General features: G+C 36.2%; 3 protein-coding genes and 3 non-coding genes across 6 annotated transcripts; 2 read left to right on the top strand and 4 right to left on the bottom strand.

Moving 5' to 3' along the window:
* The first annotated feature begins 10,845 nt into the window (after positions 1-10,845).
* Positions 10,846-14,201, top strand: LOC124929346 (uncharacterized abhydrolase domain-containing protein DDB_G0269086-like). Its single transcript, XM_047469718.1, has 4 exons — positions 10,846-10,979; positions 11,807-12,159; positions 12,568-13,247; positions 13,665-14,201. Exons 1-4 carry the CDS (start codon positions 10,846-10,848, stop codon positions 14,199-14,201), a joined length of 1,704 nt encoding a protein of 567 aa, XP_047325674.1.
* A 3,868-nt stretch (positions 14,202-18,069) lies between these two features.
* On the bottom strand, positions 18,070-18,160 carry LOC124923198. The gene has a single exon (XR_007098204.1). It is a non-coding gene; the product is annotated as a small nucleolar RNA snoR116 (small nucleolar RNA).
* Positions 18,161-20,743: 2,583 nt separating this feature from the next.
* On the bottom strand, positions 20,744-20,830 carry LOC124923197. The gene has a single exon (XR_007098203.1). It is a non-coding gene; the product is annotated as a small nucleolar RNA snoR116 (small nucleolar RNA).
* A 23,123-nt stretch (positions 20,831-43,953) lies between these two features.
* Positions 43,954-44,040, bottom strand: LOC124923194. The gene has a single exon (XR_007098201.1). It is a non-coding gene; the product is annotated as a small nucleolar RNA snoR116 (small nucleolar RNA).
* A 15,821-nt stretch (positions 44,041-59,861) lies between these two features.
* On the top strand, positions 59,862-61,598 carry LOC124921883 (cytochrome b561 and DOMON domain-containing protein At2g04850). The gene has a single exon (XM_047462584.1). It carries the CDS (start codon positions 60,065-60,067, stop codon positions 61,343-61,345), a length of 1,281 nt encoding a protein of 426 aa, XP_047318540.1. The 5' UTR covers positions 59,862-60,064; the 3' UTR covers positions 61,346-61,598.
* A 49-nt stretch (positions 61,599-61,647) lies between these two features.
* On the bottom strand, positions 61,648-64,174 carry LOC124929430. Its single transcript, XM_047469828.1, has 2 exons — positions 63,636-64,174; positions 61,648-63,267 (listed from the first exon to the last, which is right to left on the bottom strand). Exons 1-2 carry the CDS (start codon positions 64,172-64,174, stop codon positions 61,803-61,805), a joined length of 2,004 nt encoding a protein of 667 aa, XP_047325784.1. The 3' UTR covers positions 61,648-61,802.
* Positions 64,175-72,089: the final 7,915 nt, after the last annotated feature.

Genomic DNA, 72,089 nt, shown 5'->3' on the forward strand with positions numbered 1-72,089 from the left:
TTTCAAATTAAAACCACAAAAAAAGTTCAAAAAGAATTGGGGCATTTTACTAATGTTTGTTGTGTAGTTATGAGATTTTCGTGGTTTCGATTTGTGACGTGAGAAATATAATCAAGTTTGCAATTAAAGAAACAGTATGTTTGATAATACTTTCTTTAATTTATGCATATTCTCAGACTAGTTAACCCTTATGGATAAATCACAAGGAAAAGTTCTAAAGGAATTGGGGCATTTTAGTAATGTTAGTTTTTATTTATGAGACTTTCGTGCTTTCGATTTGTGACTTGAGAAATATAATCAAGTTTGCAATTAAAGAAACACTATGTTTGAGAATACTTCATTTAATTTATGGGCAATTTACTAATGTTAGTTCTCTAGTTATGAGGTTTTCGTGGCTTTCGATTTGTGACTGGAGAAATATAATCAAGCTTGAAATTACAGAAACACTATGTTTGAGAATACTTCATTTCATTTATGCATATTCTCAGACTAGTTGACCCTTATGAATAATACCACAAAGAAAAGTTCAAAAGAAATTGGGGCAATTTACTAATATTAATGTTAGTTGTCTAGTTATGAGATTTTCGTGGCTTTCGATTTGTGACTTGAGATATATATAATCAAGTTTGCAATTAAAGAAACACTATGCTTGAGAATATTTTACATATTCTCAGATTAGTTGATCTACTGTTTTTCATAATTAATTTGTTAATCCTATTTTGTTGTCTGGTAAGGTTACAAACACAAAGAATATTTTAAAAATTTTGAGGCAATGTCACTTAATTAATATAATATTGAGATTTTATGATTTTGAATTTGTGAAATATATAAAATATCAAATGATTTACTCTTTGTTTATTATAAGGAAATATCACTTAAATTGTGATTGGACTTAAAAAATATTAAGTATTAAATGATTAAATTACTACGGTTGAAGATACTTTATTTCTGCATATTTTTTGTTTAGTTGTTTTAGTTGTTTTAGACTTAAAAGTAATATAATTAACATATTTTGTTGCTCCGCGTGAATAGAAACACAAAAGTAAAAAAGAATGAGAATAATATCACTTATTAATGTTGTTTTTATAGTGACTGGTATTTTCGTGACTTGTGTTTTGGTTAATAGAATTATTTTCGGTTGCTTGTGATTTTAAGAAATATAAATATAATTTTAGCTTGAAATTATAGAAATACTATTTTTGAAATATTTTATTTATGCATAATTTCTTAATAATTTTGTTTTTTTGTGATATGCATAAATATACTTTTATCAGGGGAAAAAGATTCAAGTTGTACAAGTGGAGCGAGGAACTTAATACTAATCATAGACCGCCTGAACTTGAACAAATCTGGGTAAATCTCAAGAATGTTCCACCACACATGTGCAACCCGATGGGCCTGGCCTATATTTCAAGCATTATAGGCAAACCACTTATGTTTGACCCAGCAATGGAAGGTTATGAGCGTGCATCTGTGGCCAGAGTTAGTGTCGAAATCCATCCAAGTAGCTCTCTTCCAATCAAGCTTGAACTTAAAGATAGACTGGGAAATTTATTTAACATTGGAGTACAATATGAATGGAAACCAAATCGATGTATATGGTGTAGCACTTTCACACACGCTACGAATAAATGTCCAGTCAATAATAATCTAAAATCGAAGGCCAATAACAACATTCAAGTAAGCGATATCAATGACTCTAACCAGGCTCAGGTTGAGAGAAATGTGAACAGGTCTGAACTTAACAGCAATGAACGCACTAAGGATGATAAGATGGGCAACCAAAAGCAAGAACAGATAAGGGTAAGGAAGAAGATAGGAAAAAGAATGAAGTGGGTAAGGGTACAAGCTGGCCCTACTAACGTTGATCATATTGGTCATGTTCAGGGCACCGGTCCTAGGGATTCTGTTTTCTCAAGAATAGGTCCTATTCAAAATGTCAGTCCTGGTCAGGGTATCGGTCCTGATAAAGCTGGACATAGACACACCGGTCCTAGAGTTTCTCATAAAGCTACTGTTCCTAGCCATATTGACCATATTAAGTCTGGTCTTGGACTTGTTGATCATGAAACTACTCAAGCTACCGGACTTGCTACTACAGGTCCTGATGAAAAATGTGCAACCATTGCTGATCCCGGCTATATTGGTCCTAATACTTGCACAAGTCCTATTATTGTGGATGATACTATTGTTGGTCCTAACTCCACCGATCCCAATACTGATCAAAGAACTGGTCTTGATGTAACTACATGTCCTAGTTCCAAAGTTTCTGAAATTCAAAGATCTATGGGACGGGGAATACTTGGCCCATATGAAACAAGCAAAATTGGATCTGAAGGCACTCCAATAGGTCGTGAGTCTACTCTTCACAGTTCTAGGAATACAAGTAGGAACCTAAAAAACAATGTCATCAAAGTTCGAAATGACCTGACCCTTGGGCTCAGAGCCACCTTTCGAGATGATGAACAGGAGAATCTTGGAATAAGTAATAAAGAAGCTCTTGAAAATGGACTGGGAAATCTTGGCTTTTGTGAAATCAAAAGATCAAGTGCAGAAGAAGAAAATTTGGTCTTGAATAAGGCAGTGAGCCTTAATTCTGAAGTAGGGCGAATAAAAACCGATAACAAACATGAATCTAGTAGTGAAGAGGTTCAAAGTCAGAAAAGATCTACTAAAGCAGAATAAGATGAAAATCGAAGACAAAGCAGAAAGATCCTGGATCTAGAAGCTACTAAATCTATCATGGGAGAAGATGAGATCTACATGAGGCAACCCTCACTCAATGGCAATAGTATTCCATGTAATCAAACTGTAGCCATTGAGGATAGTGAGGCAAGTGATGCTTATGATTTCTCTGATGAAGAGGTCCAGGACAGTCTGGAAAGTCAGGAACCCAACACTTATATTCATTCATGAATATAGTGACATGGAACATAAGGGGACTCAATGACCCTCTAAAATGTAAAGAAATCAGGAGGATCATTGAGAATCAGAAGATCACTATTATGGGTATTCTTGAGACAAAAGTCAAAAGTCGGAACGTTGAGAAGGTTAGCAAACTGTGTATTGATAGTAGCTGGGAAATCATTTATAACTCAAATGACAAAACGGGCAGAATCTGGGTTATTTGGGATAACAAAGTTGTTGAGGTGATGACTCTTTTTTCGAATGATCAAGCAATCCTGGTGGAAGTCAAAGACAGAATCACAAGAATCGTGTTTAATCTTGCTATTATCTATGGTAGCAACTCAAGCACGGAAAGATGACTCCTCTGGAATTGTCTTAGAAACTGGATCGGTATTGATAAATCTTGGGCTGTCCTCGGTGATTACAACGTAACTAGAAACGAATCTGATCGTAGTCCAGAATCTGAAATTACTCGGGATATGATTGAATTTAATGACTGCATCAGAGATATGGGTTGTATCGAGCCTACCAATTCTGGGAACTTCTTCACTTGGTCTTCTACGAGAGGGAATGAACAAATTAGAAAAAGTAGAATTGACAGATGTCTGGTAAATGAGAACTGGATTAACCAATTTCCGAGAAGTCAACTTCATGTTTTGAATCCGGGTATATCTGATCACTGCCCGATTAAATTGTTTTGGGAAAAGGAAGAAAGGTTCAAAAGGCCCTTTAAATTTTTCAATTTTTGGATGGATAACGATAAATTCAAGGGTATCCTCGAAAGTGTATGGTCAACAGATGTCAGAGGTTCCAACATGTACAGGGTTTCTGAGAAGCTTAAGCTCTTGAAGAATCATCTCCAAAGCTTTGACAAGAAGAAGTTTAGTAATATCTCCAATAGAGTTTTGGCTGCTAGAGAAGAACTGGAAGAGGTTCAGAAAAAGTTATTAAGGGATGATAGTGATGAACAACTCAATGAAACAGAAAGATATGCGCTTGAAAACTTCAGGAAGCTGAGTCTGCTTGAAGAGAATTTTGTTAGACAAAAATCAAGACAGAGCTGGCTTTCGTTGGGTGACAAAAACACAACTTTCTTCTACAGAAAATGCAAGGCTAGAAACATGAGAAACAATGTGTACAGGCTGAAGAATGATGATGGTGAATATGTTCAGGGTCAAAAGGGTGTCCAAGATCTGGCTATTGATTTCTATAAGCAGCTTATGGGTACAAGAAAGCAGCATCAAAGTCACCTGAATACCTTGTATCAAATTATTTATAGGAAAATCTCTGCAGAAGATAGTCGTGAGTTGATAAGGGTGGTCACGAAGGTTGAGGTTAAAGAAGCTCTGTTTAGTATTGATGGGAATAAAAGTCCGGGTCATGATGGGTTTAATGCACAGTTCTTCAAAGATAATTGGTCGGTTGTGGGTAAAGATGTTTCTGATGGGGTTCTGGAGTTTTTCAAAAACAGGAAGATGTTAAAGCAATGGAATACAGCGGTCCTAACCTTGATCCCCAAAACTGCGGTACCTGAGAAAGTACAAGATTTCAGACCAATTTCCTGCTGCAATGTGATTTATAAAATAATTTCCAAAATCATTTCTAAACGTTTTAAAAATGTTATAGGAAAAATAATAAATCTTAATCAATCTGCATTCATCCCCGGTAGGACAATCTCTCATAATATTCTTCTCATGCAGAGCCTATTAAAAGGCTACGGGAAAAAGAAAATATCTCCGAGAGTGGCTTTCAAAATAGATATCAAGAAAGCTTTTGACTCTGTTAGATGGGAAGCCATTCGAGACTTTCTGGTTGTTTCTGCTTTTCCTATGATTTTTATCGATTGGATTATGCAATGCGTTTCATCATCCTGCTTTGTTGTTAGCGTCAATGGAGTCCACAGAGGCTATTTCAAGGGTGAAAACGGGGTAAGGCAAGGGGACCCCCTCTCTTCTTACCTTTTCGTAGCTATCATGGCGATCTTTGAGAGCATCTTCGCGATGTTCCGAAAGAATCGTCCATACATCTTTCACCCATTCTGTGAGGTAGAGGAGGTAACACATTTATGCTTTGTTGACGACTTGTTCATTCTAGCGCACGCGGACGTTGATTCCATTAAAACTATTAGGGCTGCACTAATGTTCTTTTCTGAGGTAACATGTTTAACTATTAATGAAAGCAAAAGTGTGGCATTTTATGGAGGCGTGAAGGACGAAACAAAACAGGACATCTTCAACATCATGGGCATCAAGGAAGGCAGATTTCCCATAAGGTACTTAGGAATTCCGTTAACTGCAAAGCAGATCGAGATCTCACACTGCAAGCCGCTGATTGAAAAGGTAAAAAACACGATATTTGGCTGGGCAGCGAAAAAACTTTCTTATGCAGGGAGGATCGAACTTATCAAAACCGTGGTTATGGGCATAGTTGGCTATTGGGCGCAGCAAATGGTCATTCCAAAGAAGGTAATGAAGGAACTCGACACACTGATGAGAAACTTTATCTGGGGTAATAGTGGAAGAGGAGGAAAGAAAGTCAAATGGACCGCTCTATGCAAACCGAAGGACGAGGGAGGCATCGACTTGAAGAACTGTATCGAGTGGAACAAGGCTCTAACCTTCAAGCATCTGTGGGCTTTGGAGCGCAATCAGGAGTCACTATGGATCAAATGGGTGCATACGAGATTTATGAAACACGAAACCAGCATCTGGACCTGCAAAATTCACGAAGGTATGAGCTGGTCTCTAAAAAAGAGTCTTAAACTAAGAAGCGATATTGTAGATCTTTATGACATCCGACTAGGGGACGGGAAAAGAACTCTATTCTGGCACGACCCTTGGTTTGAAAACCAGCCCATCATCGACAAGGAGAAGTTTCAAAATACTCGTATCAGAAGGGACTGCACAAAAGCGAAAATCAGAGACATCAAATACGGGAATTGGAACTTGCTCTTGAAGGAAAGAGGATACTTGATCATATAAGTAACATACAACTACACGACAGACCGGATATTCATGAATGGAACGCTGAGGACAATGGGAAGCTGGTATTGAAGAAAATATGGGAGGTAATCCGGGAAAAAGCGTAGAAAGTAGAATGGGCTCCTCTTGTATGGTCAACGAAGATTATCCCTCGACACCAGTTCATCCTATGGCTCGCCTTTTGGGAAAGACTCAACACACGTGATCGTATCAGTAAGTATATGAGCATCCCGGACGCGAGCTGTCTTCTATGCATAGGAAATGAAGAAACCATAGATCACCTATTCGGGAGCTGTTGTATTGCTTCGGAGCTTTGGGACAGATTCTATAAAAGCCTGGAGCTGATCAGTTTCCCGAGCGAATGGAATGAAATCAAAGAAGCGGCACTACTCAAAGCCAAGGGAAATAGATTTGCAACAAGCGTGTTCAAGTGCGGCTTTGGAGCAGTGGTGTATAACATTTGGAAAGAACGGAATGCAAGGGTATATGACAGAACCCGCAGGAGCATTGACGAGTTATGGAAAGATATTGTATCGGATTGCAGCGCCCTCGCGGGAACGTGGAGAGGAATTCCAAGCACGGAGCAGAACTGGAATATCTGCAGTAACTGGAATTTACCGTTTTTTAAACTCACTAGAATTGAAAGCATTGTAAACAGATAATTCATTTACGTTTTTAGCTTTTATTCAGAATGTTACGACTTTAAAATCATTCTAGGCCTGTCTAGAATGATCTCTTAAACTCGTGTTTTTTTTCCCGTTTTTGGGAATTTTTAATGAAATGACGCTAAGTCGTTTTCCCAAAAAAAATACTGCATCATGCCTTGATCTACACAACAGATTGGAAAACAACAATATCCATTCTGACAGTGAAGATGAAGTTCCGGTTTTCAGGCGGTTTGTCCATGACCAGATGGGTAATCTTGAAAATCAGCCGGATCAAGCTGTTCCACGACAGGAAGCTGACACTTCCGTCCAAACCGAGGAAATCAGTCGGTCTGACAACCCTGTTCAGCCTACCGATATGTCTAGCCTTGATCAAACAAACGGTAATCTGGTAGACATCCCTGAACCGAATGTCAAAAGGAACATTAAACATCCTTCTGAGCAAATTATAGGTGACCCTTCAGAACCTGTTCGAACTAGGCGTCAAATTCTGGAGGAATATTTTAATTTCGCATTTATATCCCAGATTGAGCCGAAAAGAATAGATGAAGCATTGTTAGATCCGGATTGGATCTTGGGAATGCAAGAAGAATTAAACCAGTTCGAGAGTAATAAAGTCTGGTACCTAGTCCCTAGACCGAAAGATCAACCGGTCATAGGAACAAGATGGGTATTTAGAAATAAACTCAATGAAGACGGTTTGGTCACGAGGAACAAAGCCAGATTAGTGGCACAAGGTTACAAACAGGCAGAAGGCATTGATTTTGAAGAATCAGCTGCCCCTGTAGCTAGGATTGAAGCTATTAGGATTTTTCTAGCCTTTGCTGCTTTCAAAAACTTTAAGGTTTTCCAAATGCATGTCAAAAGTGCATTTTTGAATGGTGACCTACGTGAAGAGGTGTATGTTGAACAACCACCCGGTTTCAAAAGTGCTGAATTTCCAAACCATGTATACCGGCTCAACAAAGCTTTATACGGTCTAAAGCAAGCACCTAGAGCCTGGTATGACACACTAACTGCATTTTTGTTAGAACATGAGTTCACCATCGGTTCGGTGGACAAAACACTTTTCAAGTTTGAGAAAAAGGGACATATCTTACTTGTTCAAATCTATGTAGATGATATCATCTTCGGATCAACCGATCCTAAGTTGTGTGACAAATTTTCAACCCTGATGACTAACAAGTTTGAAATGAGTATGATGGGAGAATTAAGTTTCTTCCTAGGTCTTCAGGTTAAACAACTCGAAGAAGGAACTTTCATTAGCCAACCCAAGTACACCAAGGAGCTCCTAAAGAAATTTGGGATGGACACATGCTCCTCAGCGGCTACTCCAATGAGCTCATCAGTTAAATTGGACAAAGATGATGAGGGTCAATCAGTAGACCAGATAGCTTACCGGGGCATCATCGGTTCTCTCCTATATCTGACAGCGAGTAGACCGGATATCCTATTTGCAGTCGGTGTGTGTGGGAGATTCCAAGCCAATCCAAAACAATCCCACTACACAGCCGCAAAGAGGATTTTGAAATACCTAAAGGGAACACCTGACGTCGGCCTGTGGTATCCAAAGGATTCGTCCTTTAACCTAACGAGCTATTCAGATGCAGACTACGCAGGTTGCAAGATCGATAGAAAAAGCACCAGTGGAACATGTCAGTTCCTAGGTGACCGGCTTGTTTCATGGCATAGCAAGAAACAAACATCAGTGGCCACATCCACCGCAGAAGCTGAATACTTGGCGGCCGGAAGCTGTTGCTCACAACTCCTTTGGATCCAACAACAACTGACGGATTTCGGAGTCATAGCCGAAGAGTCTCCGATCTTCTGTGACAACACAAGTGACATAGCAATCACCTACAATCCGATTCTACACTCTAGAACCAAGCACATTGATATAAGGCACCACTTCATCCGGGAATATGTCATGCTGAAGCATATCCGACTGGAATACGTACCGACATATCAACAAGTAGTCGATATCTTCACCAAGCCTCTACAGGAAGCTAAGTTCTCTCAATTCAGACTTACTCTCGGTTTAACCGACATTAGTCAGATCCTCCTTAAGGATGCTTAAAGGAATTCGGTTCGGACAGACAAAACCGGTAGTTTCTCCTAAATTGTTGGATTTCAAATCTTCTTGGTAACTATGGAAGAACCGCCTGGTATATCAGACAGAGTAAACCGGCCGGCTATTTAGTGCTTGCACCAAATAACCGCATCGGGATGAACGACTGATAACTAACCGGTTCGGAAATAGTTTATCTTAGATTATTTGAACTTCAAACAAAAGTAGAATAATTATCTATGTTTAAGTTTATCTGTTCTGAAACACTTCCTTTTCAAAGTAAACTGGTCACACCTAAAAAGACGTGAAGATTTGATATCTCTCATGGTCCAGGTCTATGACCAACATCCTAGGCTATAGACATGCTTATTTTATGCAAAGCCTTTTCCCCTCTAGATAATAGACATAATCTCCTATGATCCCTGGATAATAGGGTTCTCTCTCCACTAGTATATAAGATGAACAACCTTAATCAAAACAATCACAAGTCATAACTCATTCTCTCACTAAGACAAAAATGTCTCAGTTCTCAAATATCTTCCAAGTGGACTTCAAATCTGCAAAGAGCACTGAACACTATGATGTGTTCAAAATGATCAAATTACTTGAAGACACAGGTCTTCAATACTTCTTGGATGTGCAAGGGTTTTCAGAGGCACACCGCATTTTGACACCCATATCCAATCGAAGGTGGGCGGTGTAGTATTCGACTTCACGGAGAATGACTTTGGGAGGTGCTTTGGGCTGCCAAAGCAAGGCTTAACAGATCTCAACGTTCCGGTCGACTTAAAGGCCGAGATCTCCCTAACATTTGCCAGGTCTAACCAACCTGTCGATGACCATGGCACAAAGTTACTTTTGAGGGCTGAATATCAGCTCCTCAATGACGTGATAGGTCGAAGCATCTTAGGAAGAGATGTGACGAATACCTACTGTACCGCATCCTTCAATATGATGGCTGCCATCACCACCGGGACACCGGTTAATTGGTAAAGAGTACTGTTCGACGTCCTAATCTGGATGATTAGCGTTCGAACAGTCGGCCTCGTTCCCCAACTTGGTGTACCGACCTGTCCGAGCGAAGGTCTTAATCAAGCTCAAGTGCTAACCAAGGAAGTAACCGACTCCTTCTATGAGCGGTTTGAGAAGGATTGGAGGAGGAGGAACCATCGCAACAACCCCAACGGTGCGGTCACCTCAAGCGGTCACTAGGTCACTCCTTCCTACACCCGTCATTTTGCTGCACGCACCGGGTGTATCTTTGTTCAACATCCATATGATCATTTCGGCTTTATCTATGTTCTTTTCGGTTTTAGTCTAAGTCATCCTCGGTGTGTATCGGTTACTTTTCAGTGTGTTATTAATGAAAAGTAATATTTAATTAATGAAGTAACCCCCAACCACCTGAGTAATCAATACCCAATTAACTTGGTTACTTTTCAACCAAATCCTACCTCGAGCTCCGCAATAAATTAAAAGTAACCCCTTCCCAATGCATTTTGGAAACATAAATATTCTCTTCCTTAATAAGACAAAACTGACATTCAATGCTAATATTTTCCCTCCAAAACCGGCCCTATATAAAGGGTCATCCTCTAATCAATCCAACACATCTTAAACACAAAACTCTCTTGAAATCTCTTGAACTCTATCACTCTCTCTCAGCAAAGCCGAAATCATGCCGAGCCGAACCTTGGGAAACTTTTTGAGCATCAACTTCGACTCATGCATGGAACATTGGGACGGAGATCATGCAAAGGAGATCATGTTTGAATCTCTCATTTACACCGGCCTTCAAACCTTTCTCGAAGAATCCGGTCCCATACTCATTGAGGATGTTAAGACGTTCTTCAGAAGCGCTTGCATCAGAGGTAACTACATCGTCTCTACGGTGAGAGACCATACTTTCTGGCTTGATGAAGCCGAATTTGCCCACATGTTCAACTTGCCCACAGAAGGGTTTTCTGACTTTCCAACCCAAGTGTGAAGTGCGGCATATGATCACGCACTATTCTTCTCTGGAACCGTTGTTCCGGTGGAAAACTATGGGTTAAAAACTCGCCTCGCTCATCACACCCAACTCCTTCTTGAGATTGTGACCTGGTCTATCATTTGTCAATCTCCAAATCAGCGGTACTCTAAGAACACATACAACATCATGACCCATATTGTTAGCAACACGGCCATAAATTGGTCAACGGTCATCTTTCAGAACCTGAAAAATATGGTGCTAACCACGAAAGGTCTCGGTTATGCCCCTCACATCAGTCGGCTTATTCTCAAGTACCGGCCAGAATTTGGACCGGGCACACCGGCATCTCATTCGAATATTCTCGACATGGATGCGGTGGAAGAAAGGTTCTCTAGGGTAGTTATTACATAAGTTAGCTTTATTTCTTATGTATTTCCATTCTCAAACCGATTCATCTATCGGTTTCTATCTTGTACTTTTTCCTTCAATGAAAGTCTATTTAAGTCTAAATGACCGGGTCATCTTAATATTTTGAATATCTATCTAAGTAACCGGTTAACATTGTCAAATAACCGCGCTCCTATCCGGTCTCAAAGAAAAACGCTTAAACTCAAAAGATTGCAAATAGTCTGCTTGTTCAAAATAACCGGTTAACTTTCGATAACCAAACTCTCCGGTTAAATTGAGAAAACCGCAGCATCAAACGGTTTCAAGGGAGAGATTACGTCATCAAAGTCGAAATCAATAATTTTGGAGGGAAATCTCCCGCCCAAAACTCCTGCTCAAACTTCCCACCTCCTGGCTTACCGCCCATTGAATTGACGCCTTTTCGATTGTCGCCGTTTCGATTACCGCCTTCTGGCTTCCCGCCCACGGTTTGCCGCCTATTCGGCTTGGAGGGAAAACTCCCGCCAAATATTGATGGGACAGTTGGGTTTCCAAACCGCACTCTTGGCCATTTCATTCCACTCTCAGGCGAAACAGCTTTCTCTCTCTAAGCTCTCAAATTCTCTCAGCGGTTATTTACTCTCGTGTTTTTCAAACTCTCTCAGTCATCTAAGATGAGGCGCAATTCGGCTTTGTTCAAACACATGACTCAGGTGGATTTCGAGGAAATCCGATAAAAGGGCACGCCTGCAGCAAAGGACGTTATTAACCGGGTAACCGAAGCCGGACTTGAGTATTTTCTCGGTGGTCCCCATGTTCTATACAGAGAAGCGGTTGAAGAATTCTTCAACACCGCAACTCTATCTGGCAACAAGATCACCGCGACTGTCAGCGGTACTGAATTCGAGTTAACCGAAGAATTGGTTGCGGAGAGCCTACGCCTTCCAACAGACGGCCAAGATGCCGTGTTGGATCTTGAACTAACAACGTTCGAGGCAGCCTGCCAGATTCTATCAGCAACCAAGGAAGAACCGGTGAAAGTATCCGGTAAGAAAGCGACACTTCGACCGGAGTACATACCGCTTTGTGACATCTTCACAAAGTCGGTTCAGGCGAGAGGCGGAAATTACAACAGCCTCACCAAGGCCAAGATCGAGATGCTAGTCGGTTTGATACAAGGTACGAAAGTCAACTGGGCAAAGGAAATATTCCACAACTTAAAAGACATGGTGAATCCGGACACCACACGGTCATGGGGATACGCCATCCCCCTTGGAAAAATCTTGATCCATCATAACATCAACATCGGTCCTGGTGTGATTATCCCATCAGGAAGGCTAATAAGATCCAAACATTTCCTGGAGAGGAAGCAGCCGGCCCCCGGTTCCACAGGTGGCCGAAAGAAGAAATCCGCCAAGAAATCGGCCCCGGCAAAAGAAAAGACCGGAAGCAAGGGCAAGGAGAAGGTAGTATTCTCGGAACCGCCATCACAAACAAGGGATGAGGAAGAGTCGGCCTCCACGTCTGAACGAACCGATTCTGAGAAAACTGATGAACATCCTTCCGGTAGAGAATGACCGAATGAAGAAGAGGGGGAGGATACAAGTCCTAATAACACCGGTGCGACAAGTCCTGAGCACGCCGAGGCCGGTGGAGACAGTAGTGAGAAGGATGAAGCTACCCCTGAAGACGACCAGAAGAAGGCCGATATTATAGCGCGCCGGATCTTGGAGCACATTGAACTGCGAGTTCAAACGGTTGGCGAATTATACCGGGAATGGCACGAATACCGATTCAGCAAACTTTATAAACATATGTTCCCAGGCCTAACCGACGAACAATGCTTCAGAAGGCTGAAGGAGATAGAGGAAACAGTCATGAGCCTCACGAACGCAGAAACTCTTAACGAAGCCTTGGACCGATGCACCATCGTGAGACCGCGAGCTCGGTTACAAAAGCTAACCGGACGTATCCGGAAGATTAAGGAAAGGTACATTGAGGGAACACCGGAGGCTAACTTACAGCTCTTGGCGTTAGAAAGGCTTGAGATAGCGAAAGGAGAATTCGCTGGAGAAATTGATCGGCTGGAGGTGGTGTGCAGACAGCGAGAAAGACCGCACTCCCCAGCTCCTGAGACCGATGACGGTCAAAATCATGGTGCAACACCTCCTCGGGCGGATCCGGTGACAAATGAAACCGACGAAAGGATAGAAGCTCCTCTCACCGAGCAACCTGGAGTCTCAGAATCGGGCATTACAGAAGAAAGGGTTAAGTTCCTTATTCAAGAGTTTGCAGACTCAACGGTTCACCCATTAGAGGAGAAAATGAAGAAAATCGTGCGCCTGGCACTCCGGTTCGCCAACAATACGAGGAATGATCTCGTAAAGGCGGATGACCGGATATCACAAATCGAAGTTGACTACCGGGACGAAGCGGTTTTGCGCAACAATCATCTTCAACGAACCGAGGACTTGGAAGAAAAGACCTCGGAAATAAAGGATGACTTGGATCGGTTTGAAAGGCAAACCGAACAACGATTAACAGAGGTCACTGAGGATCTGGTCAGCTCGACACTTGACAGGGTCTCAGAACTGGAAAAGAAGAATGCGAGCCTTGAAGACCGCAACGACAAGCTCGAAGCCGACCTCAAGGCGCTGACCGCACAAGTTGATGAATTACTCAAGGCCAAGTTGAATGCGGATATAGCGGTTGTGGAGGCAAACGCCCGAGCAGCTAAGGAAGTACAAGATGCGCTAAATGAAGAAGCGCGGAGAGAAAAGGAGCCCCCGCGACTATCTGGAGAAGAAATAACCGAGCGGGAACGACTCACAGCGGCTAAGTATCCGGACCTTGCAAAGTCCACAGCGGTTCAAGCGGCCAAAGAGCCGGAGCGGTTCAATGCACAAAAACAAGGGCTCGAAGGATTTGCAACCGCTCACAAGAAGAAGAAAACGACGGCCCCTTCCTCTTCGGTTCCGGAAAAACGGAAAAGGAAAACATCAAAGAAGGCTCAAGTAGCCGGGCTGCTGGAAAGAGTCACTGACACGGTTATTGAAAATCAACCGGACCCGGATATTCACACCGAAGAAGAAGATGAAGAACATCTGGCGGAGCGTTCTACAAGACAACGAGTCTCCAATACGGCCAGTCAACCGCAACCGGTTAAGAGAAAACGAACCAAGGATATGATGGCCAACTTCAACTTCTCCGACTCAGAATAGGGTCTCACTTCTCTTAAAACTATGTTTAATTCATTTTCTACTTTCGGTTATCTCTCTCTATATATAAAGATATTTTTGAAACCGACCTATATACTTGCATTTCTACATGGTTTTGATAATTTTAAATAAAATAATCAAAAAGGGAGAAATTGATAAGATAAAAGATAATAATTTTTCAAAATTTTCCTTAAAATTTTTCCAAAATTTTCCTCAAAATTTCTTCAAAATTTTTCGAATATTCTCCCAAGTTAGTTTCAAAAATCCGGTAAAATAAAGAACCGCCCTACGTTTGCAAACTTACATGGTTTTGATAATTTTAAATAAAATAATCAAAAATGGAGAAATTGTTAGATAAAATTAGACCAGTTCACAGAACTTAACATAAATAAACCTTCCATGCAGGAACAAGGAACCGGACCGGTCAAATAAATGAACCGGCTAAGAAGACTAATCGGTCAAGTTATTAAACTGACCAGGACATTCGGAACATGACCGCACAAAGAAAGGATCGGCCAGAACTAAAAACAGGAAACACCAGACAGCCGATCAGCCACAAGGCAAAGCAATAACCGGAAGCTGTCCGGTTAAACCAATCACACCGGAAGCCATTCGGTTAAGTCAAATGACCGACCAGTATAAGAAGACAATTCGGGTATCTGTTGAAGATGATACCAAAGGAACAGACTGAACACTTCCATATCCATACAAGTCTGAGGAAAGTCTGCAGGCTGCAGAAGACAGTCCTACAGGATCTTTCAACTTCGGGATAAATCAGAAAGGAGATCTTCCAAGTACAGACAACTGTCTAACCAACAGTTACCACATTGAGTAAAAGACAAACCTAGCAGGTTTGTCTTACACACCGGAAGAACAGACTGTACAGTCTGTAGAGTTGACCGCCAGGTCTGAAAAGATGACCGCAGAGTCTGAATCACTGAACCTCTGCTCAGCCAATCAAATTCAAGTAAGTGAAATATGACCGTTGGCATATTTCACATATAAAAGGAGCAGTTGAAGAAGAGTAAATAGGGCACATAATACTGAACAAGTGATATACGAGAGACATAGTGAACGTTTAACCTACAAGTGAAAAGAGTGTGTTCTATCTCTAAAGAAAGCCTAAGTGCTAAAGTTGAAGTGTGTATTTTACAATTTCGGTGTAAATTGTAAGGGTGTTATCGAGCAGAAAATAAGCCTCGATCGGATTGTATTTGTATTCCTTAGTGAATATCCTTCTCGCGGTTTCGAGAGGAAGGGGCGACGTAGGAGTTTTATCTCCGAACATCCATAAAATCTTTCTTGTTATTTACTTTCTGCCAGTTCCATTTTCTAACCGACCTACACTAACTTACCTACACCGCTCTAACATACTTGACTCTATCCAAACCGAATCACCAGGTTACAAAAACCGACCCATCAATTTTCAAACCTATATCATCCAAAGCCGGTTCTGCCTATCATACAAGTGTGCTGCTTCAACCTGAAACAAACCTCTTCCGCTCTTGAACCTAGTTCAAGGGTTTGTGACAGTTTGTGTAGTATTGAAACCCCGGGGTTAATCTCTAACAGGATTAATCACCACCCTTTGAGTGAGACCCGCTAACCGGTCCAACTCCGGTCCTCCAACGACGACCTAGATCCTAACAGTATATAAATCTCATTCAATCATATCAGAAATTGAATCAATTTATTAGTGAACAATTTAATAAAAGTTTCATTAGATGCATCACATGTACAATATACATTTGGCAACCAATTTTAGAATTTATCTCCTAACATGTATATAAACCACATTCAATCCCATCATAAATTGAATCAATTTATTAGTGGACAATTTATCCAAAGTTCCCTTTGATGCGTAACATAGACAAATATACATTTAGCAACAAATCCAATTTCAGAATTTGTCTCCTAACATGGATATACATCTCATTCGATCCAATCATAAATTGAATCAATTTATCCAAAGTTCCCTCTGAAACGTCACATTTACAAATATACATCAGGCAACGAATGCACATCAGAAATTGAATCAATTTATCAATGAACAATTTATCAAAATTTTCCTTTGAATTTCAGAATTTGTCTCCTAATATGTATATATACATCTCATTCAATCTCATAAGAAATTGAATCAATTTATTAGTGGACAAATAAACATCCAACAATATATTACCTTGAACAATATGAGAACACCAATGCTATGTCCATATCGCATAGGAAACTCAAAATCCTAAGTTCCCTAACCAATGTGGTGTAGATGAAAAACTAATAAATTTATTTCGAAATTCAGTTAATAATACAAGATCTAACAATACAATCGACATGATTCCACTTCTCGATTTATACAGTTTCGTCCTCTAACTTCGCACAAGTATCTATGATATAGTTTAGCTTCATCTTAGCAGTTAGCTCTAAGCGTGATCTTCACCACTCGACTCCAGAAATTTCCTTTCGCTAACTGGATCGACACCAGGCTTGTATCAAGATGATCAGAATTGTGAAGTAGAAATTCATCCTTAAACTTCAATCATACATCACTCATTTTTTCAAGCTTTTTCTCCCTGTTCACCTAACTCTGATACCATCTAGATATTAAGTTAATAAAGATATGTAGTGAGAAGAATATATAAAAACTTAACTTACTTTATGAGGGGGAGGAAACCTATTTATATACACTCACTAAATGAATTAGTTACAAAAGAATAATAGAAAACTTATTCTAAACAAACTATTTACACATTACTAACAACATTAAGCCTATAGAAAATAATCAAATACATATTATTTTACCATAAAGTATATAATCCAAGACTGTCTTAATAGTGTTCCATAGAAATTCCTAAAAATTGGACACATATGAGCAATGAAGTATTAAATAAAAAGCACATTCATCATCATTTATCATGCGTGTATGGTAAATATAACACCATCCAACAACAATAGTGAAATCATTATACCTCAATTGGTTATAGAAAATAAATTATACAAGACACTTCATCAAAGAAATAATGCTCCTGAGAGTTGTTGAAACCCCATTTTGAATATGCAAATATGAACTAAAATACCTTTGTTCCAAGTATAATTCATATTACAACAGTATTAACCGAAATGACTGATTCAGAGCTTTATTAATACTTATTTGATTCAGATTAGTTAAATGCTTAGATAGTGTTCTATTATATTTAATCAAAATGGACAAACAATCTGCATATAAGCAATCACACAATTATAGACTATTGAGAATTCATTTGAAAGACACGACTAAACATTAAAATCATATAACTCTTATGAGAATTATTGTCACTGATGCATCATCAATTCGATTGTTAATGACTATCAACAATAAAGTAAGGTGGTAGAGAAATAAAACTTAGATTGCACAACAACAAATACAATGGAAAACTCTGAAATATAATAATCTTAGAGAGAAAACAAAATTCATATAAGAAATAAATACAATGGCACTATAAAGAAGCGTCGAAAGCCAGAATCTTAATTCCTATTTCAATGTCGGCAAAGTATAGCACTAATTACACTATAGAGAAAGATGCTTCCATGACTCTAATTACAATGCCTTTCACAATCACATCAAACCGGATCAGATCAATTGTGTATTACTACAATATAAGAAATTTATCAAAACAAAAATCAATATAAGAACTTCAGAATGCATAGACGTCAAAGTAGAATGCCGAAAACCAGAATCTCAGTTCCTAGATCGATATCGGCAACGTACAGCGCTGTAAACACTATGAAGACTAGTGCTTCAGAGACTAATTTTTTTCCTTACAATTACAACAAGACATCAAACGGAAAATAAGAGATTGATTGAGTAAACCAAAATAAGAGATGTTGGAAAATTGAAAGGCTCAGAGATATTAGTTATGAATTAATCAAAGACATCAACAACAATGAGTCTTCATAGTTTGATGGTATAACTTTAGTCATCATAGCCTGCAAAACTTGTAAAATGCAGAAGAAAAGAATCTAATAAAAAACGAAATATGTGAAGAGATCTAATGCAAAGATGAGGATATCTTAGACAGAGAAAGAGAGAAGAAATCAAACATGACTGAATTGTCGTTAGCATCTCACTTTGCCGTTAGCAACTCACTTTGCGTGAATTTAAGCATTGATGATCCGACGGAGAAGATACTCAAAGAAAAAACTCATGTAGGCTTTCGTAAAAATAAATGTCAGTTGTATGAACATATTTTGGAACGACAAATCCCTCCATAAATTTGTTTCTAACCAAGTGACCATCAAACTCGGTATTTCACAAACTGTAATTCACCCATTGTCAATCTCTAAGTGTTTCTAACCAAGTAAAAATATAAATCAGCAAGAATATAAGTCACCCATTCTAAACACAATAGGTTGTGTTTACAAACTGAAGCAAGAATATAATCACAAACTGAAGCAGCCATACTTCAATATTCTGCCTCAAACACAATAGGTTGTTTCTTAATTTGCAGGAGATTAATAAATCTTCTAAAACACAGCAAAACCAGTAAACGACTTCCTTGTATCAACACAAAAGACCTAATCAGCATCACAATAACACTACAGTTTAAGTGAATTATGTATCCCATAAAACAATCCATAAGAAAGAATACAATTAATGTATTTCACCAATCTAAGAGCAATTTCCCAATGAGGTATCAAAAGATTATGCACAAATTAAATAAGATTTTGAACTAACATAAATAATATATGTTCAAGTAAAATCAAAATAAAATAAACACTCAATCAGTCTTATGTACTTTTCTAGATTAGTAAGAACAACTATATTAGTATCAGTAGTACAAAGTTTAAGACCCTTAATCATAGGTGCCTTAGCAGGTTTAACTCCCAATAAACCAACATCTTTAACTATATCTAGAGCATATTTCCTTTGATTAACATAAATTCTTTTATTTATTTTTGTAATTTCTAATCCTAAAAATATTTTGCTTCTTTCAAGGTTTTAATTGTGAACCACTTATGTAAACAGTCTTTCTATGACCAGATGAATTTTATATTTGATCCAGCAATCAATACACCATCCACATATATCAATAACACCATAAAAGGAATCAATTTTTTTCTTAATAAATAGACCGTTATCAATTTGAGATTGAATAAACCAAATCCAAAAGAATTCCACTAAATTCTTAGTTACACTATCTAGATGGTTGTTTAAGGCCATATATACTTTTCAACAGTTTACATCTGTATAAGAAGAATGGAACCAGATAAAATTCTTTTTTCAAATACCCATGTAGAAAAACATTAGTAATACCAGTTTTGGCAGAAAGTTTAACAACAAGGGAAATACTTTCATTATAATCTTTTTGCAAAAACAAACTTTAGTCACTAACCTTACCTTATGATTGTTAATTGTTTCATTAGCATTTAACTTCAGTTTATAGACCCACTTAGATCCAATAGTTTTTTACCTTTTGATAATTCAATCAATACCCAAGTTTAGTTTTTTTTAGAGAATCTTACTCTAATTAATAGTGTTCCACAAAAATTCCTAAAAGTTAAACAGAAATGAGCAATGGAGTATTAAATAAATAGCACATCATCCGTGTATGGTAAATATAACACCAACCAGCAAAAGTGAAATCATTACACCTCAATTTGTTATAGAAAACAAATTCTACAAGGCACTTCATCAAAGAAATAATGCTACTGATAAGAGTTGTTGAACCCCATTTTGAATATGCAAATGTGAACTGAAATACATTTGTTCCAAAGGTAATTCAAGTTTGAACAGTATTAACCGGAATGACTAATTCAAAGTTTCATTCATACTTATTTGATTCAGATTAGTCAAATGCTTAGATAGTGTTTGATTAAACTGGACAAACAGAAAAATCTTCTCAAGTTCTCATAAGTATTCATCAATTCAATGCTCACAACAGAAATCTGAATATAAACAATCACACAATTATAGACTCTATTGAGAAGGCATTTGAAATATACATAAGACTAAACATTGAATCCGTATATAACTTTTGATAGAAATTATTCTAACTGATGATGCATCATATATTCAATTGTTACTGATCATCACCATTAAGGTGATAGAAAAATAAAAAATACAATGAAAATCTCTGAAATCTAGCAATACCACGAGGGAATACCAAAATCATATAGGAACATCAGAAATCTGAATACAATGGCGCTACCAAAAAAACGTCGAAAGCAGAATCTTGATTCCTAAATCAATATCGGCAACGTATAGCACTGATTACACTATCGAGAAAGATGCTTCAGTGACTCTAATTACATTGCCTTTCAAGATCACATCAATCAGAACAGATGAATCAATCGTGGATTACTAGAATATAAGAAATTTATCAAAACAAAAATCAATATAAGAACTTCTGAATGCATTGGCGTACAGCGCTGTAAACACTCTGAAAGATTAGTGCTTCAGAGACTCTAATTTTTTGTTTTACAAGAAGACGTCAAACAAACGGATTGAAAACAATAATATGATGCAGAAGGCAGATTGAGAAATCCAAAATAAGGGATGTTGCAAAATTGAAAGGCTAGGAGATATTTGTTATGAATTAATCAAAGAACTCACATTGAGTCTTCATAGTTTGATGGTATAACTTTAGTCATCATAGCCTAGCCTGCCTGAAAAACTTGTAAAATGCAGAAGAAACGAATCTAAGAAAATCGAAATTCTTCTATCGTATGTGAAGATATCTAACGCAAAGATGAGGATATCTTAGACGGAGAGAAAGGGAGAAGAAATCGAATTGATCTGTCGTTGGGCATCCTATTGTACGTGAATTTAAGCATAACTTTTCGCGACGGAGAAGATACGGGAAGAAAAACCATAGGCTTCACAGAATTTAACTTACATAAACTTATAATGAAAAGCCCATTTGTCTTGGGCCTCATTTTCATTTAAATAAATAAAGCTAGTTTTTTTTTTTATAAATTCTCCCATTTACTAATTTTCTAATCAAAATAGCACTTATTAATCAACTAAAATATATATTTTTTTAATTAAATTTAAATTTTAAGTAAAAACACATTTTGATGATTAAACTAATTAAAACTCAAATTTGGATAGATCAAAGTTTTTCAAACACAAACCTACAAAAAAAATCAATAACAAACTCTATAAATTATTAAGATATGAGCTCATTTATATTATTTAAATAATAATAATATAATAATAGACACTCAAATTTAACTCCACTAATTTAATTAAAAAATTTCAAGTTAATAATTAATTTTGCTAAAATCCATTTACCAGCTCATTGCAAATAATTATTTTGAAAACGATTTCGTATCTATTGGATTCTAAAAATAATTAATTTCGGATTATATTTTAAATAAAACTCAAAGTATAAAAAAAATAAGTTGATAAATATAATAAATTTATCTATTAATAATGTTAATTTATTTGTTTTCTTAGGTATTTAAAAAAAATAGATCAGAGTTAGCTAGAAAATCATTAGTGGCGAGCCACAAACAATACCTTCCGACAGCACCGAAGTGGATTTATCAGAGGTACAGTGTGTAGTCAACGATGTGGTTGAGGGTACAACCATGGTTTGATGGACTTGAACCCATGCGCGGAACATGGGAACATGGGCTCAATCCCAAGATGCGGTCAAGGTTCGAGCCTAGATACAATTGACGAAGGCAAGACTTGAGCCCAAGCATAGATCCCGGACCCAAGTGAGCATTAGGCCCCTACATGGACGCAAGTAGGCGGACAAGCCTATGCAAGACGAGTCCCGAACGTAGACGCGCATTTTGAACAACATACTGACTATAACAGGTCAAACAACAGGGAAACAATTTCATTATAATCAACACAAAAAACCTTTAGTCACTAATTTTACCTTATGCTTGTTAATTGTTCCATCATAATTTAACTTCAGCATATAGACCCACTTAAATTTAATAGTTGTTTTATCTTCTAAGTTTCTTTTTAGAGCAGCTAACTCTGCTTTTATTTCATCAACTCGTTCCTAGCTTTTATTGGCTTGATCATATGAGTTTGGTTCCTATAAAATAAAAACATATGTCAAAAACACATATACGAGTAATTTAACCACGAAAAAGTGTAGTATGTATAGATTATTGTTGTATAGTATTAGGTCAAAACAGTAGGTTCAGAATTGTAGTATGTATAGATTTGTGGTGTATGGTATTAGGTCAAAACAGTAGGTTCAGAATGTTTTACTGATTTTCTTAGTTTCTGATGATATATAACTAGATTTAACTATTGAATCATAGTTATTCATATAAACTTGATAATCATGCATCAATGTAGATTTATGTTTGAATCATAGTCATTCAAATCAATAGAAATATTTGACTTAGATGAAGAATGATCAAGGAATACTAAACTCTCATGTGATACTTGAGTTGAAGCATTATTGATTGGAGACACTATTTGTAGATGGTGAAAGTCGACTTTCAACATAAGGAATAAAATTAGGTGATGAAATATTTTTATCAAGATTTTCAACAACAACATTAATATTAAATTCAGTAGAAGCGTGATCATAAAAATTGGAATCATCATCAATGGATAAAAATGGAGTCAAATAATTGTCCTTTGTTTCACACAATAATGTGAGGAAAGGAAACACATATGCTCATGGAAAATTATATGAGGATGCATTTAGAGGCTCTCGAATCAAATTTAAACTTGTGTAGGTGAGAATTCGCAACATAGCATAAGTAACCAAAATCTTGAATACTTGAATAATTAGTTCTTGTAAATTTAACATGTAAAATGGTGTTTTCCACTAATGGGAAATATGTTTATAAGAAATGTAGCCGTAATAATTGTTAGGATCGGGGACGCCCTTGGAAGACCGGGGTGTTTCCGGTTTCAGGAAGGGTGGCCTCTTACAACACACATAACACTTTGGTGATAGTCCGGTTATAGACTATAATCGTTCTCAGCACTTCGCAAACTGTCACAGACTCTTGAACCGGGTTCAAGGGCGGAAATGTCTGTTTCAGTCTGAAGCAACGTATGCGACTTAGATGATGTTTAGGAGGAGTCGGTTTTAGAAATATGAGTGGACCGGTTTTTGATATAAGGAGTAAGATTGTTTTGGTTTGTGGTTAGGTTAGGTGAGTAAGCAGTAAATAAAGGAAATAACACAGGACAAGATTTTTTATGGATGTTCGGAGCAAACTCTCCTACGTCACCCCTTCTTCTCAGGTTATGAGAAGGATCTCCACTAACTTTCAAAGTTACAACAATAACACAGCCGGTCGAGCCCAACTCGCTACTCGCCGGTTACACCAATTTAACCTTGATGTAATACACAAATACAACACAAACACACACAAACAAAGCTTCCAGTTAATGACACAACAGTTTTGGATCGCGCGTAAGATTTCTTTATCTCTCTAAGATTTTCGTAACTTGTGTCGCCATTAATGAGGTCGCTTCTTCTTCCTTTTATAGAGAGGATGATCCCAACGGTCACATTCTTCTCTCACTGTGGGATTGGTTAATCCAGCGTCACGCCGGTGCAGGGAGGTTGCTTGCACGTTTCACCTTCCTCAACACTTGGCAAGCATGCAGACACTCCTCAGGTAAAGATGACGTTGCCGGTTTGCAGATTCGGACACGTGTCAGGCATGCACCTTCCGGTTGTCGACGTCGGATCAGTAAATCATCATTGCTTTCCTCGCATGCTTCTGATCGGATCTTATCTTCTTTTATCCCTTCGATACACGTCTATTTCATCATATTACGTCATCTCTGCAGATTGTAGTTTCCGGTTGTTTCTTACACAGTATAGTCCGGTTGAAATGTAAACTTGTCTTTGCTAGCCGGTCTCTTCAGAGAGTTAAAACCGGTTCCTCTGATCTTGACTTGATCACTTGGAACTGGATTTCTTTGAAGTGTTCAACAGCCGGTTTATGAGTCTCCATCCGGTTTGTGCAATTCGATCTGTTCCTGCACATAGAAGTTAATAGTTGTTTAGTTTTTCTGGCCGGTTCCAAAAATTAACTTTACTTAATTTTTCTATCAATTTCTCCCTTTTTGATTATTTAGAATAAATATTCAAAAATTGTAATGTATGGCCGGTTTGAAAATTAACTTACTTAATTTTTCTTATCAATTTCTCCCTTTTTGATTATTTAGAATAAATATTCAAAAATTGTAATGTATGGCCGGTTTGAAAATTAACTTACTTAATTTTTCTTATCAATTTCTCCCTTTTTGATTATTTAGAATAAATATTCAAAACTTGTAATGTATGGCCGGTTTGAAAAATCTGTTTAACAATTTCTCCCTATTTGATGTTTTTCTGTTTAAGAAAAATTTAAAAACATGTTTTGATTTTTCAAAGGATATTTAGGAAATTAATAACTTCAAAATATGATAAAAACGACTGAGTTCTGAAACCAAATCAAACATAGATAAATTGTTCTTAAGGAAATAAAAGAAATTAAGGTTTGGATGGTCCCCCCTTTTCAATTTCTTTTTCCTTCCGCCTTCTTTCTTCTTCTTCCCTTGCCCTCCATTCCCTGTCTCGTCGTTCAGCGTCGAATTTCCATCCGGCCCATACACTTGAGATGCCGGGAGTTCGTTTGCCGAATCCAAAACTGCCACAGACTGGTTTTGGTGGGCGAGACGTTTGAGCAACAATTGGTCTGGAGCTTGGGGTTGCGGTTGAAATTTCGACTGCTTTCTTCTTACGCCGGTTGAGTACTTCGAGGTCCTCTTCTTCTTCTTCGTTAAGAGGTTCGGCGTTTAGACCGACCGGTTCGATCTCTCTTCGACTGTTTCGTTCTGCCCGCTTCATCACCTCTGAAACCGCTTTTCGCTTGTTCTTATTCCTTGTCTTCATAGCGTGCGAGGGTTGAGCCGGTGTGGGTTCCTGTAGAACTGCATGTTCTTCCTTATCGCATTTCTTGGCAAGCGCAAGGTCTTTCTCTTCAGTTTCCTTCCTTAACCGTTCCCTTTCCCTCTCTTCGTCTTGAAGTCGTTTTGCAGTTTCGGCATCAGAATTGATTTGCGCTTGAGTATTGTTGACTTGGAGTTTGGACAGCTCCCCAATCTGAACGGCCATAGCCTGCATCATGTCTACCAAAGGAGCGGTTGCGGTTTGGACGGATTCTGCGATCAATGATTTGACTGAAGTTTGTACGGCTTCATCTATCATCGACCTGATCGATGTTTGAGCGGTGTTGGCCATTTCGGTTTGAACTGATCCCCGGATAGTGTTCGTCAGGTTGGTTTCAACTGTTGCAATCTTCTCATTGGTTGCAATCCTGTAGTTCCCAAGGCAAGAAGTAAGTGTATCGATCACCACTTGCTTTACCTGCTCAAGTTCCGGAGCCTTATCAGTTTGAGGAGGGTCGCTGCCCCGGTTTTCTGCTGTCATGGAGGTCTCCCCGGCAGCAAAGAAAGGTTTGCTTTGATATAAGTCGGCATGGGTTAAGTGATGTCTGCAATCGTTCCTCCACTCTACTTCGAGCCGGTCAACACTTTTAATGAGTTTTTCACGCACTGGGTAAAACCGTTCAAACATTCTCGATTCAATAGGAGTTAAAGTTGCTCCTTCTGCTTCCGTCAATGCATCTTCTACTGCTTGTAATCGGGCGTATTCGTGAATCACCGCGGTTTTGTTGAATGCAGCTTGGATAACATTGGTACCTGCCATCTTGAGAGCCACTTCTTCTAATTCCATAAGTTTCTCCTAGTGTTTGTTACCGCTCATCTCCGGGATCATGTCTGACAGCTTTGTCTCCCAACGGAGTTTGACCCATAAGTGGTATGGTGATATCAACTCACCAGTATCTTTGTCCATATCCCTAAGGAGCTGCTCAAATATCTCCTCCTCTTCTTCTGCGGAAATGACGACCTCGGCCTCGGTTATAATCTCAAGTTGGGAACCGGTTTGCATAACACCTTTTCCCTTTACCGCGGAATCTTCGAGTAAAACCTCTTTGCCTTTGTTAACATGAATTGGACCTTCAGGTGTTAAAGTTGAATCAGCTGGCCCATCTTGGGCCGATTAGAGCGTTGTATCGATTGAAACGGACTTGTTCCCCGCTGAACCGGATGGTTCTTTTTCTTCAGCATTTCCCTCCTGAGCCGGAGGGGTGATGTTCACAGTTTTGGCCGTTTCTTCGACCAAATGAATTTCACTCTAATCGGGTATCTCAACCTGATCAGCTGGCTTAAGATGACTTGACACATCGTCTTCGGTTTCCTTAGCAATGTTTTGGACTACGTCCACAATGACTTCTGAGGTATTTAAACCTACGTCGGCCATTATCTCGTCGATGTCCTTGTTAGGAGATTTGGAGTTTTCAGAGTGAATACTAACCTCTGCTGCCTCCTTTGATGTTGACTCGGTGTCTTGGCTTCCCGAGGGTTCGGTTTGCCTTGGTGATGGAGAGTCGACATGGATGGGATGAACGGTGTTAATGGGAATAGGCTGAAAGACGTCTCCGGTTCTCTTTGGCGAATGATCTGAGGAAAGAGTTTTCTCGGAGTCAGCCGGCTTGTTGGAGCTCTTCTTTGCGGACGACTTTTTCCTTCCCTTTTTCTTCTGGGAGGCCCCGGTTTGAACCGCCTTCCCTTTGGAATTTTCTTGTTTCGAACCTTCTTCAGCCGGAGCGGATGAACTGGTTCCCTTTGAAGACTTCGTTCTGGATGACTTCGGCTTAGCCGCTATGGAGGTCTTCTTGCTCATTGGCTCTGAGTTAAGAATGTTAGCGGGTGGGAGCGGTTCACCTTCACCAAGTTCCACATTAAGGAACTTAAGAATTTTTACAATTTGCATCGCGAAAGCCTGAACCCGGCCATCCTTCTTTATTACCATCTCACAGAACTGTTCGAAAATAACGGCTCCCCAATCTATCTTGTCACCGCGACAATCGCCATCATCATTTTAACCTTAAGTTTGGTCAGGTTATCGAAGTTACCTCCTCTACCCTGAATTGAACGAGAGATTATATTCAGCAACCACTTGAACTCCGGTTTGAGTTTGTTCTTCCGGCTTGAGTGAGTCACCAAATCCTGATCGTCAGCCGATATCACCAACCGGACCGCGTTGGATTCTGCATCGGTCAGACTAGTCTTGAAGTCCAACTCGGCATTTGGCAAACCGAGTACTTCAGAGAATTGCTCCTCCGTGATATTAACCTCTTTGCCGCTGACGGTGGCGGAGACTTTCTTCTTCGTTAAAGTCGCCGTCGCCAGAAACTCCATGACTACCGTCGGGTGCACGACGAACGGACCAGACAAGAACGCTTCAATTCCCGAATCTCTTAGAGATTGAAGCACGGCCTTGTTTTCCTCCCCGGCGTGTTCGTCGATGTCGTTGAAATTGACCTGCAACATCCATTGAAATTGTGCTTTACCTAGAGCCATGTTGATCTTGTGAATGAAAAGGATGAAGAACAGCGATGAACGGAAGTTAGAGAGCCTTTGAAGAATAGAGAATTTTTAGAGAGAGAAAGCTTATGTAGAGAATGAACTGTTCTGAACTTATATAGGAGGCGGTTTCGAACGGTTGGAGGACGAACCGTCACTTGATTATATTTTGGCGCCAACTTTCCCTCCAAAAGCTACTGCAGTAACTTTCGGCGGTAAATGCGGAGAATACAATGGGCGGTAAATTTTGTGCGGTAAAATCGTGGGCGGTAAGTTTTTCAAACTTCTCATTTTTGCTTGAGATTTTGATTTACCGGAAGCTTTGTTAACCGGAAGTTTCGTTTAACGTGAAGTCTTATGTTTATTGAAGTTAAAACAGGAAAGAAAGATATGGAAAGAAAAACCGGAGACTTTAAAAATTAGAAACTTTTATAACTAAGTCCGAAAGAGTAGTGAAGCGGTTTTCGGTCGTATAACAAAATGACCAAAAACCGGAAGGAAAAACAAACAACTTAATCTAGATCGATCCAATCCCCCTCTACCATTCTGACAAGCCACTTGGTCACGATGTTGTCGGGTGTCCATTCCTCAATCCTCGATATCCATCTATCTAACATGGATATAGTCAGAGTGTTGGCTGGTCCGACAGGGATACCGGCCTGAGGTTACGGCGATGAGTCTCCAAAAATCGAGTGATTTGTGGAGCAAAAATGAGCGGTTATGAGCTGCTTCAAGTTGTTGAAGAGGTAGGAGGACCAGTTGATTGGCGATTTGCGGATGATGGCTATCATGATGTCGAAAGCCTCCCGATTATAGTTTTGGTTTGGCATTCGACCCATGATAGACCGCTGAACCAAATCATGAAAGACTTGGTAGTGAGGAGCTAGTTTTTCTTTCTTCCCGTGGTCGTCGACCGGTTCGATGGAAGAGGAGAAGATATAGCTGAAATCTTCCTTAGCCGGAAAGAATGGCGTTGGGAAGTCAGAGAATCCTTAGGTTGGAAGGTTGAAGAAAGCAGCAAAATGCTCTTCGGTAAGTCGAAGAAATCTTCCGTCAATGATGGTCCTTATACTACCATCATCAAGAATGTGCCCATTGTTGAAGAACTCGCACACCTCTTCTACAAGGATGGTGTTTGAGCCTTCAAGAAAGTTTTGAAGCCCCGATTCTATGATCGGTTGAAAGATGGTATCGTGAAACCGGCCATCTTTTATTTCTTCAAAGTTGACTACGATCGAGTTTCTTAGTTCAACAGTCATTTTGGAGAAGAGTGGGAGTGAAAATCGAAAGGAGTTCTTTGAGCTTTCAAGCTTAGAGAGAAGAGAAATGGAAGCGTGTTTGAAGATGAAGGATTGAGCCATTTTTATAGCTTGAGCGGTTGGATGCATTAAATGAGAATATTTTGAAAAATCAGACCGTTTATGTCTGGTCATAAATGTTTTGTCAATTTTCAAGAGGATAAGAGTGTGTCTAGTCAAATCGGATCAGGCATGCTTCTTGAAAACGAATATTTCTGTTTCCAAAAGTGATTTGATTTGGTTTGATACGGCGCATTTAATGTTGGTCATTTACTTTAGGATTTTTCATTTTTGACTAAAATGGAAAGAAATAATCTTCATTAATTTAAGGTACCAAACCGGTAGTACAACAAAATTACCGGTTTGGGAAAGGACAAAAGGACGATGGATGATTTAAACATTAGATGACCCAGCCGCTTGATTTCTCTTTGCCTTAGCTGCTTCCCATCGGTCGATCAGCTCTTGGACTCTCTCCTTAGAGAGCACATGCTTTGGATGGAGAGTGACGAAGGGTCCGGAGTGGATATCCAAGCTAGCACAAAAACCGCTTAGCTGAGGAGCGTAGCCGGTTTTGTTTGAAAGAAGAATCTTCTTCAGGTTGCTGAAGAAGATCCAGGACCAATTTACCGGTGTCTCAACTGTAACAGCGATCATCATCTCGAAAAGCCTTTGGGTGTAGTAATAGCCTTTCTCTCTGCTAGAACGGACTTTCCCTGAATCTCACAAAGAAGCTGGTACTTGTGAGAGAGTTGGCTTTTAGCACCCCAGTATCTAACCGGGATGTCCAAGTTGGAGAACCGATGACACATTTCTTCCATGGTCACCGGAGAGTAGTTATATCGGTTACCCCTTTAGTGGGCAAACCGCAGTATTCAGCGAAATCCGTCTCGCTGAATAGAAAGGACTGACCGTAAACTTGTGCAACGATTATGTCTCGATGCACCTCCTTTGCGGTCTGGAAGAATTCATCGACTACTAGATAGTCGAGAATGAATCTGTTTTCAAGAAATCCTCTTAGCCCTCTTTTTTCAACGGCTAAGAACATTTCTTTGACATCATGATCTTCGTATTGGTAGATCGAGTTGAAATCAGCCAATAAAATTTTCTTTGCTAGTGAGTTGGAGTTCATGTTCTTGAGATAGTTTAAGCTCAAGACAGTTTTTGTTAATAGTGAATTTTGTGAAGAATTGTGAGGATTTGAGGGTGGTTTATATAGCCAGAGGTTCGGCTAGATCAATAGGTTAAGCATGCTTAGTGATGTCATCAATTAGTTAATAGGCTTTAACTTGTTGAAGTGTATAATGTTTATTTCCAATGCAAAACTAATTATTACCAAGATAGTCATGATGACAAAAATCTATTGACAAGATGTGAGTCTCCCTCTCTTGATGATGGACACATGTCGTCATCTCGATTGCGGTAGACTGTATTTATTTATTACAGGCTTCATTTCTCAAGATATGCATTAAAACACGGTTGGCTATCCCAAGTTAACCGGAAAAGTTCAATCCATCAAAACCAGAGTGCATTTGTACTGAGCGATTTTCCATGACCGGTTTTAGTTGGATATTTTTGTTCCGATTGTGAAGAAATGTTGAGTCACATCAACATTTGTTCAACTTTGGATTAAGTATATCCACTTCTACCAAGTCATTTCAACCGTATAGTAAGTATACACGTGATTTGACATCATGAAGTGATCAGGCATAACCGGAGACTTCCTCCCGGTTAGCATTCTTGAATTTTCAATGGCCTATTTGAACATGGTTTGAGAAGCGAGAGCTTCTCCCTGAACACATATCCCGGTTTTCATTATTACGTATGTAAGAAATATGCATGCATGATCATGATATAAGTTGCTTAACATCAATAATTCCTAGAATATTTCTGAAATGAGAAAACTTAGCTTTCTGTAGCGGTTTTGTGAAGATGTCTGCTACTTGTTGCTCGGTCGAGACGTATTCCAACCGGATGTGTTTCTCCTAAACGTGCTCCCGTATGAAATGATGTCTTATATCAATGTGCTTTGTTCTTGAGTGCAACACCGGATTGTATGTGATTGCTATCGCGCTGGTGTTGTCACAGAATATTGGAGATTCCTTGGCTTCTACACCAAAGTCCCTTAGTTGTTGTTGGATCCAGAGGAGTTGTGCACAGCAGCTTCCGGCTGCTATACACTCTGCCTCTGCGGTTGATGTTGCAACTGAGGTCTGTTTCTTGCTGCTCCAGGTAACTAGCCGGTCACCTAGGAACTGGCAGGTTCCACTTGTACTCTTTCTATCGATCTTGCATCCTGCGTAATCAGCGTCTGAGTAGCTTATGAGGTTGAAACTTGAGTCTTTTGGATACCAAAGTCCCACTTCTTGAGTTCCCTTCAGATATTTTAATATTCTTTTGGCCGCAGTGTAATGTGATTGATTTGGATTGGCTTGGAATCTTCCGCATACTCCAACCGCAAACAAAATGTCAGGTCGGTTGGCTGTTAGGTAAAACAATGATCCAATCATTCCTCGATATGTTGTGATGTCAACGGCTTGACCATCCTCATCTTTGTCTAACTTTACGGAAGGACTCATAGGTGTAGCCGCCTCCGCGCATGTATCCATTCCAAACTTTTTCAATAATTCGGCTGTGTACTTTGGTTGGCTTATGAATGTTCCGGCTTCAATCTGCTTAACCTAAAGTCCTAAGAAGAAACTCAGTTCTCCCATCATACTCATTTGAAATTTTTTAGTCATCATTTTTGAGAATTTATCACATAATTTTGGGTCGGTTGATCCGAAGATAATATCGTCGACATAAATTTGAACAAGTAATATGTGTTCCTTTCTCTCAAATTTGAAAAGTGTTTTGTCAACTGAGCCTATTGTAAATTTGTGATCAAATAAGAATTGTGTTAATGTATCGTACCAGGCTCTTGGAGCCTGTTTCAAACCGTAAAGGGCTTTATTTATCCGGTAAACATGGTTTTCGTGTTCTGGATTTTTGAAACCTGTAGGTTGATTAACATATACCTCTTCATTTACTTTACCGTTTAGAAAAGCACTTTTAACATTCATTTGAAAAACTTTGAAATTTTTGAAAGCTGCATATGCTAAAAATATTCTAATGGCCTCAAGTCTAGCTACAGGGGCAAATGATTCTTCAAAATCAACACCTTCTTCCTGTTACAGCCTTGAGCCACTAACCGGGCTTTGTTCCTCGTAACTAAACCGTCTTCATTGAGTTTATTTCTGAATACCCATCGTGTTCCTATAACCGGTTTATTTTTCGGTTTAGGGACTAGATACCAGACTTTATTTCTCTCAAACTCGTTTAATTCCTCTTGCATTGCTAGGATCCAATCGGGATCTAACAATGCTTCATCCACCTTTTTCGGCTCAATTTGGGATATGAAAGCTGAGTTTTCATAGTGTTCCAAATTTTGTTGCCTAGTTCGGACGGGTGAGGATATGTTACCTATTACTAGTTCAAGAGGATGATTTTTGTTCCTTCTGAGGTTTATCCGAGACGTGTCTATCAAGCTTTCGGTTGGCTGGTCAAGGTTAGACTGATCGGTAGGTTGAACAGAGTCAGACCGACCGATTTCTTCAGTCGAAGCTGAAGAGTCAACTTTCTGCGGTACCGCAGCTTGAACAGGCTGAAGTTCAGCATCAACCGCTTGGTCATTGACAAATTGTCTAAAAACCGGAACATCGTCTTCATCATCAGAATAGATATTGAAATTTTCCATTCTATTGTGAAGGTCGAAGGGTAATGCAGTGTTTCGTTCAACCGATTCATCAAAAACAACGTGGGCTGTTTCTTCAACTGTTAAAGTCCTAGTATTATATATCCTATAGGCTTTACTTACAGCTGAATATCCCAACATTATTCCCTCATCGGATTTAGCATCAAAAGCGGTCAAGTAATTCTTGCCGTTGTTGTGAACAAAACATTTGCTACCAAAAATTCGAAAATACCGTATGTTTGGAATTCGATCATAGTATATTTCAAAAGGGGTTTTGGAAAAACGTTTAGTTACTAAAGATCGATTTTGTGTGTAGCATGCGGTATTGATAGCCTCAGCCCAAAACTTTTGAGTAATACCCGAATCAGCTATCATTGCCCTTGCGGCTTCCTTGAGAGTTCGGTTTCTTCTCTCCGCCAGGCCGTTTTGTTGAGGAGTTCTGGCACTAGACAACTCGTGTCTAATACCGGAATCATCAAGAAAAGTGGTTAAACTGCTATTTATAAACTCAGTTCCTCTATAACTTCTGATTTTGTTTACTCGAATAGATTTCTCATTTTATATTCTTAAAATCAATTTGATCAGGTTTGGAGTTGCTTGATTTTTAGAGGCTAGAAATGTTACCCAAGTTAATTCAGAATAGTCATCAATGACTACTGTGATCGATTTTTTTTAAAAAAAAGAATTTTTGATCAACCAGTTTGAAAATTCTGGGACACTCTTTAAAAATTTATTTTTAGAAAACGTGAGAGGAATTAATTTTAAAGTTTGAAGTTTTAAAATTAAGGCTTTATACACAACTCCATATCTTACCTTCCCGTCGAATCTGGGAGAGATTGGGAGTTTTTTAATGGTAAGTGTGTCATAAGCCTTTTTTAACTTTTTTTATTAAATACTCTCACGACTATAGAGTCGCCACCTAATTTTAAAAAATTAGGAATTTAAGAGATTTGAGTTCGGCGTTTGGTTACGTGTGGGAAAGGGTTTTTAGACACTATGTCCCACAACGCCTCTAGGGTCTCTACTAATTAGTTTTGGCCTTTTTTTAAAACATTTTTACGTCTTACATATTAGAACTTTTTCCATTTTAAGCATTAAAAGGTTTGCATAAATAAAATAATAATAAATAAATAAATAAATAAAAATAAAAAAATAAAAAAAATAATAATAAAAGTAATAATAATAATAATAAAAATAATAATAAATAAATAAATAAATAAATAAAATAAAATAAAATTGTACAAAAAAACAAATTGTTTTATTTTTATTTTTTTACTTAGTCTCTTCAAAATCAAATGTCTCTAAAGTTTTATAGAACTTTATTAATAACATATCTAAGTTTTTTTTTTTTATTATTATTATTTTTTTTATTACTATTATTTTTTTTACTTAATATTAGATCTAATTATTCAAATAATAATAATATAATAATAATTACAAATTTTGTTTAGGGTTCTTCAAATTCAAAAGCCCTTAAAGTTTATACAAAGAAAACAGTTTTTTTTTATTAAACTTTTTTTTAATTATATTATATTTATATGTTAAGTTTAAAATTTACATAAAACATACATAAAGTTAAAGACCTAATTAATAATTATACATACAATCATATTATATAATAAAAGACCAAAAACAATCTTATTAAAGATAAAACTAAAGGTAGAGTCAAGAAGCTTACAAAGATGGTTGCTTTCTTGACTCAAGTGTATCAACTCTTTTTCTTCAAAAGGGGCAGCCAAAGGGCACTTTAATATTAAAATTTCGTCTCTTGAAAATAATGTGAAAAGAGTGCAATGTGAAAAGAGACAGAAAGGTGAAGGTCAAGATCGAAAGTTGAAGTCCCTTTGCTAGGGTGTTAAGAGGGGTATTTATAGGCAAAGCTATGAAACCCTAGGGCCCAAAGGCCCATTTAACAAACTTGACCGTTGGAAAGAAAACTAATTTAAACATTTACAAATGTTTAAAATAATGGAGCAATCTCCACTTGACATGTCACTAAATAAAGTTTTCAATCCAATGGGATTTAATCTTTATTTAATAATGATGTAATACTTGGTTATTTTAATTTTATAATTAAAAAATAACCAAGTCTTCAATCTTTTCTTTTACACACGTTGAAACTTTCTCTCTTGCTACTTCCTCCTCTTTTTTAGTAACTTCTTTTATTTTCTTTTGACCGCACATGATAGAATCGTCATTTCAAGATTTGTGGTTGTCACCATCAAGAAGATGACTGTTGCCTTCACCTAACTCTTTTAACATTTGATTTCATGGGTCGAATCTTGGGCATGGGTCGGTCCATTAGTCGGGTGACCGGTAGGATCCGTCAATTGGATCCTTTCCTTGGCCTTACTTCGGGTTGATTTGCCTTTGATTTGGATCTTCCTATCTCTATTCACAAATCTGATCTGGATCTTGCATGTGGATCTTGGATTGACCCACTTCCCTTTATCCTACAAAAGAAATAAAATTAAAACAAACAATTAAAAAAAAGCAATTGTATTATTATTAATTATTCCTATTTCTAAGGAACAATTATAATTATAATAAAATACTAACTAACTTAATCAAATTGCAAAATCTAATCTAACTAATCTAACAAACTAATCTAATTAAAAGGAAAACAAAATATACCTAACGAAATTTTATAAAAAACGCTAATATATATTTTGTAAATAATTTTTTTAATTTTTATTTTTTATAAATACCCAAGGTAATTAATTAAATAAAACCTTGAATATTTTAAGTATAATAACTTCTCGTAACACAGACAAATTACTACCTTAATTTTATTTAGGAATCCAAAATCAATTATTTTCAAAAACTCAATTGTTCTAAAAATAATCGTCTTTAATATAAATCGTGCAATGAGTCCGTGAATGAATTCGAGAAAATTTTATAGACTCATATTTATGTAAATCATAAACTATAAAATTAGGTGTGAAAAATGAGTGTCTACAACTACCATAGTATAATGCATGCCTCCTAGACTAGTTACTTTAACCGGACCAAACAGATCCATATGCAAAAGTTCTAAACATCGTTCAGATTGATAATTTCCTTTACTCTTGAAAGATGACTTTATTTGTTTGCCCATTTGACATGCAGCACATACTTTATCTTTTGAAAACTTAACATTTGGAAAACCGTGAACTAGCTCTTTAGAACATATAAAGTTTATTGTTTTGAAATTCAAGTGGTTTAGCCGTTTATGCCAAAGCCAGTTTGGATCATTTCCGGCTATCATGCACACAGGTTTTTCAAAGTCAGTTTTCCAATTAACTTTGTAAATATTTCTCATTCGGTTACCGATTAAAATGATATCATTTTGCTGATTCTTAACTAAACATGCATTTTTATGAAATTCAACTTTATAGCCCACATCGAACATTTGACTTATACTTAATAGATTAAAATGCAATTCTTCTACCAGTAATACATTATTTATGGATAGGTTACCATGGACAATATTACCCTTGCCCACGGTTTTACTTTTCGAGTTGTCACCGAATGTTATGACTGCTCCGGTTTCATACTTGATGTCGATTAGTAGCTCATCGTTGTCGGTCATGTGTCTTGAACATCCGCTGTCCAGATACCATTCCAAGTTCTTTAGCCGGTTGTTTCTCCTAACCTGCAAAAGAAAATTATTTACACCTTTTTGGTACCCACATTCAGTTGGGTCCATGGTTGATTAGTCCCTTTGGGATCCAGACTTGAATAAGTCGGATCACTTTCGCGGTATCTGTTCTTATAATGTTTGGCTTAACTTCTTGACCATTGCTCAAGAATGCCTTATGTTGTGGTGATGAGTTTCTTTGAGACCGAGATCTGTTTGTTTTATTTTTTTTCTAGTTGGATTTCCTTCTCTCAGGATGAAGCCAGTTTTCTGATTCAGTCGGACTTACATACTTAAGTTCTTTTTCCGGTTTTAGATCATGTTCTTCCTTATTTTCGGTTGTTGAACTCTTGACAAATCTTATGAATGGAAGATTGTCTTTCGTGAGTTTCATCCTGTTAGGTTGTTTTGATTCGTTTTGTTTGTTTGGTTCGTAACCGATACCAAATCTACATTTAGGATGTCTTTTATAATTACACATTTGTTTTACGGCTTGACGAGATCTCTCCCACGCAGCCGTAACATATAGTGCTCGTTCATCGGTTTCAGTTACCGGTTGAACTATCTCCTCATTGTCTAAGGATAGTTCATCCGGTTCATACATTGCGGTTTCGCATGTCTTAACAGCGATATTACTTGACTCTACGGTTTTAGGTTCTACTGGAGTCGATATGTATGCAGATATGTTTTTGAACTCAGCGATCATTTCGTTGAGTGTAGAAATCAAATCTTCCTTAGAGAACTCATCAGAAGAGAAATCAAATACCTCTTCGTCGTTCGCCATGAAACAGGTTACCATTTCTTCATTATCTTCATTGTCGGAGTACGCCCACTCGCTTCCACCGTCGGATGCAATGAGTGCTTTCTGAATTTCCTTTCCTTCGTCGGCATGCTGATCGTCGTTTCTCCGGTAGTCGTTCCGTTGGTTGTCATTTCTCCGGTAGTTGTTCCCTTGGTAGTTATTACCCTGGTACCGGTTGCCTTGATAGTTGTTGCCTTGATAGTTGCATTGATAGTTTCCTTCTGGTTTTTTGTCGTTTCTCCTCGGTTTTCTGCATTCTGACCTGAAATGTCCAAAACCGTCACAGTTATGGCATCTTTTATTTGATTTATCTACATAATTATAATTAAAGTCGTTATTATATGGTGGTTGATTCTTCTTCATGAATCTCCCAAATTTCTAAGCTAGCATCGCCATCACATCTTCACTGATCTGATCAGCGTTTTTGACTAGAGCCGGAACGGTTGATACTTGGACCGTTGGTTCCACCGATGTAACCAAGGCTCTGGTTGCGGTTGACGTGGATGCTTCATCTTCGATCGGAGACTTAATCTCGAACTCGTAGGCTTTTAGATCCTCAAACACGTCATGCAATTTCATCTGCCCGAGGGTGCTTGATTCCCTCATCACCATGGTCTTGATATCCCATGTGCTCGGTAGTGACCTTAAGGCTTTGATGATTACTTCTCGGTTTTCGTACTTCTTTCCAAGTGTTTGAAGCTCATTGACCACGCTGGTGAACCGGTTACTGAATTCCTTCATATTTTCCCCCGATTTCATCCTAATGTTTTCATATTTCTATGTAGCCACCAAGATTTTGTTCTCCTTTGTTCTTTCGTTTCCTTCATGGATCTGAATGATCGTTTCCAAGGCCTCATTTGTATTATCGCAGTCTGATATCTTGTTCAAGGTGTTATCATCTATAGCCTTATAGATGTGCCTCATGCAATGGTTGTCCAGGTTACTCCGTCTTCGATCTTCATTTGTCTATTCGTCTAACTCCTTGTTGATCTTGATTGGCCCCTCTTTCAGGACTCGGCTCATCTCATCATCCAACGTGATCAGATGTAGATACATCTGTTTCTTCCAGCTGCTAAATTCTTCACTGTTTAGCATTGGCGGTTTGTCGTTGTGGGTCATGCTTCCCATCTTCTTCGGTTGCTTGAGTGCTGAGAACCTCGCTCTGATACCACTTGTTAGGATTGGGGACACCCTTAGAGGACTGGGGTGTTTCCGGTTTCAGGAAGGGTGGCCTCTTACAACACACACAACACTTTGGTGATAGTCCGGTTAGAGACTATAACCGTTCTCAGCACTTCGCAAACTGTCACAGACTTTTAAACCGGGTTCAAGGGTGGAAATGTCTGTTTCAGTCTGAAGCAACGTATGCGACTTAGATGATGTTTAGGAGGAGTCGGTTTTAGAAATATGAGTGGACCGGTTTTTGATATAAGGAGTAAGATTGTTTTGGTTTGTGGTTAGGTTAGGTGAGTAAGCAGTAAATAAAGGAAATAACACGAGACAAGATTTTTTATGGATGTTCGGAGCAAACTCTCCTACGTCACCCTTTCTTCTCAGGTTATGAGAAGGATCTCCACTAACTTTCAAAGTTACAACAATAACACAGCCGGTCGAGCCCAACTCGCTACTCGCCGGTTACACCAATTCAACCTTGATGTAATACACAAATACAACACAAACACACACAAACAAAGCTTCCGGTTAATGACACAACGATTTTGGATCGCGCGTAAGATTTCTTTATCTCTCTAAGATTTTCGTAACTTGTGTCGCCATTAATGAGGTCGCTTTGTCTTCCTTTTATAGAGAGGATGATCTCAACGGTCATATTCTTCTCTCACCGTGGGATTGGTTAATCCAGCGTCTCGCCGGTGCAGGGAGGTTGCTTGCACGTTTCACCTTCCTCAACACTTGGCAAGCATGCAGACACTCCTCAGGTAAAGATGACGTTGCCGGTTTGCAGATTCGGACACGTGTCAGGCATGCACCTTCCGGTTGTCGACATCGGATCAGTAAATCATCATTGCTTTCCTCGCATGCTTCTGATCGAATCTTATCTTTTTTTATCCCTTCGATACACGTCTATTTCGTCATATTACGTCATCTCTGCAGATTGTAGTTTCCGGTTGTTTCTTACACAGTATAGTCCGGCTGGAATGTAAACTTGTCTTTGCTAACCGGTCTCTTGAGAGAGTTAAAACTGGTTCCTCTTATCTTGACATGATCACTTGGAACTGGATTTCTTTGAAGTGTTCAACAGCCGGTTTATGAGGCTCCAGCCGGTTTGTGCAATTCGATCTGTTCTTGCACATAGAAGTTAATAGTTGTTTAGTTTTTCTAGCCGGTTCCAAAAATTAACTTTTACTTAATTTTTCTATCAATTTCTCTCTTTTTGATTATTTAGAATAAATATTCAAAAATTGTAATGTATGGCCGGTTTGAAAATTAACTTACTTAATTTTTTCTTATCAATAATTGAGAATAATCATAATTTAGATGGCAGTTTAGATTCAAACATCAAAACTCAAGCAACTTAAAAAAATGCTTGTGTTTACGCTCCACTAAGCTATTATGGTGTGGACTATATACACAAGTCTTCTGATGTATAATGTCATAAGATTGAAACAAATTTTGACATTTTACACTTGTAAATTCACTCACATTGTCTGTTCGAATTATTTTAACAGATTTATCAAACAAATTTTGACATTTAACACTTATGAATCACTCACATTGTCTATTCGAATTATTTTAACAGATTTATCAAATAGATGCATCATGCTTAGATTAAAACATACATGTCCACTAGCTCCCTTATCTATAATCCATAAACCATATTTCATAAAATCGTTTATTTAAAAAGCATATAAGATTGAATTAATACGCGCATATCCACCACAATGAGCAAAGTTAACCTAATTTCTTTTGAGTGCCTACACAATCTCTTGTTGAATCAGCACAATAAATTCAGTTCGTTTATCATTAACATTCTTTCCAGCATCAATAGAGGAATCAACCATGTTAACATTGTATATTTCTTTCACAGTCATATCCTTAGAGTTTTTGTACTAGTTTGGAAATCCCAAGAGTTTAAAACATCCATCAACATTTTGTCTTTATCCTTCTTTCCTTCAGCGTTCAGACACATTGTGAATTTTCTAAAACTATTATCAAATCCAATCATATTGACCACTATGTAATCGTTTTTCTGTTCAATAAGTAACATGGAATACGCTTTTTTTGTTGACGTCTAACAACGGATGCAATTCAGAATTTGTCTCCTAGCATGCATATACATCTCATTCAATCCCATCAGAAATTGAATCAATTTATTAGTGAACAATTTATCCAAAATTCCTTTTAATGCATCACATGTACAAATATACATCTGGCAACAGATCCAATTTTAGAATTTGTCTCCTAACATGTATATACATCTCATTCAATCTCATCAAACATTGAATCAATTTATTATTGGACATATCCAAAGTTCCCTTTGATGCGTCACATATACACATATACATCTCGCAACGGATTCAATTTCAGAATTTGTCTTCTAATATGTATATACATCTCATTCAATCATATCATAAATTGAATCAATTTTTCAGTGGACAATTTATTCAAAGTTCTCTTTGATGTGTCACATGTACATATACATATGTGGAAACTGATCCAATTTCATAATTTGTCGCCTGGAATTTAAATAAATCTTATTCAATTCCATCATATATTGATTCAATTTATCGGTGGACAATCTATCCAAAGTTCCCTTTGATGCATCATATTTACCAATATACATCTGGCAACAGATCAAATTACATCTCCTTCCATCCCATTATAAATTGAATCAATTTATTAGAGGACAATTTATCCAAAGTTCTCTTTGATGCGTCACATGTACTAATATAGGCCACTGAAGGCAATACAACTCATCCAAGAGTTTTAAACATCCAACGACATATTACCTTGAACAATATTATTGATCTTTTTCTTCGCATAGCCAACTCGATCCAAAGCTCTCTAACCGATGTGGTGTAGATGAATGACTCAAATTTATTTCGAAATTAAGTTAAGAATCCAAGATCTAACCATACAATTAACATGATTCCACTACTCAATTTCAAAAGTTCCTTCCTTTAGCTTCGCACAAGTATCCATGATATAGTTTAACTTCATCTTAGCACCAAGCGCGATCTTCAACACTCGACTCCAAATGAGTTGAAATATCCTTTCGCTAACTGGATCGACCTAGACTTGTATCAGGATGATCGAATTATAAAGAAGTAGAAATTTATCATTAAACTTAAAATGTACATCACTCATTTTTTCAAGTTTTTTCTTATTTTTCAAGAAATGTAGTGAAAATAATGATATAAAAACTTAACTTACTTTAGGAAGTGATGAAGCATGTTTATATACACTTACTAAATAAATTAGTTACAAAAACAATAATAAAAAACTAATTCTAAACAAGCTATTTATACATTACTAACAACATTAAGCTGACAATAAAACCTGTAGAAAATAATCACAGAGACATACTAGTGTACAGTAAAGTATATACTACAAGTCTGTCTTAATAATGTTCCATAGAAATTCCTAAAAGTAAGACAAAATGAGCAATGGAATATTAAATAAAGAGCACATCATCTGTGTATGGTAAATATACACCAACCAATAAAAGTGAAATCATTACACCTCAATTTGTTATAGAAAATTAATTTTGTAAGGCATTTCATCAAAGAAATAATGCTACTATTGAGAGTTGTTGAAACCCCATTTTGAATATGCAAATGTCAACTAAAATACCTTTGTTCCAAAGGTAAATTCAAGTTTGAACAGATTAACTGAAAGGACTAATTTAAAGTTTCATTCATATTTATTTGATTTAGATTAGTTAAATGCTTAGTTTTTGATTATATTTAATCAAATTGGAAAAACAGAAGAAATTTTCTCAAGTTCTCATAAGTATTCATCAACTAAATGCTCGCAACAGAAATCTGAATACAAACTACAATCACACAGTTATAGACTATTGAAAAGCCAATTGAAAGTCACATTAGACTAAACATTGAATTTGTATATAACTCACTATGCATCATAAATAGTTAATGACTATCAACATTAAGGTAAAGTGGTAGAGAAATAAAAGATAGATTCAACAACAAATACAATGAAACCCCTGAAATCTAGTAATACCTAGGAAAGAAGTAAATTATAAGTTATCAATTTGACATTGAATAAACCAAATCCAAAATCTTTCCACTAAATTCTTAGTTACACTATCTAGATGGTTGTTTAAGGCCATATATACTTTTCAACCGTTTACATCTGTATAAGGACCAAATAAAATTCTTTTTCCAAATACCCATGTAGAAAAACATTATTAATACCAGTTTTGGCAGAAAGTTTAACAACAAGGGAAATACTTTCATTATAATCAACACCCTCTTTTTGCCAAAAAAAAAAAAACTTTAGTCACTAACCTTACGTTATGATTGTTAATTGTTTCATTAACATTTAACTTCAGTTTATAGACCCACTCACTTATAGACCCACTCACTTAGATCCAATAGTTTTTTACCTTTTGATAATTCAATCAATACCCAAGTTTAGCTTTTTTTAGAGAATCTTACTTAATACCAGTTTTGACAGAAAGTTTAACAACAAGGGAAATACTTTCATTATAATCAACACCCTCTTTTTGCAAAAAAAATAACTTTAGTCACTAACCTTACGTTATGATTGTTAATTGTTTCATTAACATTTAACTTCAGTTTATAGACCCACTCACTTAGATCCAATAGTTTTTTACCTTTTGATAATTCAATCAATACCCAAGTTTAGTTTTTTTTAGAAAATCTTACTCTGATTAATAGTGTTTCATAGAAATTCCAAAAAGTTAAACAGAAATGAGCAATGGAGTATTAAATAAATAGCACATCATCCGTGAATGGTAAATATAACAACAACCAGCAAAAGTGAAATCATTACACTTCAATTTATTATAGAAAACAAATTCTATAAGGCACTTCATCAAAGAAATAATGCAACAACTGAGAGTTGTTGAAAACCCCATTTTGAATATGCAAATGTGAACTGAAATACCTTTGTTCCAAAGGTAATTCAAGTTTGAACAGTATTAACCGGAACCGGAATGACTGATTCAAAGTTTCATTCATACTTATTTGATTCAGATTAGTTAAATGCTTAGATAATGTTTGATTAAACTGGACAAACAGAAAAATCTTCTCAAGTTCTCATAAGTATTCATCAATTGAATGCTCACAACAGATATCTGAATATAAACAATTAGACAATTATAGACTCTATTGAGAAACCATTTGAAATACACATTAGACTAAACATTGAATTCGTATATAACTTTTGATGGGAATTATTATAACTGATGATGCATCATATATTCAATTGTTAATGATCATCACCATTAAGATGCTAGAAAAAAAAAAAAAAATACAATGGAAAACTAGCAATACCACGAGGGAATACCAAAATCATATAGGAACATCAGATATCTAAATACAATTTGGCGCTACCAAAAAAACATTGAAAGCAGAATCTTGATTCCTAAATCAATGTCGGTAACGTATATCACTGATTACACTATCGAGAAAGATGCATCAATGACTCTAATTACATTTCCTTTCAAGATCACATCAATTAGACCAGATGAATCAATCGTGGATTACTAGAATATAAGAAATTTATCAAAACAAAAATCAATATAAGAACTTCTGAATGCATTAGCGTACAACGCTGTAAACACTCTGAAAGATTAGTGCTTCAGAGACTCTAATTTGTTGCTTTACAAGAAGACGTCAAACAGATTGAAAACAATAATATGATGCAGAAGGCAGATTGAGAAAACCAAAATAAGAGATGTTGCAAAATTGAAAGGCTTAGAGATATTAGTTATGAATTAATCAAAGAACTCACATTGAGTCTTCATAGTTTGATGGTATAACTTTAGTCATCATAGCCTAGCCTCCCTGAAAAACTTGTAAAATGCAGAAGAAACGAATCTAAGAAAATCGAAATCCTTCTATCGTATGTGAAGAGATCTAACGCAAAGATGAGGATATCTTAGATGGAGAGAAAGAGAGAAGAAATCGAACATGATTGATCTGTCGTTGGGCATCCTATTGTACGTGAATTTAAGCATAACTGTTCGCGACGGAGAAGATACGGGAAGAAAAACCCTAGGTATTATATTGCTTCACAGAATTTAAATTACATAAACGTCCAATGAAAAGATCATTTGTCTTGGGCCTCCCTTTCATTTAAATAAATAAAGCTAGTTTTTTTTTATATAAATTCTCCCATTTACTAATTTTCTAATCAAAATAGCACTCATTAATCAACTAAAATATATATATTTTTTTATTAAATTTAAATTTTAAGTAAAAATACATTTTAATGATTAAACTAATTAAAACCCAAATTTGGATAGATCAAAGTTTTTCAAACACAAACCTAAAAAAATCATTAATGCAAGCGAGCATTAGGTCCCTACATGGACGCAAGTAGGCCCCTACATGGACGCAAGTTGACGGACAAGCCTATGCAAGATGAATCCCGAACATAGACGCGCGTTTTGAACAATTTGTCCTCCTTTGCGTATACGACGATAAGCCCCCTCTCATTTTCTTTGATTTGGGGGAGTTAATAATTTTGGTCATTTCTTGACCAAATCAATCCCAAAAATGTCGCATGATCGGAGGCTTGAGGGTCATAACTATGACAGAAAATTTTTATTTTGAATTAAGGCTTCAACTCAAAACGCTTTCAAATGAAATCGAGTCCATGACCTTGGTACTATTTCACCTACTATGTATAGCCCATTTATATTATAAATAATATTGGTTTGGGCCTCCCCTATAATTTAAACAATTAGAGCTAGTTCAATATGTTTATTTATAATTTTTTATTTATAAATTCTCCCTTTTACTACTTTCTAATCATAATAGCACTAGTTATACAATTAAAATATTAAAATATATTTAATTATTTTTATTAAATTTAAATTTCAAGTAAAAAAATATTTTAATGATTAAACTAATTAAAAACTCAAATATTTATAGATCAAAGTTTTTCTAAACAAAAGTATAAAAAAATTAATATCAAACAAACTCTATAAATTATTAAATTGTGAGCTAATTTGTATTATTTAAATAAAATATAATAATTGTAGACACTCAATTTTACTCCCTAATTTATTTAAAATTATCAAAGCTAATAAATAATTTTGTTAAAATTCATATACTAATTCATTGCAAATAATTATTTTTGAAAAGATTTGTATCGATCGAATTCCAAAAATAATTAATTTCGGACTATATTTTAAATAAAACTCAAAGTATAAAAAACAATAAGTTGATAAATATGATGATTTTTATATTATTAAAGTTAATTTATTTGTTTTGTAGGTATTTAGAAAAAAACTCGATCGGAGTTAATCGGAAAATCATCGGCGGCGAGCAACTAACAGAATCCTCCAACATTTTCGAGGCGGGTTGGTTAGAGGTATAGGGTGTAGTCAACGATGCAGTTGAGGGTACAACAAGGGTTTGAGGGACTGGAACTCATGCATGGAACTCAAACTCAATCCCAAGATGCGGTCAAGGTTCGAACCTAGATGCAATCGACGAAGGTAGGACTTGAGCCCAAGTGTAGATCCTGGACCCATGTGAACATAGGCAAGCATTCAACCCTTACATGGAGAAAGTAGGCGGCCCAGGCCTATGAAAGACGTGTCCCGAATGCACACGCGCGTTTTGAATAACTTATCCTCCTTTGAGTAGACTATGAGAAACCCCCTCTCATTTTTTTTGATTTTGGGGAGTGAATATCTTGGTCATTTCTTGACCAAATCGAACCTAAAAAAAACGCATGACCGGAAGACTTAGGATCACAATTATGACAGACAATTTGATAAAAGAGAGCCACACATTTTATAACTTTCCTCGACACTCATTGTATGCCTAAAGAAGTTTAAAAAAAATAAAGGATAGTCGCATCGTTTTGTAAGTGACCTACGAACAACCAAACGTAGGCAACACGCGAAGGGCACGTCCTTTCACCTTTCATCTTCAATTGCTCCATTCTCTTCCTGATGTTGCCTAGAAACTAATAACATAATTCCCTTTTGGAAAATTTCGATTTATGATTTATTAGAACAAATCGTCCAAAACAAAGTAACAAGCAACTCCTAAGAGATGGGGATCAAGAGGTCTTAGGGATTATAGCCTCCTAGTGACCAAGACCTCTCAATCCGATGCTGCAACGAAAGATGAAAAAATGGTTATATTTGTCGTCGAGGCCCAAGCCCACGATATAGCCCCTATATAAACGACTTCCCATGTGTGAATCGAGGGGAAAGAGAAGATTAAGGGAAATGTGTTTTTTTTTCACAATCGACCATTTTTAGGTACACTTTAATCACTCATATACATTCTATTCTCCACATTTATCAATCTTATTCATATTCTCATTCTCTTATTATTTTTTAGCCATCAATTAGTCATTTCAATATTTGAACATATTTCATACCTACACAATTAGTATGTTAGGATCAAATTCCTAAAAAGTTTTACTTTTTAAACTGAAACACATTAGTAGAACAATTTTTATAACCAATTAAATACTATTAATAACAACAAAATTATCCAACTCCTAACAATAATATTCTTGAGATTCCATTTTTCTATTTTTTTCACCTTGAACAAGATATTTCTTTCCAATTTATGGAAGGAGATAATAAAGATAAATAGAGTAGATATGTTGATATTTTGAACATCCATAGTGACTAAAGTTCAAAAATCATCTCAACTCTCATTACCTTTTTAAATCACATGTAAATCTGTAATTAGACGATGTTTATGTCATTCAATCAAATGAGTTTTGATCGAATTTTTAAGAGAGGGAATTTGGAGGAGAGAAGTAGTGATGTGGCATCACCTCATTGACGGAAAAAAGTAAAAAAAACATGTGGAGAGAGAAGAGAAAGATTTTTACAACCAATCAAATTGTGACACATCTTTTCTATTCTCTCTTTCAAATTCTCTATAACCTTTCTCTAAAAATAATTATGATCTTTACTCTAGCAATTTAATAACAAATTTTATTGAAGCATGAAATCTCTACAATGCAACTAATTATTTCCTCTATAAAAAATGTAATTTAATAGTATAAACATTATAAAAAATAAATAAAAACAACTTACATTGATATATAGAACACACCTTTCTTTTTCAAGTCTGTTAATATTATTCGTTAAAAAGGATAACGATTTAGTGTTCGATTAAGGGAGATTTCGGCCAAATTGTCTACAATTTAGGATTTGACCAACAAAAGCTTCTGCCATCGACGGAAATTTAAGGTTCAACTAGGAAAAAATGGATTGGAAGATTTCACTTGGGGTTGACCGGAAAAAGGTAAGCCAAAGGAAGAAATGGATTACTAATAATGAAGAAAAAAATGGGAGGAGATTTATGGTGCAGGAAAGAGAGTTTATGACAATGAAGAAAAAAAATGAAGAATTTTATTTTTATTTTATTGTAGAATTATCTCTCAATCTTCCTAGCCTAGGGGATGCCCAATCGTCTAAGTAGGCCTAACCCAAGGAATATTATAGTTAAGAAATATGTATTCTAATTTAAGAAGGGATATTCTAGTTAATGAAGGGATATTCTTAATTAAGAAGTGATATCTTAAATTAGTGTAATTAATTTGTAATAGGAAGACAATTTCTAAATTAGTACGTCATAAGTTCTACAAATACTTCAAAGGTATTACATTGTAATGATCAAGTGCAAGTAGTAAAATTATCTAAATTTTATCTCTCTTAAATTTCTACATGGTATCAGAGTAGGTTTTTTCATCTTAAAGGAACTTGTTCACAATTTTTCGTTGTCTCCTCCAATGGAGAGAATAGCCATTGGAGGAGAACTCAAATTATTGTATTATCTCATATTTTCTAAGTATTTTTTATCTCTATTTTATCACCCACTATGTTAAACAAGTGGGACGTCATTTCAAAATTGCACTTTATATCTAGACCGAATCTGTACATGTTAACGCCTCGACAGATTTCTTCAAACATTTCATTTGTCCAAAAATTATCATCTTTCACTTCAAAAGTTCCAATAGCCAAAAGTCAGGTGTTAAATGCAAAGATCCAAGAGCCAAGAGCAAGTGCCAAGTGTCAAGAGCCAAGAGCCAAGTGCAAAGTGCCAAGTGCCAAGTGCCAAGTGAGCCAAGAGCCAAGTGCCAAGAGCCAAGAGTCAAGAACTCTTCCCAAGTAGAATTTCGAAGAACTATGTGGCAAGTTGGGTACTCTCAATATCCTTTACCCAACTTGAGGGGGAGTGTAGAATTATCTATCAATCTTCCTAGCCTAAGGGGAGGACCAATCGCCTAAGTAGGCCCAACCTAAGGAATATTCTAGTTAAGGAAGATGTATTATAATTTAAGAAGGGATATTCTAGTTAAAAAAAAGATATTCTTGGTTAAAAAATGATATCTTAAATTAGTATAATTAATTTATAATTGGAAGAGAATTACTAAATTAGTAGGTCATAAATCTTATAAATACTTTAAATGTGGACATAACACGTGTTAGAAATTTTATTATCTTTTCATACAGTAAATTTGACAAGTTTATACGACTTGTTGTGTAAAATTGTCATTCTTCTACTTTGCAATTGGATGCCTAGACCAATATATATAAGATTGTATTTGATAAAACTAAAAATTAAGATCTAATTACTTAGTACTGAAATATAAGTACTGAATTACTTAAATATTTAAAAATAATAAATGAAATTATTAAATAAAAATATTTTAAATTTAAGTACTAATATATAAGTTGATAATATTTTAAACTAATGTCTAAACCAATTACATTAATACTAATATTATTTATGTTAATTAATAAATTCAATATATTTTATTATATAATTAGATAAATGTAATTTATATTAAATATTACGACTTTTAATAAATTCAATATATTTCATTATATAATTAGATAAATGTAATTTATATTAAATATTAAAATAAAATATCAAGATTTTTTTCAAACTTGCATATTAGACAATTGATATTAGACAATTGATTTGCAATTTGTTCATATAAATTAAACTATAAAAACTTGATATGATGGTCTTGAAGACTCCATCATTTTAGTCCATAGTCCACCATTGTTGATTATTTTGAGTAATATTATCAACTTCAAATTGTTCAAAAAATAAGTCTCTCCTATATCTCTTTTTGATAAAATTATGTAACGCTGCACAAGTAATAACAATATTTCTTTAGGTATGAAAATTGTACGGCGCCATCTTATTCAATATCAGAAAACGAGCTTTTCAATACGCCAATGTACGTTCAATGACATTTCTTAATTTTGCATGTTCTTGATCAAATATTACTTCGCTCGAGTTTGACCACCTCATTGAAAATCAGCGAGACAATAACGCACATTTCGTTAAGGCGACATAAATCATTGAGTATGAGTATATGCAACATCACATAAATAATATTCATCAACAATTTAAAATAAACATATATAAAGTTATTAATATAAATAAATAATTTTAAAATATAGAATAATAATTTACTTGGTTCTGGAAAGGGAAAATTTGACAATGAATTAAGCATTGTCTTAGTTAACACCTTAGAATCACGTGCCACTCCTTCCCATCCCGTCCAAATAAATATAAATATCATATCGAAATCACATATAGCAGCAATACATTTTGATAGCATTTCCCCTTTCTTCTTCCTCTATATCGAACTTGTTCATTTCTCAAAATAACGACATGCACTAAAGTTTCATCTAATGCACCTAGTGCCCTTAAATAAATGTTAAAACAAATTATGAAATAAAACTGAAAAAATTATATATATATACACATATATATATATTAATATTTAAACATTACTTTAAATACTTCTCGAAGACATCGATATCTTCTACTTTGAAATATTATTTGGTTACTCGTAGTAAGAACAATAAGCTCCTTAGAGAATTGTTTCATATTAATAAATACTTCATTAAAATTGAAATTAATTGTTTATGTTGAATGAAAAAAATTTCGTTTGACAAATCTTACTCGTAAATTATGCCTTAAAGTAATTAAAAATATTGCAATATTTTCTTCTACTGAAATATAACAACTATTTTTTAACCATCGTTTTTCTCTAAAAATAGAGCAAATCTCTACAAAATCTTCTTTCTTCATCCCAAGTATTTCTTGACAATGAGCTGGATTTCGTTCAATAATTTCTTTTACATAATTAGCTTCATTAAGTAAAGAAACAGTATCCGATCTTGAACCAACTCACATTTTTCTCCTAGGAAGAATCCATCGTTCTCTGTTTTCTTTACCATCACAAAGAATTTCACCTGCAATAGAGTAAAAGGGATCATCCACAATAAACATGTCTTCAAGAACTTTGGAGATTCTTCTAAGTTCGGTTGATCTGGCTCTTTTAAATTCTTAAGTTTGGAACATTCTTCTAATATTTGATCATCAATACTTTCATCTTGGTTTAACATTCGTCGTTTATGTTTTGAAAGTTTGATGTTAACGGGATATAAATGACTATTAGGTATCTCCATATCCAAATCAACATCAAAGATTATTGTGTTATTTGGAGGACATGGTGGTGGTCTTTCATAGAAGGACCCCAAACGTCTTTTTAGTAGCTTAAATACCATCAAATAATGTCTTCATCTCATTTGCATATTGTAGTCCAGCATATCTGAATTGTTTTGCATCAGAATTTATCATAATATAAATCAACATTTCATATAATGTCGATATATTTTTTTTTCCACTTTTAAATATGATATACAAATAAAATTCTCATAACTCACCTTAATATATTCTTCTCACTTTTCAAAAATCCAGCCAACGGTATTTTTAATTGAATTATATCCATTTTCAATTTTAAAATTAATTATTTTTTTCCAAATGCAATTTTTTTTCAAGTTATGTCATTCATAGTGAAAATTTTGAGAAATGCCCTAGTATTGACGTAGGATTTGCTTTTATTTTTAATCCTTTGCAATTGAGAAATGAAGGTAGACTCTTTTCACTAGTAAAAAAAGGCATCAGTAAGGGCTGACGCGGTTATAGAAAGCACTAAATGTCGTTACTATTCATCTTTAGTAACGGCACATAACGCCGTTACGGTTCGTTACAGACACGTACGTTACAGATAGTTATGAATCATTAGTAACGACTATCCAACACTGTTACTGATATACTTATCTGTAACGGCATTCATACTGTTACTGTTATACTTATTTGTAACGACACTGTGATGGAAGTACCGTTACTATTATTACTATCTGTAACGGCACTATAATGAAAGAACTGTTACTGTTATTACTATCTGTAATGGCACATGAAAGGAAGAACCGTTACTGTTAGAATTATCTGTAACAGCATTGGGACGGAAGAACTGTTACTGTTATTATTTTCTATAACGACGCTATAATGGAAAAACCGTTACTGTTATTACTATCTGTAACGACACTTGAAAGGAAGAACCGTTACTGTTAGGGTTATTTGTAATGGCATTCGTAATGATAAAACTGTTACAAATATTTTTTATATTTCATTTTTTATTTTAATTATTATTAATACCTGTAATCCGAAAATAGGCAAATTTTATAATCCAAAATACCCAAAAATCTCCTTAAATATACCCAAATATTTGGGTATTCAAAATACCCAAATATCATAATTCAAAATACCCAAATATTATAATTCTAAATACCCAAATATCATAATTCTAAATACCCAAATATCATAATTCTAAATACCCAAATATCATAATTCAAAATATACAAATACCCAAAATACACAAATACCCACAATCAAGTAGGAGGTAGAGGACAGGGAGGAAGGCCACCGGGAAACATAGATAACATCATTGCCATCTGATTCTTCATCTGAAGCATTTATTCCCTCATTTGATCACGTTCAGCCTCAGAATGTAGTCTCTCTTCCTCAGAACGTTTTCTCGCTTCCTCAGAACGCAGTCTCTCAGGCTCGCAACACTATCTCTCAGCCTCAATCACTTTATGTGACATTTGTCTCTCAGCCTCAATCTCTTCACGTGATAGTCGTCTCTAAGCCTCATTCTCCTCTCGCAGCTCTATCTTCTCTGCTTCATGCTCCTCTCGAAACTTCCTCATCTCCAATTCACGTTCCTCTCACATTTTGCACATTTCTTCTTGTAGAACCAGGTTGTCCTGGCGTAATTGTTGAGTGTTTGTGTGATGATGACTGCTCAAAGAACCCCCAAGCATCTGCTCTAAACGATGTAGGTCGTACGCCTGCCCCCATACCTACAACTCTACCATGTCCTTGAGACCCGAAAGCGTACTCTGTCAACTACAGTTCATTTCTACTCGGGTCTTCTTCTATAGCAGTGCGCAACGCAGACTACAAACACAATTAGTTTTGGATTAGTACAAAACATAAACAAACACAAATTAAACATATAAATAAATCACACTTACCACTTTCTCAATAATAATAGGGGGGACCTCCGGATTTGGATCCTGTAAAGTTAGTTTCTTAGTATGTGTGTGGAGAAATTGGTCAGCGAAATTAGGCGATTGTCCAGTAGTCCTCTCCTGTACAGATTCAATGATACACATTATAATAAAACCAAAAAAACATTCGAAACTTTATATGAATTGAGAAAACGCACCAGTTGCCTCTCGACTTGTGAAAAAGAGATGTTACCTGCATGATTCTTGTACACGACATTCACCCTATTACTCGTATTTGAAATACTTGTTTTCTGAAATTTTGAATAGTTTTTTTAATAGATTATTAAAGTAAGAGTTCGTTAAAAAAATAATAGAGCGATCACTTACCTTGAACTCCGGAGTGAAGAAGCGATGCTCTAGAAGATAATGCCAATCACTAAGTGCGATCTCCGGGGGGATTGGCCCGAATCGCTGCCACGTTATCTTCAAAGGGCTTAATGTACAAAGTGTTCCATTGACATCTCCACCTATCCTAAAGTTGTTTTGCATGATGTAGCCCTTGACGCAGATAGGTGCCGATGTTCCCCTCTGTAGACTCGAAAGGATCCTAAAAAATAATAATTTAATCTAAAAATACAATTATAGATTGTGATTAATACATAAAAACGAATAACTTACCGTGATAGCCCTCCATATGTGATCCAGCTGTGTGGAGCTTAGGTCCGTCCAACATAGGGTCATGTGCGGTACTGCATTGGAGTCCTGAATGACACTCCCAATATGCCTCGACCATGCAATCAATCCTATTATCACACATGGGCTTACCATCTATCAGATTAAACTCTAGTGACATCTTCTCTCCAGGCTGCAACTTACCAACTGCAGTATTTTTGTTCTTACCCCGTCTCCTCCTCGAAGAAAATCCTAAAAATGAACACAAATTTATATAGGGATCATAGGAACATACATAATCAAACACCAGTACCCGCGTCATGCTCAGACGGGGGTTGTGTCTCATCATCATCTATAGTATTTGGTACACCATCAATGGCCATATCATCATCACTCTGTAAATCCTCGTCCAAATCGATTCCACCAATAGAGTTGAGTAACGCTAAAGGGTCCTCAGACTGATCCTCGGTCCTCTGAACGAGGTTCTCTAACTAATGCTCGAAGCCCTTACCCTTCTTAGGTGCCATGATCGCTGTAAATATACAATGTAATTTATTAGAGAAATGTGCGATTTGAACCCATGCCTTAATAAACACAATTAAACCTTAATTAGAATAACGAGTATTTATTGGAGTAACAATTTTCCATCCAATCCTTGATGCCATATCCAGAGAGTAAAACACTTGTTGTGATTGGCTTGCCATTATGAATGAGTCACTAATTTGAATTGGTAGAGTCTTGTTCATATTGATTCTAACATAACTGTACTTGTCAACCTTAATGCCCCGATCTTTATGAAGAATATCATACCATCTACATTTGAAGAGAACCACGCGTCTTCCACTAAAATATGATACTTCTATGATTTCATTGAGCACTCCATAGTAAATAGTTGTCTTTTCCCCATTATTTCCAACAACCAATACACCGCTATTTTGGGTGGTCAAACTCTCGTCGTGCTTCTCCGTGTTGAACTTGTACCCATTTATTTTGCACGAGTTATACTTTTTAGCATATATTGTAGGTCCGCCACCTAAAATCTTAAGATTCATTATTCTATCAGAGTCATCGATTAATTGTTTCACCTATTATTCATTAGAAATTATTGTTAACTAACTAGTAAAAAAAATATTAAGTAAATGTTGAGATTTACTTACTTTTCCTTTGAAATAACTAACGTATTGTTTATCCCGTTCTTCATTTGAAATATTGGGTTGACATGATTGCATGAAATCGCTGCACAAGTGTTAAATTAACTTAATTCTAAAAGTACTTAAATTAAATATAAGTAGTAATGAAATTGTTTCACTTACTTATAATATTCTTCAGCTTTGCGACAATTTTTTAAGATGTACGAATGAGCACGTTGATGATCCCCTGGTTGGTATGTGTAGGACGTGACATTAGATAAATCTTCTATAGCAAAGAATATGGACAATGTTGTACTAGTTTATATCGAGGCATCTCATGATTCTTGATCCTCCAAATATCGGGCACACATGCTCATACTCTCATTCACAAGGTAACTCTCGCTAATTGAACCTTCTGGAGAGTTCCTGTGCCTTAGGTATTTCTTTAGTGTTCTCATATACTGTTCAACTAGATACATCTATCGATACTGGACAAGCCCTCTAAGGTAAGCCTCAAAAGCTAAATAAACTAGCAAGTGCACCATTATATCAAAAAAAGAAGGTGGAAAGATCTTCTACAGTTTACAAAGTATCAAGACAATGTCGTCCTGTAGTTTTTCCAATAGATCGCGTTGTAAACTTTTTTGGCAAAGCAACCGAAAAAATCTTGACAAATTCACAACAGTATGATACTCATCATCGGGAAGTAGGCCACGTGTAGCTAGTGGAATGAGATACTGTAATAAAATATGACAATCGTGACTCTTCAATTCTGATATTCTTTTGTCATCTATGTTTACACATATGCCAATATTTGAACAAAAACCGTCCGGCATTTTAACATCTTTAAGAAACTGGCATAATCGTTTCTTTTGTTCTGTTGTTAGTGTATAAGGGGCTACTGGACACCGAAGAATACCATCAACCACAACGAGATGTAAGGAATGCTTTATGTTCAATATGACCAAATCTTTTCTCACTTTAATCCCATCCTTGGTATTTTCTTTGAAATTCATTAAAGTTTCCAACAAACTATCACATATATTCTTCTCAATATGCATGACATCTAAGTTATGTCTCAACATCAACGATTTCCAGTAAGGCAATTGGAAAAATATACTAAATTTGTTCCAGTTCTCACCCCGGGATTCATGAATAACTTTCGTGCTTGCAATTGAATTTCGGAACCCGATAGTAGAACAGGAGGACCTCTATGCTCAGTACGCCCGTCAAACGTATCGGTCTCTTTGCGCCAACGATGATTAGACGGGAGGAATCGTCGATGACTCATGTAACACTCCTTTTGGTAATTTGTCAACCTCAATGATGTCGTGTTCTGATTACAAGATGGGCATGCAAATTTCCCCTTTGTACTCCATCCAGACAAGTTTGCATATGCGGGGAAATCATTAATAGTCCACATAAGAGTTGCCCGCAAGTTAAAAAAATGTTTTCTGTTTGCATCGTATGTCTTCACACCGGTATGCCACAATTCCATCAACTCTTCAATAAGTGGCTAAAGAAATACGTCAATGCAATCTCCCGGACTCTTTGGTTCAGGAATTAACATGGACAGAAGAAAGTTGTTGGTGTTCATACATATAGTCGGAGCGACATTATAAGAGATGAGAATTACTGGCCAAATGTTGTACGATGTTTTCCAGTTATCAAATGATTGAAATCCGCCACTTGCCAAAGAAAGTCGCACATTTCGAGGGTTTGCAGCAAAATCTGGATACAAGTTATCAAAGGTCTTCCACGTCATTGAATTAGTCGGATGCCTTAACACATCATCTTCAGAATTGTTATCTTTATGCCAAGTCATCATTGGAGCGGTTTTGGAACACATAAAAAATCTTTGCAACCTCGGTTTTAATAGAAAATACCGCAACACCTTATTGGGAATAAACTTGCCATACACTTTTTTCCGAATTGCACTACTAGATTAATTGATTTTCCATCTGAACAGCCCACAAACTTACAATTCTGCAAATCCTTATATTGTTTACGAAAAAGCATGCAATCATTCTTACACGCATCAATTTTTTCGTACGATAGACCCATGTTTGTAATGAATTTCTTGCACTCATAATACGATTTTGGCAACTAATTAGGAACTGACACGACGACAAGCTAAAAGAAAGAAAGTTGTCGAATTAATGTCCCGGGTAGAACAAAGTGGCCTTCCCGGTCCACTCGATGATGAAGAAGAAGAGGATGAAACTCCTCTACAACCAAGGAAGAACAAAGTTGCACCGTCCTCATCTGCCCTATCAACAAGTTAGGGAACATCAGCCATTCCCCCATCTGGTCCACCCAGACCGGCAGGTGGATCCTTCAACTTCAACCGCTTACCTTCCGGAAGAACAAGCCTTCTAGCCGGATGGTGCATGGATGCAGATCAAAGAGAGAGAGAATGGGAAGTCGAGAAGGAGAGAAAGCACAAAGAACAAGAAAAGGGAGGATCTTCTTTTAATAATAACGTCTATTAGACCGCCTGGTCTAATAGAATTAGACTACACGTTTAATTATCCAATAACCATTAGACGGTACGTCTAACTCCACTGAGTTAGACTACACGTCTAATTCCGGTTCTACTTCAGACTTGTCTGAAGGAGTTAGACGCACGTCTAACTTTCCCTAATTAGACCACACGTCTAATTATTCAATAACCATTAGATGGTACGTCTAACTCCACTGAGTTAGACTACACGTCTAATTCCGGTTCTACCTCAGACTTGTCTGAAGGAGATAGACGCACGTCTAAATTTCACTAATTATACCACATGTCTAATTATTCAATAACCATTAGACGGTACTTCTAACTCCACTGAGTTAGACTACACGTCTAATTCCGGTTCTACCTCAGACTTGTCTGAAGGAGTTAAACGCACGTCTAACTTTCACTAATTAGACCACACGTCTAATTCCGAACAAATTAGACTATCCGTCTAATTGTAAATATATTAGACTACACGTCTAACTCCGAACAAATTAGACTATCCGTCTAATTGTAAATATATTAGACTACACGTCTAACTCCGATGAGTTAGACTATACGTCTAATTCTGAATATCTATTAGACCATCCGTCTAATTACAAGTCTATCAGACTATACGTCTAACTCCGGTGAGTTAGACGGTACGTCTAATTTCGAACACATTAGACTTGCATCTAATTCCGTGTATTCATTAGACTTACGTCTAATTCTTTACATTCATTAGACTACACGTCTAACTCCGATGAGTTAGACTGTACGTCTAATTCTATGTATTAGACTTACGTCTAATTCCGTGTATCTATTAGACCATCCGTCTAATTACACGTCTATTAGACTACACGTCTAACTCCGATAAGTTAGACTGTACGTCTAATTCTATGCATTCATTAGACTACACGTCTAACTCCGATGAGTTAGACTGTACGTCTAATTCTATGCATTGAATGCCAAAATCGGTCTAATGACCCTCATTAGAGCCAAGTCTTATGAAATATTGTTTCAATACACCTGCATCAAAACTCATAAGTTATTTCATCATCAAAATCTTAGTGGTTAAATTATTTCAACACTTAGTCAAAATAATTTGACCCAACACTTTTTATTTTTTCAATAAAGAGTTTAAAAATTTTGTCTTTCATCAAGAAGCCCTTTGACATATATCCTCTAATAATTTCTGAATTTCTCGCTATTTTGTTCATATTTATAAATGGTCAATTATTATTTGACAAAAAAAAAATCGGCGTTGCTTACCAACCTCGGGTAAAGACAAATTTAATTGCCGTTCAAAATTTCGAATAAAGAATCCTCTGACACCACTTAATTAGTTTTTTCGGTTAGCTTGCTTTTATTCATCACTCATTGATATATAATTCACATAAGTTTTTCTTTAGAGTTACCTTAAAAAATTGTGTGATTGTTGGATAATTTTCATTAGAATTTTAAATTTTACAAATATGTATTATTTAACCTCTTTTATCTTTTATTATTTGCAAATTAATGTTTTATTCGTAACTTCTTATTTGTTTTAATGTGAAATAATTACTTATAACAAAAATATTTGAAGGGCTCTTATTTAATATATTTTTTAAAATAATATAGAGATGCCTAATAATTCAATGTTAAAATTTATAAAATAACTTAATTTATTTAGTGAATTATTATCTTTATAAACTTAGTAATTATAAATGAAAATTTCAATTACTGGAATACATTTTTTAAACTTTTTATTTCTTATGTGTCAGTTTAAAGGGGTAAAATTATGTAAATATATATATGTTACATCATTGTATATATTTAAATTAGTGTAAAGGATTTGTTTATTATATCTTTTTATAAAATTAAATAATAATTAGAATAAATATATATACATATATATAATATTATTTTTATTATTGTTAACTTTTATAAGATCCGTTCCGAAAAGTTAGTGGAGTCAATCGAGGAGTTAATCGTTCCTTTCGAGTACGTACGAACTTGATATAATAGTAACATTGTTATATTTTAATTTTGTTTTTCTTATGTTTTATTATTATATTTTAATTATTTTAATTATTTTCAGAAGAAGAAAATTTTAATAGTTTGTGTCTATCTAGGTGAAGCTGCTTAGTTTTATTCATAAAAGAAAATGTTCAACAAAATAAAATGTATTAAATAAAAGGAAATTATCTTTTAGTTACATTGTATAATTAAAAATGTGTTAAATCATTTTTTACATATTCAAAAACAATACAGATGGTTCTGTTTCTACCTCTTCTTTGATTTTAATTTTTTGAAAAACAAGTTCACATGTTTCAAACTTATTCTCACATGACATATTACTTTTTAAAGGGTAAATCCACTTTAATTCTCATTAATATTAACTAAACAATAAAAAATAAATGTTACAGAATGCATTGCTAATAACTTAACCTATTGAGTAGTTTTGCCTAAAAAACACTTTAAAGGTAAGTGCAGATTATGTGCTAACTTTTTAAAATTCAAAAAAATAAAAGAAAAACAAAGTATTAGCTTGCTATTTGTACAACAATCATCATATATAGTAATGATTTAAAACATATTCCATTTTCTTTTTTAGATATAACACTAACATCCTCAATACTTTATTTAATGATTGCTCATAATTTTGTGAAAACTATTATTTAACATTATCATTATCAACCCACAAACTTAATACAATTACTATTTAACATATATATATACCTAATTCATATAAAAGTCCATTTTTGGTTGAAAGACAGTGACTAATATCTCTATGTATATAATAATAACAATTCTCTTAAGGCAGTGGCAATCACTTTCAATGGCTTATTCATTCAATATCATTGTTTGGAAGTTACAAACAAGATAAGGGTGATCCAAAGCATGCACAACCTCCATCACAAGTTCACAACTTATTTCACTAAAATAAACTTTTCCACAACAAAAAAAAGAAGATCTTTATAAGAGCTTAATTTTCACAACTTAATTTTTGAAGAAAGTTTGGTGAGTGATTTAAGTCTATGAACAACTTAATTAGTGGGTTAATTGAATAATTGAATATTTTATGTAAAGATGGAATTTGGCTTGCCTTCAAAGTTACTAAAAACAAATGAAAGAGAGGTGTAATCATAATGAAAAAGAAAGTCCCCATCTTCTTCACTCAAACCTCCATTATTCATCTCACCAGAAAAAGAAAAAAAAGGATTGATGGATGATTCATATATTTCACCTAAATCTCTCTCTTTTTCTTGCATTCCATCTCTCTCCCCCAAATATGAATATGATTCTCCAACTAATTCTGTTCATTCTCTTTTCTCCGGCAGTGGTTTCCGGTCACTGCACCACCACCAAAACCTTCCAAAAATGCATGACTCTTCCTTCTCAGCAAGCCTCCATAGCTTGGACTTTTCACCCACGAAATTCCACTCTAGAACTTGTCTTCTTCGGCACTTTTATCTCTCCCACCGGTTGGGTTGGCTGGGGAATCAATCCCACCTCGCCGGAGATGACTGGCACCCGGTCCTTAATTGCCTTTCCCGACCCCAATTCCGGCCAGATCGTCCTCCTACCATACATTCTTGACCCAACTGTCAAGCTTCAAAGGAATTCTCTTCTCTCTCGTCCACTTGATATCCATCTTCTCTCATCTTCTGCCACACTTTACGGCGGTAAAATGGCCACCATTCACGACGGCGCCTCCATTAGAATATATGCTACCTTAAGGCTAGTACCCAATAAGACAAAAATCCATTTTGTCTGGAACAGAGGACTTTACGTCCAAGGCTATTCTCCAACCATTCATCCAACCACAATGAACGATCTTTCCTCAGTTTTGACCGTCGATGTTCTGTCGGGAACAGAGTCGAATTCCCACAACAATGGTGAAACGTTAAAATTAATTCACGGAATTATGAACGGCGTCTCTTGGGGGATACTGTTGCCGGTGGGGGCTGTCACGGCAAGATATTTCCGGCATATGCAGGCGGCGAGACCAACCTGGTTTTACGCCCACGCCGGAATTCAATTGACGGCGTTCTTACTCGGCGCGGCAGGGTTCGGCATTGGAATACGGCTGGGAGAAATGTCGCCGGGAGTAGTTTATGGGTTTCATAGGAAACTAGGATTTGCGGCGTTGTCACTAGGTGGGCTACAGACATTGGCGCTGCTATTTCGGCCGAAGACGACGAACAAATTCAGGAAATACTGGAAATCGTATCACCATTTTGTGGGGTATAGTTGTGTGATTGTAGGAATTGTGAACGTGTTTCAAGGATTGGAGGTGATGGGTGAAGGGAGATCATATGTGAAATTGGGTTATTGCCTGAGTTTGTCGACGTTGATCGGGATCTGCGTGGCGCTGGAGGTCAATTCGTGGGTGATGTTTTGCAGGAAAGCCAAAGAGGAGAAGTTGAGGAGACAGGGGATCATTGATCATCATGATAAAGACAGTCAATCCAGCAAGAACAACATCAGTAGTTCAATTCTTCTTTAGACAGGGGATCTGAGTTTGTCTTTTGATGATTAAGCAGCTTAATTTCCAACTGAATCAGACTACAGCAAAATGAAAATATTTAATAGAAAACTACAGAAAACAATCATTTTAAAAAAAGGCATGATATGAATATTTTGTTGGTAACTTCATTTAGCTACTATATTTGTAAGTTGAAGATCAAATCTCAATGGAAAGCTAAAGAAAAACATACTTCAATTATAAAATATAAATTCATTTATATTTGTATTTTCTATCCCAAATTCAGTCAACTACAAGGAGAAGGAAAAGGAAATTAACCCACTGTTCAAATTTAATTGACATTAGAATAATTCTCACATGTCAAAATTAAAAACAGCAGCAACAACAAAGAAACAACAGTTTTCAGACAACAGTCAGAAACAATCATAAGAAACAACAAACAGTTTATAATCTTATCTATTGGGGGTTGGGGTATAAGTTAAGATATCACTTTAAGTTTTTCAGCTTCAGCTTCAACTTCTTCTTCTTCTTGCTGTTGAAGGATAAGGCCATCATGGGTTGCAGCTGGGTCCAGATCCCAACAACATTCTGGCAGATCATCAGTCCTTTCTCCACCTCTAATTCGCCAACAAGGAACACGATGTGAGAATCTCAACATTTCCTTCTTCAAAACCCAACAAATGGAACCCTTATCTGGGTTCCTCCCATACACAGTCCTGTAACCATCTACTTTCACCAGTGGACTCATGCAAACCCCATCTTCTTCATCATAATCCATCATAATTTCCACCATCTCATATTGATGCCTAACTTCAGAGGGGGTCTCCCTGTTCCATTCCGATGACCAGTTCTTGTATATGGCCCATATATCTCCGCTCCTAGGATAAATTCTAAGGCATCCTCCCCGTGTTGTTTTTTCTCTCCTCAGTACATGAGAAAAGATGTTCACTTCTTCAACCACATCAATGTTTGATGTCCTAAAATTTCCACAAGATTTCGTAAAGCCAGATTCTATCCAATTCACTGACCCGAACTCCGCATCAATTTTGGAGTTCATGTAACTGATTGCAACTTTAAACGGTGAGACTGAAATCACTTGATCAATCAGACAGTACAGACGTGGCATAGTATCTTCTTCATCGTAGATCGCCCATATCTGCTTCGCCTTAAAACATTGCTCAGACCTATCATTGTCAAAATTGTGAAAATCAGAGATAGGAACCTTCATGCGCATTGATGCCCTCCTCCTCACCATTGATTGAAGTCCAACTGTGCCAGAAATTGCGGCAGTACTAGGCTTGTTAGACACCACCACCTCTCCTACTGATTTTCCTGCTGCTGCTTCTTTCTGAGGTAAATTTGCTAGGTTTTTCTTCAGTGCAGCTACTTCAGCATCAGCTTTCCTTATCTCTGGCAACTTCTTTCTTAATTCAGACACTGCCCTATTAATTAATAACTTTTCTGAGTCAAAATTTGACATTGATGGTCCCATATCTGATAGATTATTTGAAGGAGTTTCTACGCCTGTGTCATCAAGACTCTTTCTGCTTGAAGGCTTGCCCAGTTTGGAAGGCTCGTGAAGAGATCTCGTGCTTTTATTGCCATTCCCTATAGGGTGTGCCTCGAGAGGGATGGTTATATTTGTATCAACAGCCTCCACTGAAGATCCAGAATACGATTTCCTCTTATATTTAGATACATCGACTCCATTTGTGGTTGGGATATTTGTAATAGTCCCACGTTGATTTGCATAACAGTTTTCAGGAGCAGAAAAATGTTGACAATCAAGAAAAGGATACGAGCCATCTGGAGGTCCTATCCCTTTGTTGATTGCCATGAAAACACCACGACAATTCTTGCAGGATAGTTTTTTGTTCACGTACTTCAGGAGATACTCATACTGAACGTTACAAGTGGTGCATTTTGTCCAAAAGGAATCACCCCTTTCATAGAAAAAAATACTTAAATTAATTGTCATCAACAAATCAAATATTTAGAATAATTTCATTAAAAGAAAAAAATGATTTAGAATAAGGCCTTGTATGTTTATGGGTTATTTGGATAACCAATCGACAGGACCACTCGGGGTACCCTAGGCCGACCTTGTTTTGGAGTATCGGTATGAAAATATATGATAAATGAAAGACAAAAAAAAAAGGATAGACCAAAATAGGGGTAAGACCCTTTGATCTTGTATCACAAAAGGTTTCATTGTGATTAACCAAACAAAGAATTATAATAAGACTTAGAATAATTGTCATTATCAAAACAAAGATTTGCTTGGCAAAACTGAGAATGCAAATGCACATACCTAGTATTTCTCCTGATATCGTACGAGGTTCGTTCACTTAGGTCGGACAATATATTCCATGCTTCCGAGAGAAGGTTAAATGCCCCATCTGCCCCAACAGTTTTGTTGCAATAAGGGTTGAGTAGACCATACATCTCCGTAAATTGTCTGATGAGTTTAGCCATAACGGCTGATGGTTTTAGACCAAAAATTGCATAGAAATCCGTTTCCCCTTTGAATTTTGTCTCAGATGCAGCATAGACATCAAATGTAGCTTTCATTTCTTTTATACCCTCCAAGCTGGGACAAAGCATCTGAGCTTTCAAAGCATAGGTACATGCTCCATTGTAGTCTTTCTCAACAAATCTTTTTTCAGCCTCCTCTTTAGCCCTACGAGCCTCCTCTTCTTTGGCCCAGTGAGCCTCCCATTGTGCCCTGCAAGCCTCCTCCCATTCTGCCCTATGAACCACTTCCTCTACCTCCATAGGATCCTCCTCCCCTTCTGTCATGCGAACCTTCTCCTCTTCCTCCCTGGGAGCCACTTCTTTGTTAATTTCCATAGATCAAACAAGAACCACGAAATTTCTTATCCAATACTCAATTCTTGAGCACCCGCCTGCATAATCAAAACAGTACTTGTGAAATAAAATGGAACAATCCAATGCACACTGAGGCCACAGCAAATACACAAAAGTAAGCTAGTAAACCTAGTTCTATGAAAACTTATTAGATATAAGCATCACATCTTCCCAGATCAAAGTTTCATGAATTTCAATCTAAATGAAATCAATCGCCTATCTGTAGCTGATGAAGCAATTAATCAACATTTAAAGAAAAAAGGAACCCTAGCTGGTTCATGAATTGCATTTTGACATGAAATGAGAAACAAATGAAGGAAAAAAGAAGCTGAAACTCACTCCGGTGTAGCAAATTGTGGCGGCGGCGATCGATCAAACTTGAGACAGGGATGAAGAGTGGGTGGGCCAGTAGAAACTAGGAAGAAGACTGACAGACAAACGTGTTTTACGAGGTGGACATCAGAGGATATTTATACGGGGAACTGCGAAAAGGACTTCTTTTATTTTCTTCTAGAACAATAAGATTTTGTGGGTCAGATGCTAACGGCGTCAAGACCACTAAGTCAAATCCGTCATTGGTGTTAATTTTTTTATTAGGCTATAGAAACAATTTGAGACCTTAAAAGCTTACAATCTCTAGATTTATCAATACACAATATATATTTTTTGCTAATGTTTCACTTACATAATGCAACATAACAATATCGATTTGAATATATATTTTGTCGTTAGTGCTATTTTTTATACGTAAATAGTGCTACAATGATAAGTTAAAATTAAAATATTAAAACATCCAATATTTAGATCAAAATGATTAAAACTTATTTTTACATATGTCTTAGAACGGTAAATTAATCCTTTTATAATTTTGTCTAACTTTCATAATTAGTTACAATATTCGATAAAACGATTAATTAACAAACGGGATGTGATATTCATCAATACTTTTTTCATAGGTCAATGTTGCTACCATGATAAGTCAAAATAGAGATAATAAAAATAATTATCATATTTATAGCCCAATGTGCTCTAATGATAAATTATATATGACTTTTATCTCACTTTTCATAATTGGTTATAGGGTGACAAAATAATTATGTAACTAGTGATCTCATAATATTTATCATCAATTCTATTTTCAAACATAGATGTGCTCCAATTATAAATAAAAAAAAGTATTAAAACATAAGCGGTTACATTGCATATACAAAAACAAAAGAATGAAGTAATATGAGAGATACAATATTCATTATCAAATTTTAAACATAAATGGTGGTAAGTCAAAATGGAAACAACTAAAGTATACAATACTGAGACGTAAATGACATAGCGAAAATTTGTTCCAATTGTAAGTTGAGATGTAGGCATTAAAGCACAATATACAAATGATCAAAACTTATTTGGCAAACTAATGCGCTCCAAGTACGACAAAATATCAAGTAATAACCTAAAATGTTTAAAGCATTCACGACAAACAACAACCAATCTAGAGGAACATGTTATAGCGTGAATAAATTATTTTATCAAAGCAAAACCAATTAAAAAAGGTAAGAGAATTCATAACAAAGATTAACCTATTTAGAAGAACATATTGCTAAGCTTGAATTCTTTAAATTACTCATTTGTACACGAGATTACATTCATAATTGATGACCTTTTGTGTTAAAGAAAAAACACCAATAAATGGTCTTTTTTTTTGAAATAGTTAAAGGAAGGATAAACAAAACCACGTTTTAGAAATATTTTGATCCAAGATCACCAAACATTCTTAGGAGAAAAAGACATAAATAGCTAGAGGACTAAACACTAGGAGAAAAAAGGCTTTTCTGTAATGAAATTCAGTAACGGCTGTATACAACTATTACAAATGTATTTATATCAGTAACGGTAGCATAGTACCGTTACTGATATAAATATTTGTAACGATTATATAATACCGTTAGTGATCTTATATATCAGTCACGACTTTTAGATAAAAAGCACTGTTACAGATATCTCATCAGTTCTTCGTTTTTTAGATAAGGTATCTGTAACGGTTTTATGAATAAACCGTTACAAAAGCATAGATCTATTTGTAACGGCACCTAGGTATAACCGTTACAGATACCAAATTAAAAAAATGTTAAAAAGGAGGCGTATATGTAACGGTTTTATGAATAAACCGTTACAAAAGCATGGATCTATCTGTAATGGCACCTAAGTATAAACGTTACAGATACCTAATCAAAAAAACGTTAAAAAGGAGGCATATTTGTAATGGTTTTATGAATAAACCGTTACTAAAGCATGGATCTATCTGTAACGGCACCTAGGTATAATCGTTACATATACCTAATTAAAAAAATGTTAAAAATAAGGCATATATGTAACGGTTTTATGAATAAACCATTACAAAAGCATGGATCTATCTGTAACGACACCTAGGTATAACCGTTACAGATACCTAATTAAAAAAACGTTAAAAAGGAGGTGTATCTATAATGGTTTATTCATAAAATCGTTACAAAAGCATGGATCTATCTATAACGGCACCTATGTATAACCGTTACAGATACCTAATTAAAAAAACATTAAAAAGGAGGCGTATCTGTAACGATTTTATGAGTAAACCGTTACAAAAGCATGGATCTATCTGTAACGACATCTAGGTATAACCGTTATAAATACCTAATTAAAAAAACGTTAAAAGGAGGTGTATCGGTAATGGTTTTATGAGTAAACCGTTACAAAAACATGAATCTATCTGTAACGGCATCTAGGTATAACTGTTACAGAAAGCCTTTCTGTCGATTCGTTTTCGTGGAGCGTTATCTGTAACGGCTCACGACAGTGCCGTTACAGATAATCATAAATAAACTTATTCTAGACGCTTTTGTTTTTCCTTATTTCTTTCTTCTCTCTTCTCCGTGCTCCCATTTCTTCTTCTCCGTAGCCGTTCATTGAAGTCGCCGCCGTTCGTTGAAGTCACCGTCGTCGATCATCTGCAATCAGGTAAGGTTTCTTCTTCTCTCTTTCGCCTCCGGAGATCCACCGCGCCGCCAGTTTTATCCGATCTCCTCCCGCCCCTGCAATCAATTGGTAAGTTAAATAGAAAACCTAATTTATAATTATTTGATACAGATGATTTGATACAGAAAGATTGTCTCCTTTGCGAACCTGTAAGTTCATATGCTTTTGATTCCGCTTAACGGAATTGTGTATTGGATTTCCAAAAATGGATTGAATAGAAAATTGTCTTCCTTTATCTAGAATTTTGTTTTTTGTTCTAATCTTAGAGTAGAACACGAACAGTTTTGTAACGTTGAATTAGATTAGAAAAAAAAAATGAATTTCAATTTGCTTCAGAATCTGGCTGTGCAGTCCTGTGTTTGAACTGGTTTCATTTCTATCTGTGGTTATTAAGAATGTTTTACACGAACGGTTCTGCATCAAACATATGATTTAAGAATGTTAAAAATATGAAGAAGAAATGTATGCTTTTGTCTTAAGAACTGTATTTTGTTTCTTTCATTTTCATTTTTGTATTTGAATGTTGATGTGATGATAGATCGGGTTAGGAAAGAAATTCATTGGTGTTATGTGTGTCATTTTTTGTTACTGCTTATTAGAACTTCAGTATTTTATAACAAAGGGTATCCTTTCATTTATTTGATACAGATTATTTGATATAGAAAACCTAAGAAATATAGCATCTTTAGGAATGCATTTGAAACATATTTAACTATATATTTGAAACATATATGCTTATTGAACACTTGAAAAAAATATATAAGTCATATAGCAAATATATGTGGAGAAGATTACAAATTCAAATGGCTATTTTCATGGGACTTCTGAATAAAATCTTGCTTATCAGACCATTTTTTCTATATGGATGTTTTATGCTTAAATCATGGCTGCTTATATATTTAATAGCTTATATTTTCTATATGCATGTTTTATCATGCTAGGTGGTAGTCGCTTTTGATTTTTATATATTTTCTTCTTTGAAGTTTGAAGACTCTTTGTCGTTGATTGAAGTTGTTGTTGTTGCTGCTTCTACCGCCGTTGTCTTTCGTCGATATACAGGTTAGTCGATGTCTGTATGTTATTGAATTATTGGATTATTTTCATGTTAGGTTATTGAATTGTATGTTAGGTTATTGAATTGTATGTTAGGTTACTGAATTGTATGTTGATTAGGTTATGATAGGATTATTTGTATGTTAAGTTATTGAATTGTATATTAGGTTATTGAATTGTATGTTGATTAGGTTATGATAGGATTATTTGTATGTTAGGTTATTGAATTGTATGTTAGGTTATTGAATTATATGTTAAATAATTGGAATAGTTAGGTTTATGATTCATTAAGAAATAAAAAACTTTATTTGACATAATAATATTTTGTCTAGTCCTAATGGAAGTTCTTGACAAAACATAGATGACTAGACTTAATACTGATCCAAAATATATTGAGGGGATTGACAAGTTCATAGAATTTACTGAAAAATTCACGGGTAGATCTTCAATTGCATGTCCTTGTGTAAAATGTGCAAATCGAGTATATGAGAATAAAATTGTCGTTAGAACTCATCTGATTGTATTCGGCATCAGAAAAAACTATGGTTTTTGGTATTTTCACGGGGAAAAGAGAATTGAACATGAAAGTATAATTGCTGCTAGTGAGAGTAATGAAGGTGAATTAGATGATGAGCTTGTAGAAGAACCGATGAATGTACAACAGAATAACGAGACTAATATCATCGACGAACCTGTTGACGTTTGTGAGGATCACCTAATGAAAGATATTATCGCTGATTTGTACCCTAAACCCGTTGAAAATGATCATCCGAATGAAAATGACAATCCCGTTGATGATGCTAAGGAATTTTACAAATTGTTAGATGATTCGAAACTACCTTTATACGAAGGTTCTCGCATTTCAGAAGCCTCATCTCTTATTAAACTTTGTTAGGATCGGGATTGCCTTGGAGGACCGGGGGTAGCCGGCTTAAAGGAGAACGCTTAATCAACACAACATATACTGGTAATAGTCTGGTTAGAGACTAAAACCGCTTCTTAACACTACACAAGCTGTCACAAACCTCTTGAACCGGGTTCAAGTGCGGAAATGGTTTGTTTCAGCTTGAAGAAACACACACAGACTCTTTCACAAATCAATGTGAGCGACATTATTTTTCACTGATCTTATATCGCTGCTCAATATTTTAGTGGATCAACTATAAACCGAATAAATGAATCAGTATTGATGCTTGTCTAAGGACACAATCTAATAGATTTTTTTAAAATCACGTTTACCAACAAATGTTGAAGCTGCATGCCGGCATAAACTATTTGCATTGTGCCCTTTATTGAAGAAAACTGATTCAATTCGTAGTTCGATTCAACCTCTCATTAAAAAAAATATAACTTGGTTCTATTTCATCTCTTCAACAAGTTTAGTAATGAACATAATTGTCCTATCGTTCCGGAACAGGTATTAGAAGTGCGCTTAATTGATTCAATATCAATGATTATAGAAAAGAGAATTGAGGGTTCTAAATCAATATTGTAATTAAGAAACCATTTTTTTGGATTATATATATATTTCGAATAGAAAAGCAACTTTGACAAAAAAGAAAAGAAAAAGAAGTTGTTAGGATCTAGGTCGCGGATGACGGACCGGGGTCTGACCGGTTTGCACTCAAAGGTTAGCGTTTAATTCAGTTAGAGATTAATACAGAGTTTCAATACTACACAGACTATCACAAACTCTTGAACCGAGTTCAAGTGCGGAAGTGGTTTGTTTCAGACTGAAGCAACACGCACACGGGATGCGTAGGACCAAATTTGAATAAAGTCGGTTTGGAGATTAGGAGGTCGGTTTGAGGCTTAGCAAATTGATTAAAGTGATGTAAATCGGTTAGGGCGGTATGGGTCGGTTAGTATGGATCGGTTAGAATGTAAATCTGACAGAAAGTAAAGAGCAAGACAGGTTTTTATGGATGTTCAGAGATAAAACTCCTACGTCACCCCTTCTTCTCGAAACCGCGAGAAGGATATTCAATAAAGAATACACAAGCACAATCCGATCGAGACTTATTTGCTGCTCGATAACACTCGTACAATTCTCACTGAAATTGTAATCTCACTTCAAATGCACACTTAAGCTCTTTTAATTTAGAGAGATAAACACCACTTATAACTTGGGTTGGTGTAGCTCTTAAATGTTTTCTCTTGTAACTTGTAACTGCATTTACTCCTCTTCAGCTCCTTCTTTTATAGGTGAAATGTGCCAACGGTCACATTTCTTTTCCTTGAATCTGATTGGTTGAGCAGAGGTTCAGTGATTTAGACCTGGCGATTTAGGCTTCTAGTGCGTAGGTCAAACCGGCTAGGTTTGTCTTTTACTTAATGTAGCACTGTCGGTTGGACAGTTGTCTTCACCTGGAATGTTGCGCCTCTAAATTATCCCAGATTGGAAAGATCTTCTTCAAGAGGTTTTCTGCATCCTGCAGAGTATCCTCAGACTTGTATGGATAGGGCAATGTTACAGTCTGTCTCTTTGGTATCATCTTCTGCAGATACTCAAAGTTTTTGTTTGCACCGATTTGTAGATTGTACTTAGTTTGATGTTCTTGTCTTCTTTCTCTAAGTAGCTTCTTCATTGGTTTTCTGGATTGATGTATTTCGGTTTAGAATGTCTACCGGTTGTTTAAGTTAACCGGATGACTTTAGATTTTTCATAGCTTCAGGTTTGTTCCGGTTTTGGTTACATCTTTTGCCTTGTCTTCTAACATGTCTTGTTTTCCTGATTGGTTAGGTTCTTGGCCGGTTGGGTTGCTTGACCGGTTGGATTACTTGACCGATCCTGATTCTTTAACCGTTCCTGCACAGGAAGTTTGTTTTTGTTAAGTTCTATTTAACCGGTCTAATTTTATTTAACAATTTCTCCCTTTTTGATTATTTTATTTAAAATATTCAAAATCATGTAAAAATTAGAGTGTAGGCCGGTTGTTTTAAAAGTTTAGTTGGTCGGATTTTTTTGGAAAATGACTTAGAAGAATGTTTCGAAAAATTTGGAAAAATTTGAGAAAAATTTTGAAGAAAAATTTTATCTTATCAATTTCTCCCTTTTTGATTATTTTATTTAAAATATTCAAAACCATGTAAGAATTAAATTATAGGCCGGTTTCCAAAAAAAATACTTAATATATATAAAAGTTTACAGAAAGTAACATAAGCATTATAAGTAGAAAACTTCTATTCCCTCTTTTCCTAGGCATGAATTTTTCCTTTAGGTGTTCAGGTACTACTCCCCTTCCCGGATTGCAGGGATCGGCGCCAGGTCTAGAGGAGGATCCTTGACCGCCCGAGGTCCCGGTGAATGGTGAGATTGGAACCAATCTGAGTGGAATCGCTTCGAGACCCCGCGGTCTTTTGAGCAACGGTACAGTTTCGTCCTCGAGTTCTATATCTGCTTGCGAAACCGGGTTGATTGGAGGAGCAATAACCGTTTCAGCAATGTTGTCCAATAGCCTTGAGATTGCTTCCCTCTTGGAAGATGCTTTTCTTTTTCTGGTGGCCGGTCCGGATGATGAAGCTGCCGCCTTTGATTTCTTATGGGCTTCGGCGAGCTCTTCGAATGTAAGTTGTTGGTCGAGTAGTCGAGTCGCATCCTCATTTCGTTGAACCGCTATAGCCGGTGCAACATCTTCAACTCTTTGGATATGTTGGGCCAGGTCTGCATCCGCCTGTATCGTTTCCTTTTGAATCCGGACTTGCTCGTCCTCGGCATCTTGAATCTTTTGAGTCGCGATTTCATTCGTCTTTTCAAGTGCTTTGCCGGCTTCCAGCTTTGCTGCTACCATCTCCGCTAGTTGTTCGGTGACCGCCTTTAGATCGGCTTCGGTCT

This window comes from Impatiens glandulifera, chromosome 1 (genome assembly GCF_907164915.1).
Source record: "Impatiens glandulifera chromosome 1, dImpGla2.1, whole genome shotgun sequence".
In the NCBI taxonomy this organism is placed as follows: domain Eukaryota; kingdom Viridiplantae; phylum Streptophyta; class Magnoliopsida; order Ericales; family Balsaminaceae; genus Impatiens; species Impatiens glandulifera.

Excerpts from the sequence above, each read along its gene's own strand:
- LOC124929346 (XM_047469718.1), top strand. The coding sequence starts at position 10,846 with ATGGTGCTAACCACGAAAGGTCTCGGTTATGCCCCTCACATCAGTCGG. Across the intron at positions 10,980-11,806 it reads ATGGATGCGGTGGAAGAAAG|AGAAGCGGTTGAAGAATTCT; the intron begins GTTCTCTAGGGT and ends TGTTCTATACAG. Across the intron at positions 13,248-13,664 it reads CGGGCATTACAGAAGAAAGG|GCCAAGTTGAATGCGGATAT; the intron begins GTTAAGTTCCTT and ends GAATTACTCAAG.
- LOC124921883 (XM_047462584.1), top strand. The coding sequence starts at position 60,065 with ATGATTCATATATTTCACCTAAATCTCTCTCTTTTTCTTGCATTCCAT.
- LOC124929430 (XM_047469828.1), bottom strand. The coding sequence starts at position 64,174 with ATGGAAATTAACAAAGAAGTGGCTCCCAGGGAGGAAGAGGAGAAGGTT. Across the intron at positions 63,268-63,635 it reads GATATCAGGAGAAATACTAG|GGGTGATTCCTTTTGGACAA; the intron begins GTATGTGCATTT and ends TTTCTATGAAAG.